Genomic DNA, 72,089 nt, shown 5'->3' with positions numbered 1-72,089 from the left:
ATGGTTTTGACGACACACATGATTGCCTTAAATACAATGAACAAGAGACCTCTTGTAGGCCCGATCTTTTAGATACGGCCCTGGATAAGGGGGATTGCTTATATGTAGATGTTCGTGTTCAAAACCTTCTGATGATGTGTATTTATATGGCTATGCGGTTGTAAGATTACCTGATGTAATAGTTGAAGCTAAATCATTACCATACACATCAGCATCAGCTGCAGAGTTGGTGGCACTTACAAGACATGTCAGTTGTCTGAAGGTAAAGTAGTGACTATATACACTGATTCTAAATATGCTCATGGTGTTGTGCATGATTTTGCATAAACATGGAAGCAAAAAGACTTCAAAACAGCTGATAGAAAGCCCATAGCACATTTTAATCTCATAGGCGACTTTTTAAAAGCTGTTCAACTCCCTGCCAAAGTGGCCATAGTTACACATATGCCACCTGTAGGAAATTTGACATACCTGTTGGTTATAGTTGACAGATTCAGTAAGTGGCCAGAAGCATTTGCATGTGCGACAGAGAATGTTAAAACGGTTGTCAAAATACTAACAAAAGAGATCATCTCTAGGTTTGGTATTCCTAGTGTGATTGAACGTGATAACGGCACACCTTTTGTTTCCAAAGTAACACAACTTTTGGCTAAAAGCTTAGCATTTTTATTATTCCCTATCACCCACAGTCAGCTGGAGTGGTAGAGAGAACAAACAGAACCATTAAGGAACGTGTTTCTAAAGCCTGCATTGAAACAGGCCAAAATTGGACTGTTGTTCTCCCGGTAGTACTCACAGAAATGAAAATGACCCCATCTTCAACAAAACTAACCTTTGAAAGTTTTATGTTCTAACCTTTCTTGACCTCATGGGTCAGGGGACGCACTGGCATTTCATCTTTAGGTAACCTGGAAGTGATGGTGGACGACTACGTTTCTGCCCTGGTTGAGAAATTGAATTCTATCAGTGCTGATGTCTCACTAACTCTTAATCTGCCTACAGATAAGCCAACACACCCTTTTGTGCCTAATCAGCAGGTCCTGATAAGAAGTCTGAAGCCTACCAAGGTTGTTGAGCCGAAGTATCCGGGTCCAGCAACTGTTCTAGCTGTAAACAGAACTGGAGTTCTGACTGTTTATCAGCCACAGTGGATACACGCAAGCAGGATCAAAACAGCACCCACTTATTCTGTGCACTAATTGGTCTGTTGGCCTAAGAAGCCTACCTAAGTGAGTATTCAGGGCTGAAACAGTTGAGAGCCCACGGAAAGATCCTTTCTTTGTAGTAGAAAGGGGGCCACCTCCAGGGTGAAGATCTGACTCACTTGACTGTTTTGTTTAGCTTACCCTGATACTTGCTCTAGGTCTAAATTCTATAACTATATGTGCATAGTTGTAACTAGACTCCGAATTTTTCTTATTCTCTTTGAATACATTATTCAGTGAGAAGAGACTGTACCTTTATACCTTATAATACTGCTAATAGACATACTGAACAAGCACTGAGAAATAAATGTCTCATGATGTCTTGGAGAATGTGAAACAACTGCTAAACAAAGTTTTTTTGAGAAGATTAAGAGTTTGTTTACGAGTGTTGAACACTATTTTGTTTTCTGTATGTTTTTGTTTGTCTTTTCATTTGCAGTTTGTGTCACCGGTTCTGTTCCCCGGATGAACATCCTATGTTTTGGTGTGTGATGCTAAATCATAAATGATTTAAAGTGGCCATTGTTAGTGTTAAGATGGTTTTCACACTGTTTCACACACATTCCTTTGTCTGTTCAGTGTCTATAGAATATTTACGATGTTAGTCTGTAAGGTAAACAGGGAGTCTTATCTGGACTCACACATCTCCGGCTAGTATATCCTCTTGTCTAAACAGGAAACAAGTATAGGACAGCCTTTTTCTCTTTATGTGTATAAAAAACGCTCTGCTACCTGCAATAAAGAGAAGAGGAAGAACATGCATTCTGTGTGCTGTGTATTTCTTCTTCCCTGATATCAGAAAGGCACCACGGGCATAGCAGGTCATATGGAAAACCTCTCCAAGAATTAAGTTTCGTTTGGGCATGATAAAAATCTAACATAGAGGCTGTCAGAAAAGCACGGTGCAGGGACAGGGACAGATTATTCTGTCAGGGAGTGAGACTGCGAGAACCCAAATGCAGGACACAGATCGGAGTATAATTAAACAATATTTAATTAAGGGAGCTAGAATAGTAAACAGTTCTAGATTCAGTTCCACCCGACAGAGTAATGTGGGCAAAGGCAAAAACACAGTCGGATAAACAGTCCTTAATCCAAATACCGGGAAAACAGCAATGCGGGGAAGACACTAATCAGAAACCAAAACAGTCCAAAAAGTCAGGCTTGAAAAAAAGAGCAATACAGGCAAAGCAAAAGAACAAACCAAAAACAACTGGGCAGACACAAACATCCAGGAGATCCTGGCTGGGCATTACCCCAGCCATGAAGGAAGGGTGAGGTTGGGCAGCCCCCCAGCAGGGCTCAGTGGCCAGAGGGAAAGCCATTTTAAGATGTCATCCAGGCTCGACTGGCATGCCATAGATTGGGCATGATGTACCCTAAAATATTCTTTGCTGGGGGCTGAGTTTCAAAATATCTACTGTCTCAGGTGTGTCTTTGAGGGTGGCCATTTTAGGGTGGGGCAAGTCTGAAGCTTTGGTGCATGTGCTGGGTATGTTTTTGACAAGGTTATTCTGTCAGAGCACGATGCAAGGCCAGATTATTCTGTCAGGGTGTGTGACTTGAAGGACCCAAATTCAGGACACAAGTAAAGTTAAAAAATACAGTCTTTAATGAAAGACTGATAAACAGTCTTCCAAATACTTCCAAATCCAAATACTGGTAAAAACAGAGCAATGCATGGAGGGAAAATAATTATAAACCAAAATAGTCCCAAATCGAAACTAGTAATCAGGGTAGCCATGGCAGGAACAGGGATCTGAGACAAGGTTGATAAACACGAACCCGAGTAGGCAGGGTGGCAAGAATAATTACAGGGACATAAAAAGCCGGTGAGATAATCTGGCCCTGAGTAATTGTCAATTGTGTTTTTAAATAACAGGTGGCACAGAAAAAATGGCAAGATGCCCAAACCCAGAAGTACGAGCCGCAAAAGCCAGACGATCCTGACACAGGCACTGCCTATCTCAACAGTTTAAAGAGACAGAGGTGGTATATTTGAAGTGTATCATCTTCAGAAGATATAAAATAAACTTCTTCCAATTCCATGCATCACTGCAAATGAACTTGATATTAATGTTTTTCAGTTAATTAAGTACCAAGTTTTTCAGATAAATCATGCTAATTAAAGCCTTCAACCAGTCCATTTTTCTGCGGACACAAAACACTGGTGCAAATTGATTTTAATATGGTCCACAACAATTTCTTCAAATGTGACTTTGCAATGGTTTGTAATGCTTCAACCTTCTAACGTGAGGACCTGATAAGTAGAAACAACTATTAGACAGTTTACTGTATATTGTTGGCTTATATGTATACTTTATCTTGTATATTAACTGACTTCACTGAAGTTCTTGCTCATTTGGGGAACATCTGCAATGCATCAGGAATCCAGACCATTCCTGCACCTATGATAGTATGCATTCCCACATCCATGATACCTGCCTCTATCTGTGCGTCTAACTCATAATTGACTTCCCCAACTTGCTGTGTAACCTCAAATGGTCATTGACACTTTGCAAGTAATTTAGAGCTTGACATGGGCAATAACATTAGAACTTAAATTCACACAGCTGCATGTCTCTATTATACAGCCATGACTCTCTTTCTTGAGCCTGTAGGAAATTCCCCAGTGTTAACTGACCCAATGTTTGGAGTTTTTGCTCTGAGGTCAAGAATAACTGAATTTAGATTTTACTGTCAGAAGGTCCCTCCTACCAATTTTTGTGGATGACATCTAGCACTCTGTGCAGCTGTAAAATCATTGCAATGGGGAAAACCTGTGGTGACTTGTTTGGCCTCTCATACTGCAAGTCACTTATCCCAGTTCTGTGTATAATTGTGAAAGAAGTTAGCAAACAATCCCCAATAACTAGAAAATAACCCAGGACGAACAATTGGGTCATTTCTTTCATTTGAGTGTCATGTTGATAGTCTTTGCAATGCCTCCCCAGTCATCGCAGCGAACACCAATAAAAATTAATGCAGGACCCATGCACATATAGTTTCCTCAATAAAAGCTGGAACAAACACTGGCCAATTCTTAACCAGAATTAGAAGATATACTTTTCTCCCCCAAATCAGATAGCTATGGCCACTATTGGATATTCAAAGATATCTCTGTGCACACACCTCACTTTTGCGTGTACCCCATTAATACTCACCGGTATGCAATACATTTCTGCTGGTGTAGCAAAGCTGCTGAGTGAATGCACCTGCTGGACAATTCTCGTAAGCAAGCAGAAGTGTCTTGGTGTTGCTCCATGGTCCAGGAGCAACACCAGGTCTCATGCCAATCTACCCATTACAGAATACACAATCTTATCCGGATCAGCAACTTTCTAAAGTTTCCAAGACACCATGGACCCAGTTTACCATCTACTATATTTCCGACAAGAAAATGAGTATGCTCGCCAGTTCTGCGATCTAATCAGGTACCGTTAACAATACAGCATTAACCTGTTAAACCTGTTATTAAGCCATCGCCACAGCTTTTGGGACTCACAGCTGAAAATGTCCTACCTAAATTTAAATGTAAACAGTTCCTGATAAAAATGGGTTACATACACAATTTGAATATCTTTAAAAAAGAAGACATTTTGAGCTTTACTGTCTATTATTCAAAGTTGATATTGCTCAAAATGTCTCCTGCATTAAATTTTTTTTATTTATCTATAAATATATGAAATCATTCCTGGAGCAATCCAGAAAAGTACAAAGTAAAAGCCACATGTCTCACGAGTTTATATTTTAAATTGAATGAATATTTCATGAAAATTTGATTTATTTGAGACTATGTCTGGTTGAATGATTGGAGTTTGTCAGAATTTGTGGGTTTTTGTTTGTCCCCCTGCCTCTTGAGGATTGTCCACAAGTTAATGGGATTAAGGTCTGGGGACTTTCCTGGACCATGGACCCAAAATTTCAATGTTTGTTTCCCAAGTCACTGAGTTATCACTTTTGCCTTTTGAAAAGGTGCTCTCTCATGCTGGAAAAGTCATTGTTTATCACCAAACTGTTCTTGGATGGTTGGGAGAAGTTGCTCTCAGAGGATATTTTTGTACCATTCTTTGTGTTCTGTGTAAGACCTGTAAGTGTTCTTAGTCAAAAGTGTAACTGAAGTCAGTTCTTGTGGGCTTTTCTGGGAGCAGACAGCCCCCACCCCCTGATCTAGACGAGGCCAAACCTTGATACCAAATTCACACTTTTTGGCTTTTACATATAAGTGATTATGGAGGAGATGCTGAAGAATGGAGCGGACATGCTGCTTGTGTTCCTCCAGGGAGTAAGTAAAAATCAGGATAATGTTCAGGTAAAACGAAGAAGAAATGTTCAGTATGTCCCTCAGAATGTCATTCATGAATTCCTGGAATACTACCAGCACATTGGTAAGGCCAAACAGAATTACCATTTATTCATAGTGTCTATTTGTTGCTTTTTTAAGCTGTCTTCCACTTGCCCCCCTCATAAACTTCTCTTTGTTAATAATTGGAACTGTTTCTGGGAGCGTCCTAGGTTCTTCCGCCCTGATGGCCTGCACCCCAGCAGAGTTGGAGCAGCAGTGCTATCAGATAACATCTCTAGGATACTTCACACCATCTGACTGGTAAGACATCAGGAAATCTTCGACAATGAGAACACGCATACAACAGACCAAATAGTTACAAGTTCACACACAGCCCAGTTTATAGAAACCGTATCTATCCCTCGTGTAGCAAAACCAAGAAGTAAATACACAAGATCCAGAAACAATCTCATTGAAGTTAAAACTGAAAAATGCCAGATAAACAAACACCAAAAAGTTTTAAAGTTTGGTCTTTTAAACATTAGATCACTTGCACCCAAAGCACTGATTATAAATGAGATGATCACAGAGAATAATCTCGATGCACTCTGTCTCACTGAGACCTGGATTAAACCAGGTGATTATATGGGTCTAAACGAGTCGACACCGTCAGGATATGTTTATAAGCATGAGCCCCGTCAGACTGGTCGTGGGGGGGGTGTAGGAACCATTTATACTGCTTCTCTTAATGTTAGTCAGATGTTAGGATTCAGCTTTAAATCATTTGAAGTGCTCGTTCTTAAAGTTGTACTTTCGGACATACATAGTAAACTCGCTCTGGTCACCGTGTACAGACCCCCAGGACCCTACGCTGATTTTCTTCAAGAGTTTGCTTGTTTTCTATCAGATCTCTTGATCAATTTTGATAAAGTGCTGCTTGTAGGAGATTTTAATATTCATGTAGATGATGTAAACGATGCTCTAGGATTATCATTTGTTGACTTATTAAACTCTTTTGGGGTTAAACAAAACGTCACCAGACCAACTCATCGCTTTAACCACACACTAGACTTAATAATATCCCACGGAGCAGACGTCACTGATATAGATATTTTACCTCAGAGTGATGACATCACAGACCATTACCTCATACTGTACACACTACCGGTAGAGCAGATTAGCCGTGTTGCACCACGTTATCGACCTGGTAGGACTATTGTTCCAACCACTAAGGACAGATTCGTAAATAACCTGCCTGATTTATCTCAATTTCTCACTAAACCCATAACTACTATTAATCTTGATGAGATAACTAAGAACATAGACCTTATCCTCACTAGCACATTAGACACCGTTGCCCCTATCCGGTTAAAAAAGGTTAGAGACCAAGCACCTGCATCTTGGTATAATAGTCATACACATGCCCTCAAGAGAACAGCACGTAATCTGGAGAGAAAATGGAGGAAAACTAAATTGGAGGTATTTAGAATCGCGTATAAAGACAGTATGCTCAGCTACAGACAGGCGCTAAAAGCTGCTAGAGCTGAACACCTGAGCAAACTTATAGAAAACAACAAAAACAATCCCAGGTTCCTTTTCAGTACAGTAGCTAAACTAACTACAAATCAGGGCTCTGAAAATTGTGTTCCATCACAGTTTAGTAGTGAGGACTTTATGATTTTCTTCACTGAAAAAATAGATAACATTAGAAAAACAATTGTGGCAGTTCAACCTCTTACAGCATCTCCTGAGACAGTGTTACCTTCAACTCCACAACTCCACTGTTTTACATGTATAGGACAGGAAGAGCTGTATAATGTTATTGCCAAAGCTAAATCGACAACATGTCAGTTAGATCCAATTCCTACTAAATTACTGAAGGAAGTGTTATATACAACTGGTGAGCCTCTTCTAAATATTATTAACTCCTCACTATCTTTAGGTCACGTCCTAAATCCCTCAAGTTAGCAGTTATTAAGCCCCTCATTAAAAACCTAATCTGGATCCAAACACGTTATCAAATTACAGACCAATTTCAAATCTCCCATTTATGTCTAAGATTTTAGAAAAGATTGTCGCTGCACAGTTATGTTCCTACCTGCAAGAGAACAATATCTTTGAAGAATTTCAGTCAGGTTTTAGGCCCCATCATAGCACAGAAACTGCTCTAGTTAAAATAACTAATGACCTGTTTTTAGCTTCAGACCAAGGCTTCATCTCGCTGTTGGTTTTACTAGATCTTAGTGCTGCATTCGACACTATAGACCATGATCTCCTCCTAGATCGCTTACAAAATTACATCGGCATTCAGGGACAGGCATTAAGCTGGTTTAAATCCTACCTGTCCGATCGTTACCATTTCGTAGATTTGAATGGAGAGCTATCCAGGCTAATGCAAGTAAATTATGGCGTGCCGCAAGGTTCAGTTCTAGGACCCTGCTCTTCACAATATACATGCTTCCGTTAGGAAATATTATTAGAAGGCATGGAATTAGCTTCCATTGTTATGCTGATGATACTCAGCTATATATTTCATCTAAACCAGGCGATACAGCTCAATTAACCCGGATGACTGAGTGTGTTAAGGAACTAAGAGATTGGATGACCCATAACTTTCTACTTTTAAATTCTGATAAGACTGAGATTTTGCTCATCGGCCCAAAAACTGGTATACAGATGCTCCAGCATCTCAACCTGCATTTAGACGGATGTTCTGTAACCACTAGTTCAACGGTAAAAGACCTGGGTGTTATTTTAGACAGCGACTTGTCTTTCAAAAATCACATCAATCAGGTTACAAAACAGCCTTCTTTCACCTTAGAAATATTTCTAAGCTAAGAAATATGTTGTCTATATCCGATGCAGAGAAGCTCGTCCATGCGTTTATGACCTCCAGAATAGACTACTGTAATGCGTTACTAGGTGGATGTCCTGCTTCATTAATAAACAAGCTTCAGTTAGTCCAGAATGCAGCAGCCAGAGTTCTTACAAGGTCAAAAAAATATGATCACATAACCCCGATCTTATCGTCCCTACATTGGCTTCCTGTTAAGTTTCGAATAGACTACAAACTATTACTTCTCACTTATAAAGCACTAAATGGTTTGGCTCCGTGTATCTATCCAGTCTTTTAACACGCTACAATCCGCCACGCTCCTGAGATCTCAAAACTCTGGGCTTCTAGTAGTTCCTAGAATAGCAAAGTCCACTAAAGGTGGTAGAGCATTTTCACATTTAGCTCCTAAACTCTGGAATAGTCTTCCTGACAGTGTTCGGGGCTCAGACACACTCACCCAATTTAAGTGTAGATTAAAACGTATCTTTTAGCAAAGCCTACACATAACACACATCACATCATAACCTTGTGCTCCAGAACATCTGATCACATGCACATTATCAACTTGTGCTGTTAATATCATGAACAGCAGCTACGCTAATTCCTCTCCACTGCTTCTCTTTCTCTCCCCATCCCGAGGCATCCTGAGGTTGCTCCAGCTCCAGTCACCTCCCACCTCGTGATGATTACGGACCTTTAAAGAAGTAGATGCCGAACTCACAAACATCCTGAACCATCTAGAGACGTACCAGTGCCATTTGGATCCCGCTACATGTGTGGAGTTTTGACATTGGACCTCCTGGAGTGTTTAAAGGCTCTGGCATGGAGAAGCTGATGCTGGATCTGTGGTGATCACAAATGCTGAGCTTATAAAACTCGGAGCTACTAACCATATAGACTGTTTAAGACTGCAGAAAGAACATTACTTATAATCTTATACTCCAGTAATCATGTTAGTTCTCACTCTCCAGTGTTCTGTATTGTTGAAAGATTTATGATCAAACTCTTGATGTCACCCAGATGAGGATGGGTTCCCCTTTTGAGTCTGGTTCCTCTCAAGGTTTCTTCCTCATAACATCTAAGGGAGTTTTTCCTTGCCACAGTCGCCACGGCTTGCTCATCAGAGACAAATGCACACCATTCACCATCACTGTTGATTTGTGTAAAGCTGCTTTGAGACAATGTCTGTTGTGAAAAGCGCTATACAAATAAACTTGACTTGACTTGACTTGACTCAGGAATCCACAGGATCCGCAGGCATGGTGCAAATCCATCTTAGAGAAAATAGGGGCTCACTGGAGGAATTCAAATGCTTTAAAAAAAAAGTCATGAGAGGCGGAGGGTACCAGGAATTGAAGGGGATTGCATTGAGTGCGTGGTTTTCGATACAGTGACGGAGTGATCCATCCTTCTATTCCACAAACAAAAATCCTGCTCAGGCAGGGGAAGAGGAAGGATGGACAATGCCAGCTGCTAGGGAATCCGAGGTATAGGTGGTCATGCCCTCCTGCTCATACTTAGTCAGGTGATAGAGGTGCCCCCAAAAGAAAGGTCCCGGGCAGCAGGTCAATACTGCAGTCATGCGGTGGTAAGGCGGATGCTGAGGATGCTTGGATCACAATCAGGTCATGGTAGCAGAAGGCTTGGAACTGAGATCTAAGGGGGTACCACATGGAAAAAAGTTGGACTGAGTGACAATGTTTTGACTCTGACACGTAACTTCCCGAATCCAAGAACTGCCTGCTGGCTAATCAAGGTAAGATAGACCCTGCATATTCTCGAGCTCCAGAACGCTGTTTGAGGTGCTGATTTTAAGCCAAGTTTCAGAGAAGAAACTTATCTCAACTTGCAAAGAAGCGGTGTGGAGAGAAAGGCAGTCAGGCAAAATGGTGGAAAGATCTCAGAGCTGAAGACAACAGAGATAATCTGGCGAGGAGTGAGTGAGAATGGCGTTCTTAAGTAGTGGAAAGCATGACTGCAGAACCAGAAGTGTGGTGCGCGAACCCTGAAGTCAGGAAAGTTGGAAAAGCAATATCTATAAAGATATTTACATTTATCTGTCTGGAATCTTTGATCACAGGACACACATCAACACCAAGTTCAGCCATGCTGCAGTCACTTCTAATTTGGGTTGTCACAGTGCATGGAGTTTGTTTGAAATCTTTGCCAATTTATAAAAAAAAAACAAAGAAAAAAATCACACATACATAAGTATTCACAGACTTTGCCATGTCACCCAAAATTGAGCTCATGCATCCTGTTTCCACTGATCATCCTTGAGATATTTCTACAACTTGATTGGAGACCACCTGTGGTAAAATCCGTTGATTGGGCATGATTTAAAAATGAACACACCTGTCTATAGAAGGTCCCACAGTTTACAGTGCATGTTAGAACACAAACCAAGCCATAAAGTCACAGGAACCTCCGGGACAAGATTGTATTGAGGCACCGATCTGTGGAAGGGGAAAGAAAAGTTTTCCATTAAATGTCCCAATGATCAGAATTAAAATTTGGAACCACTAGGATTCTTCCCAGGGCGGGCCAAACTGAGCGATCGGTGGAGAAGGGCCTCAGTCTGGGAGGTGATTAAGAATTTCAGTCTGAGCTCCAACATTTCTCTATGGAGAGAGGAGAACCTTTCAGAACAAAAAACATCTCTGCAGCACTCAACCAACCAGGCCTGTATGGTAGAGAGGCCAGATGGAAGACATTTATCTGTAAAAGGCACATAACAGCCCACCTGGAGTTTGTCAAAAGGCACCTGAAGGAGTCTCAGACCATGAGAATGCCAAGCGTCATGTCTGGAGGAAACCAGTCACCGCTCGTCACCTGGCCAATACCATCCCTACAGTGAAAAATGATGGTGGCAGCATCATGCTGTGGGGATGTTTATCAGCAGCAGGAACTGGGAGCACTTTGGACCTCAGAATGGGGTGACGGTTCATCTTCCAACAGGACAACGAACCCAAACATATGGCCAAGATAACAAAGGAGTGGCTATGGGACGACTCTATAAATGTCCTGAGTTGCCCAGCCAGAGCCCAGATTTGAACCTGATTGAACATCTTTGGAAAGATCTGACAATGGATGTGCACCGATGCTCCCCATTCAAGCATGAAGCTTGAGAGGGTCTGCAAAGAAAAAATGGGAGAAACTGGCCAAAATAGGTGTTTTAAAGCTTGTAGCATCAATCAAAAAAAAGTATTAATTATTATTTAATCAAAAAGCCCACATGACTTACAGAAAATGAGTGAAGGTATGTGTTTTTCTTTTCACAGTATGAGCAAAGAGATTATTTATGTGTTTGGTCCTCTGCATGAGCAGTGGACAGTCTACCACCTCTGTACAGCTGAGGTCCAATAGTGCTAATGAATAAACAAGTATATTTAAAATGGACCAAAATGTAAAGTTTTAGCATCTGGAACTCAACGCCATTGAAATGGATAATAATAACAGCCTAACACACACACACACACACACACACACACACACACACACACACACACACACACACAAACACTTAGAACAGTTTACAATTTTTTTAAACCCTCAACATTTATAGACCTATTTATAGATCTAGAAGTCACCCTGCCCCAGGTCATGAAATTGTGTATAAATACCCCTGTAGAATTAAAGAAGAGCTCATTTTAAAAACCCGTCTAATGTGCACAGCTTTTATCTACTCATACGAACTTCAAGGTAAGTAAAAAGTCCTCAAGCTTTAAATTGTCCATTTTTAATGGACACAACTTTTTTCCAATTATGAAAATACTGACTACTTTATTTCAGTAAATCTATTGTATGGTAAAAATATATTTCAAATTATTCTCACAATTTTCACAGACAAAACACTGTAATTATTAATTAAACAATGCTGATATCCACACACACATAAATTAGGTCAGGAACATGAATAAATGCAATACTGAATATTGTTATATTGTTGTTGTACAGATGTTTGCAAGTTTTATGTTACTCACTATGAACAGTTTTCTCTGAAAACAGACAGATGTAACTGGCACCATCATTGTTTATGTAATATATAAATAAAAACAAACTGCAGGTAATTTTTGATTCAACAGCATATTTTAAATAATAATACAAATGAAAGCTGAATGGACAGAAATGATGGCATCCTTTACCGAATATCTTTTTACACAACCTTTAAGGACAATCACTGCTTTCTGTAGCTCTCAATGAGACTTCTGCACCTTTCCACAGGAAGTTTGTGCCAATTGCTCCAGTTGTCTCAGGTTTGAAGGTTGCCTCCTCCATACTGCATGTTTAAACTCTTTCCATAGATGTTGGATAAGATTCAGATCAGGGCTGAATAATCCAATGTTCTGTTTTTTAGCTTGATATTTATGTATTATGGAGAGCCAATGAGGTGCAGTAGCCATGTCTAGAGAGGATCGCTACAGTCTCATTAACCTTAAACTGTTGAATAATTTTTGCAACTGTAGTCACAGGAGCATCATACTGCTTGGTGGTCTTAAAGGTGTGGTCCACACAAAGATACAGCAGCAGACTGACAACTTTTTTTCATTGAAATAGACTAAATGACTGATTACAAGCTTGAAGATGTGGGAAACTGTTAGATTGTTATCATGCCCAAACAAAACATTATTCTTGGAGAGGTTTTTAATGTGTTCTTTAAAGCCCGTGGTGCCTTTTCTGATCAGGGAAGAATCACACAGCACACAGCAGGCGCATAAGTTCTTTGTCAGTTTAAAGCAGATAACAGACAAGTATATATACACACTGGAAAAAAACCTTCCTGTATACCTTACATACTCACATCGTAAAGATCCTATAGACAATGAACAGATAACATTGGAATGTGTTTAAAGAACCAGTGTGAGAACCAGATACTAATTACAGAAAACAATTAGTTTGAACCCTCCCCATTCAAAATCCACAATCAAAAGTAAAGTCAGATTTGTATTAAATATATTAAATAAACTGTGATGGCTGCCAATGAATTTTGTCTGTTTCAAGATAAATATATTTTTAAATATTGTGGGTTCTACGTTTTTTTAATTTTAAAATCACAGTAATTAGAGGAAGAGTGTGTGTATTGATAAATGTGTTTGTGTTGAGTATTATTGCAGAGAGCACCTACGATTTTTTCCCGTTTGCAGAGCGTTTGAAAAGTCAGGTTCTCTGATAGAGAAGGAAAAAAGCTCTTTCTGTAGTGTCATGTTTATTTCAGCAGGAGTTTGTGTGTTTTGTTAAATACCTCCACTGTGTGAGGCTGTAGCAGAAGACTTGAACAGACAGACAGACAGACAGACAGACAGACAGACAGAATGTCTCCTGACTGAGAAGCTGCTTCATTTTATTTGTGCTTTTCAGCACACTTTAAAAAATAACTCAATTAAAAGGCAGTATTTCACTGTGTGTGTGCATTTGTATTTGTGTGTGTGTGTGTGTGTGTGTGTGTGTGTGTTTGTGTATTTGTGTGTGTTTGATTTTGCTGGGTTAACCACCAGCTCTGCCGTTCTCTCTCTCTGTGGTTCTGCCAGTTATTGAAAGCATAATGAGGAAGACATAAGTAATAAGACAGAAATGAGATTCACAGCTGATGTATGACCACGCCCCGCTACCATATACCTCCACTAACGCGGGGTGGGAGGCTTGCAACTGACCCTCCTCCCCAAATATAGGGGCTACTATTAAATGGTGCAGTATTTTGTCTCTGTCACTGAGAGCTACTACAATTTTTAGACCAATTTTCAATCCACAGTTTAAAGACACTGAGGTGGTATATGTGAAGTGCATCTTCTCCATCTGTGCATCTGACTTCATAGTCAAATTCTTTGACTCACCATGTGACCACAAATAGTCCTTGCTATATTTACATATACAGCATATAGCAGACACCCGTATCCAGAGCGACATACAAAAGTGCTTTAAATCTCTATCAATGAATAAATCAACACTGGTTCACTGGTTACTGACAGAATATCATCAGCTAATAAAACTCTGCTGAGAGGGATTATTGTACAATTCTTTAAACAAAGACATAAAACAAACGGGGGAAAAAGTGCTAGTTTAAGTTGCTTAATGTATGTTTAAGTTACTACTTTACCAGATGGGTAGCAAAACAAAAACTTCACCTCCCTAAATAAACTCCTGTAGTCAAGATCCCTCAGATTACAGCCAGGATTGGTAGTCTTGTGCCTGTATTAAATTCTCCTGTCCTGTGTTAATTGACAAAAATGTGGATATTTGCTATCCAGGCAAGGGTTTACTGAATTTGGTTCCTCCTCCCAACTTTCCTTAAAGACATCTATGACTCTAAGGATCACATTGAGTAGGGAGACTTCCATAATTTTGTTGGAGTGTTAAATCATCCATTGGTTTCAGCACCACCAAAACCCAAGTTTGTGAGGGTCTATAGGAGACTCATAGAGACAGGGAAATAAAACAAGCAAACAAAACACAAAATTAAAATCTTAACACTTTGTGGCTGACTGTGTGGGGGCTAACTGATCTTTCAAATATGTCAATCTCTCTCTGTTTATGGGAGATGCTGAAAGCAGACACAAAAGCTGACATTAGTTAAATTGGTGTCATAACACAGTACCCGCTGGATAACTCTTCAGTTTTCTGAGAATTTAGAATTCCTTTTCAGAATTCATTATGTTGGTGATGAGAAGTGCAGAAAGACACGATTAGTATTTAACATGTGTGGCACAACCATTTCTTGCTGTGTCTCTTCCTTAACAGGACAAACAAACACCAAGTCCAGCCATGCTACAAGCACTTCTGGTTTGGGGCGTCTTTGCCACCTTTCTCACTCCTACAAACAGCCAGAGCTGTATAAAGGCCAGTGAGTCTCAGTGTTACAATGCAGATTTCATCCCAGGATCCAACCTGGCAGGAGAAGGCTTTGATATCACCACCATGGAACGGAAAGGTGCTTTTGTTATCGACATGAGTTCCTGGCTCAAGAAAGACAAAACCTGCACTCTGTGTAAAAATCCCTACATGAGAGGTGAAAATCAGAAGCTCCCGGCTTCTGTGGTGGACTGGAGACCGAGTCAGAAGTGCAGCATGAAGGTGTCCAGCTCCGTCTACCACTCCAGTGAGTCCTTGGTCAGCTCCAGCACGGCGTCTATTGAAAACCGCTGGCAGCAAGACTTGAACCTAGTGACTCCAAAAGTCCAGGGATCAGTGATGATGGCAGGCACTAACTCCAAGCTGGCTAAATATTCAATGCAGAAAACCAAAAACGTTCAAAGTTCAGCTTCACCAGCCAGATCTTCAAATGTGGATACTACAAGTAAGAAGTGATCATTTGTGTTTGAGCAATGCTGTTTAAGTAGATTTTTATTTAATTATACTAATAGAGAATCAGTCAGTTTGTTCATAAATTCTACTTCATGGTCTGTCTTCTAGGTACAGGGTTTCAAATCGACCAGTCCTGCACCCGGAGCTAAGTGAAGAATTTAAAAGTCTCCCTCAGAGATATGATAAGTCTACAAAGCACCTGTACTTCAAGCTGATTGACATGTTTGGTACTCATTACATCACAAAGGTGAAGAAGATAATAAAAGCAGCATCATCTATCTGTGTTTAAAGTAGTCTATTTAAGCACAGTGAATACAACTTTTTACTTTTCACAACAGTTTCAGAATGAATAATGTTGTCTGGAAACATTGTGACTGTGTACAGGTGACTCTGGGTGGAGAAATTCGCTCTGTGACCAGCATAAAGGAGTGCCAGGCATCACTGCAGGGTCTGAGTGTGGATGAGGTGAAGTCTTGTCTGGATCTGGAGGCTTCTGTCAGTATAGGAATAGCTTTTAACATGCAAAATGAGGCTTATCACTGCAAGCAGGCCAAGGAAAAGTCTCTGAACAAAAAAAGCTTCTCCAGCAACTTCAGTGACAGGTTTGTTCCTCCCTCTCTCTCTCTCTCTCTCTCTCTCTCTCTCTCTCTCTCTCTCTCTCTCTTTGTGTAATGAATTTGTTGTCAATAGTGTAATAAATCATCATTGCTATATGAATTGCCCAAATAAACAAACTATTAAGTTAAGCTGGTGAAATTATTCCAAACATCTATAAAATACATGGTTATTATTTAAAAAAAATATTTAAATTTTTCCAAAAGGGAAACAAATGTGTTTGGTGGCAACACTGTGAATGTCGATCTCCTTTTCTCATCAAATACCAATCCAAAGGCCTATAAGGAGTGGGTTTCATCTCTACCTGCTCACCCTGATGTGCTTTCTTACTCACTTATGCCTCTTCATGATCTTCTGCCAAAGGAGTCATCAATCCGAGCACATTTATGCAACGCCATCAAGGACTACATCCTCCAGAGGGCTCTGGTACACAACTGCGCAAGCCCATGTAAGACTGGTATAAAGACCAACCCTAAGGAACCGTGTAGCTGCAGCTGCCACAACAACCCAGGTGTGGCCCTCAACTGCTGCCCCACTCAGAAAGGCTTTGCTCATGTCACTGTAACTATTATCAAAGCCACAGGTTTGCATAGAGATTACTTCGGTCAGACGGATGGGTACGTCAAGATCCTCCTCAATGGTAAACTCCCAAGAGGAAAGACGTCCATAATCCCAGATAATGACAATCCCATTTGGGACACCGATTTTCATCTGGAAACTGTGGACCTTTCTCAATTCAGAAGTGTGAAGCTGGAGGTCTGGGATGAGGACAGTGGGTCAGATGATGATCTACTTGGGGTTGTAGTGTTCCACTGAAAGGTGGAACAAATAACAATATCTGTCCCCTTAATTTTGGTCTCCTGTATTATAAAGTCCAGGTGAACTGCATCACTGGTTTGACTGGTTCTTCATGCACGCAGTACAACCCTTCTCCCATGGACTCACAGCTGAAGAAAGTGTACATCTCCAGGAATGCTTACCCGATTCCCAGAGACATGCTCCTGGAGATGGGCGTGCTCCTCGACAAAGAATTCCCTGCTTCAACATGAGCAACATCCGCAAAGCTGAAGGTTTTGAGTTTTAAACCAACTGTGTTTTTAGAGCAGCTATCGCATATTCACGCCAGCTATCAAAACATTTATAGTAGAATAAGTGTGCATTATATTGACAACCTAAAGCTCAATATATTATACAGGAAATATCATTGAATATAACATCTGCTGCATTTTGCATTTTGAAAGCTTAATAAAAGTTTCATGAAGCTACACGTTGTTAAAATATTCTTGATGAAAGCCTGATGTTATGGTAAAAGTATGTTAAAATAAAGGCATTTTTGCACTGGGGAACATCCATAAAGCCCACACATCTTACAGCAAAGGAGTGTAGCTATGTGTGTTTTTTCTTTTCACAGCATGAGCAAAGACGTGTCCATGAGATCAGAACATCAGTCTGACTATCACTTTAAAAAACTATTTGGTTCTAAAGAAAGCTGTTCTACATGCACAGTAGACACTCTACCAATAAATATAAACAGATAATAAAACAAATCAAATAAATCAAAAGCAAAACTGACCAAAATGTAAAGTTTAATCGACTAGAATTCAACAGCGCTGATTGGCAACAACATCTTAACACATCCGCTAACACCTTTTTTACACCTTATTTTCAAATACCCACAAATCTATGGACATCTTTATAGAACTATTGTTGTCCTGCCCAGGGTCTTGCAGTTTAAGCCAAGTCAAGGATCTGTTATTGTCATTTCTACCATATATATCTGATGCAGTACACAGTGAAATGAGACAATGTTCCTCCAAGTCAAGTCAAGTCAAGTTTATTTGTATAGCGCTTTTCACAACAGACATTGTCTCAAAGCAGCTTTACAGAGATCACCAGTCAAGGTGAATTGTGTGCATTTATCCCTGATGAGCATCCATGGCAAGGAAAAACTCCCTTAGATGTTATGAGGAAGAAACCAGGAGCCAGACTCAAAAAGGGAACCCATCCTCATTTGGGGGACATCAAGAGTGTGATCATAAACCTTTAAACAATACAGAACCCTGGAAAGTTAGAACTAACATGAGCAGTGATGTGTGTGATTATGAGTTATGTTCTTTCTATAGTCTTATACAGTTGTGGCAGCGGGAGCGTGGCCTAGCGCTGGTTTGTGAATGGAGGGTGAGGCCGGGAGCAGGTCGACACAGGAATGCCTCACCAGAAGGGAATAATGATTAAAGAGTGTTCTCTCTCTTGCAATGATCGGAGAGGGCATTTAAGAAGGAGCGCGAGGATGTGTGTGGGATTGTGTGTGCCAGAGAAAGTGTGAATGAGGCACTGAGCACTGGATAAAAAAAAAGTTGTAAATAAAGAGACTTTGTGGATTCTGAGACTGTTCTGTCGTGGCATTCCTTTCATCGAGTCATACGCTCTCCCACAGTGGTGCTGATACCCGGGAACGTGAAAGCAGGACGGAAAAGATGGAATCATCCCTATTGGCAGAGCCAGTAAAGGCACCTGCTGAGCTCCAACAAACCCAACACCAAGTCTTTCTCCAGGTGCGTGCCGAGCAGGAACAGCGATTTGAGGAAGTGGTCCGAGCACAGGCGGAGGATCAGCAATGGAAGCGAATACCGTGTTTATGTATAATTTCACCCATAGGCAGCAGATATAAAGAGAAAAGCAGTGGACCTAAGCCAGATCCTTGCGGAACACCAAACTTTACCTCAGAGAGTGTGGGGAACTCACAATTTACATCAACAAACTGATACAGAACAGTCAAATAAGACCTGAGCCAGGAGAGAGCTGTTCCCTTCATTCCAACAATGTTCTCAAGTCCAGCAAGCAGGAGATTATGATCAACGGTATGAAAAGCTGCACTGAGGTCGAGCAAAACAAGTAAAGAGACAAAACTCTGATCAGAGGCCAATAACAGTCATTTACCACCTTAACTAGCACCGTCTCTGTGCTATGATGAGGCTGAAATCCTGACTGATACATTTCATAAATGTTCTTCCTCAGTAGATGTGAGCAGAACTGCTGTGCTACAACCTTTTCTAGAATTTTGGAGATAAAGAGGAGGTTTGATATTGGATTGTAGTTGGACAGCTGACATGGGTCAAGGTCAGGATTCTTAATTATGGGGTTGATAATTGCCAGTTTGAAGGATTTAGGTACAAAACCAGTGCTAATGGAAGAGTTTATTATTTTTAGAACAGGTTCAATTACCTCTGGAATGATCTGTTTGAGGAAACTTGTAGGCGAGGGATCGAGAATGCAGGTTGATGATTTTATGAGGAAATTAATGAAATTAGGTCATTCTCAAGAGTCAAGAGGCTTTTATTGTCATTTCTACTATACACAGTGGTACAGAGTACACAGTAAAAATGAGACAACGTTCCTCCAGAACCCTGGTGCTACACTAAACAACAACATAGAGCTACAACACAACACAAGCTACATAAAGTGCATCGAGTGCAACCTGGTGCAAACAATGCAGACAAAAACAGTACAGACAGACAACACAAGACAAGACACAAAACCAAGATAGCGCCGACCAGTAAACCTACTGTATACTTTGGTTATACAGTACTGTGAACTGTAAAAACTATACCCGGGAGTGAATCCTCAGCCTTCTCAGGAACTTGAGCTGCGTCGCAACGCTTTGGGAACAAGTGTCTAGTCATGTCGCACTGACCAGTCCCTGCCTAGTATGAAAGAGCTCAGCCAGAGACCAGGACAGAGGAGCCAGACTCTATGGCTCTATGGCAGTGGTGGCCAACCCGTGGCTCGCAAGCCGCATTCGGCTCTTTGGCTGGTTTCATGCGGCTCTTACGTTCATATCGAAGTTTGTGTTTGTTTGTTTTTTAATGTGCGAGTTCGCTTCGCTTGAGTTCAATACGGAATTTTAAGACTTAAATGAACTTTGCTGTATATCAGACCTGGGCAAACTACTCGGGCCGACAAATTTGTGGCCAAAATCCCTAAATCCCCGAAACAACATGGCAGAAACACAATTGTAATGACACAATAAAAAAGCGCAGCAGCACACGGTTATCTGGATAAGAGCAACATGTCTGCGGTGTGTGGAGAGCGATGTGCAAAACATGCAATGCTGAAATTTGGGGGTGTATCTGCAAAGAGTTTCTCCAATTCGGGTTTAATTTATCACCTGAAATCCAAACATCCCGATTGCCTTCTAAATATGAGAAGAACGCGGAGCAGAAAAGTAAAGTCAATCCGAGCATGCGCACTCCGTCTGTAGAGGACGTTTTTGAAAAGGCAGGAAAGTTTTCCAGTGATGATGCAGAGGCAAAAGGCAGAACACAAATAATTATGGATTTCATTGCCTTTTGAATTGAATTTTCATTTCGGTGCATCCCTAAAATATTATCGTTGGTGTGGCCCTCTGACACAATTCAGCTTTCTCATGTGGCCCCTTGTAAAATTAATTGCCCCCTGCGGTATATTCATCTCACGCACATGCGCATTTGACGAAAATACCGTATTGAACTCAAACGAAGTGAACACGCACATGAAAAAAAAAACACAAAGTCTGTGTTTTCTACCCTGAAACACGTGACATCAAAGCATCGATCTGTTCTGACTGACACACACGTGAAAGAATTGCTTCGAGTGGCAACAGCGGAATACAAGGGAGATTTGAAGAAGAGGATTGTTCAAGGCATGGAATGCCAAAAGTCCCACTAAGTAAAATGCATAGTAAAAGAAAAACGCTATTGTAAATTATTATATTTTTGTTTGTGTACTTGGTTAAACAGAGTTTGTGTGTGTGTGTGTGAGACAGTGCAGTGTTCATTGTTGAAAATGACTGTCCTGTGGTCTTAGAACTGTAGGAGTCAATTTCTGTCATTATGTTGGTTTGTGACATTTACAATAAATCTGGCTGAGCAGAGGTGTGTGTGTGTGTGTGTGTGTGTGTGTGTGTGTGTGTGTGTGTGTGTGTAAAAGAGGAAGGGATGGGTGATGTTCATGTGTGTCCATGTGTATGATGTGGCTCTTTGCGGTAACACAGTAAAAAATGTGGCTCTCGATCTCTGACTGGTTGGCCACCCCTGCTCTATGGTCTAAGGTTATAGAACCTGAAGAAGGTCAGCAGGGTGGACCAGCCCGCAGCCACCACACTCATCATATCATAAAGATGTCCATAGATTTGTGGGGATTTGAAAAAAGGAGTGAAAAAAGGTGTTAGAGGGTGTGTTAAGATTTTGTAATCAATCATTACACCGCAGCGCTGTTGAATTCTAGTCGATTAAACTTTACATTTTGGTCAGTTTTACTTTTGATTTATTTAATTTGTTTTATTATCTGTTTATTATTATTGGTAGAGTGTCTACTGTGCATGTAGAACAGCTTTCTTTAGAACCAAATCACTTTTTAAAGTGACAGTCAGTCTGATGTTCTGATCTCATGGACACGTCTTTGCTCATGCTGTAAAAAGAAAAAACACACATAGCTACACTCCTTTGCTGTGAGATGTGTGGGCTTTATGGATGTTCCCCAGTGCAAAAATACTTTACATACTTCTACCACAACATCAGGCTTCCATCAAGAATTTTTCCATCAACGTGTAGCTTCTTGAAACTTTTATTAAGCTTTTAAAATGCAAAATGCAGCAGATGTTATATTCATTTATATATAATGTATGATATATTAAGCTTTAGGTTGTCAATATAATGCACACTTATTCTACTATAAAGGTTTTGATAGCTGGCGTGAATATGCGATAGCTGCACAGTTAGTTTACAACTCAAGACCTTCAGCTTTGCGGATGTTGCTCATGTTGAAGCGGGGAATGCGTTCGTCAAGGAGCACGCCCATCTCCAGGAGCATGTCTCTGGGAATCGGGTAAGCGTTCCGGGAGATGTACACTTTCTTCAGCTGTGAGTCCATGGGTGAAGGGTTGTACTCCATGCATGAAGAACCAGTCAAACCAGTGATGCAGTTCACCTGGACTTTATAATACAGCAGTCCATGATTAAGGGAACAAATATTGTTATTTGCTCCACTTTTCAGTTGAACACTACAACCCCCGAGTAGATCGTCATCTGACCCACTGTCCTCATCCCAGACCTCCAGCTTCACACTCCCGAATTTAGAAAGGTCCACAGTTTCCAGATGAAAATTGCGGTTCCAAACGGGATTGTCATTATCTGGGATTATGGACGTCTTTCCTCTTGGGTGGTTTCCGTTGAGGAGGATCTTGACATACCCATCCGTCTGACCGAAGTAATCTCCATACAAACCTGTGGCTTTGATAATAGTTACAGTGACATGAGCAAAGCCTTTCTGAGTGGGGCAGCAGTTGAGAGCCACACCTTTGTTGTTGTGGCAGCTGCAGCTACATGGTTCCTTTGGGTTGGTCTTTACACCAGTCTTACATGGGCTTGCGCAGTTGCGTATCAGAGCCCTCTGGAGGATGTAGTCCTCGATGGCTTTGCGTAAATGTGCTCGGATTGATGACTTCCTTGGCAGCAGATCATGAAGAGGCATGAGCGAGTAAGAAAGAACATCAGGGTGAGCAGGTAGAGATGAAACCCACTCCTTATAGGCCTTTGGATCGGTATTTGATGAGAAAAGGAGATCGACATTCTCAGTGTTGCCACCAAACACGTTTGTTTCCCTTTTGGAGAAAATAAAAAACCCCACAATTTTTAAAATAATAACCATGTATTTTATAGATGTTTGAAATAATTTAGCTATCTTAACAAATAGGTTGTTAATTTGGGCAGTTCATATAGCAACAATGTTTTGTAACACTTTCGACAACAAATTGATTACACACGAAGAGAGTGACGGGGGAACAAACCTGTCACTGAAGGTGCTGGAGAAGCTTCTTTTGTTCATAGACTTTTCTTTGGCCTTCTTGCAGTGATGAGCCTCATTTTGCATGTCTGATCCTATTCCCATACTGACAGAAGCCTCCAGATCCAGACAAGACTTTACCTCGTCCACACTCAGACCCTGCAGTGATGCCTGGCACTCCTTTATGCTGGTCACAGAGCGAATTTCTCCACCCAGTCTCACCTGTACACAGTCACAATGTTTCCAGACAACATTATTCATTCTGAAACTGTTGTGAAATGTAAAAAGTTGTATTCACTGTGCTTAAATAGACTACTTTAAACACAGATAGATGATGCTGCTTCAGAGTCACCTTCATGATATAATGAGTACCAAACATGTCAATCAGCTTGAAGTACAGGTGCTTTGTAGACTTATCATATCTCTGAGGGAGACTTTTCAAATCTTCATTTAGGTCATGGCTAATGACTGGACGTTTTAAAACCCTGTAACTAGAAGACAGACCATAAAGTAGAACTCAAAAACTCAGAAATGTTGACTGATTCTCTATTAGTATAATTAAATAAAAATCAACTTGAGACAGCATTGTTCAAACACAAATGATCACTTCTTACTTGTAGTATCCACATTTGACGATCTGGCTGGTGAAGCTGAACTTGTCGTTTTTGGTTTTCTGCATTGAATATTCAGCCAGCTTGGAGTTAGTGCCTGCCATCATCACTGATCCCTGGACTTTTGGAGTCACTATGTTCAAGTCTGTCTGCCAGCGGTTTTCAATAGACGACGTGCTGGAGCTGACCAAGGACTCACTGGAGTGGTAGACGGAGCTGGACACCTTCATTCTGCACCTCTGACTCGGTCTCCAGTCCACCACAGAAGCCGGGAGCTTCTGCTTTACACCTCTCATGTAGGGATTTTTACACAGAGTGCAGGTTCTGTCTTTCTTGAGCCAGGAACTCATGTCGATAACAAAAGCACCTTTCCGTTCCATGGTGGTGATATCAAAGCCTTCTCCTGCCAGGTTGGATCCTGGGATGAAATCTGCATCGTTACACTGAGACTCATTGGCCTTTATACAGCTCTGGCTGTTTGTAGGAGTGAGAAAGGTGGCAAAGACACCCCAAATCAGAAGTGCCTGTAGCATGGCTGGACTTGGTGTCTGTTTGTCCTGTTAAGGAAGAGACACAGAAAGAAATGGTTGTGCCACACATGCTAAATACTAATCGTGTCCTTCTGCACTTCTCATTATTTGAAAGATCAGTTAGCCCCCACACAGTCAGCCACAAAGTGTTAAGATTTTAATTTTGTGTTTTGTTTGCTTGTCTTATTTCCTTGTCTCTATGAGTCTCCTATAGACCCTCACAAACTTGGGTTTTCGGTAGTGCTGAAACCAATGGTTGATTTAACACTCCAACAAAATTATGGAAGTCTCCCTACTCAATGTGATCCTTAGAGTCATAGATGTCTTTAAGAAAAGTTGGGAGGAGGAACCAAATTCAGTAAACCCTTGCCTGGATAGCAAATATCCACATTTTTGTCAATTAACACAGGACAGGGAAATTTAATACAGGCACAAGACTACCAATCCTGGCTGTAATCTGAGGAATCTTGACTACAGGAGTTTATTTAGGGAGGTGAAGTTTTTGTTTTGCTACCCATCTGGTAAAGTAGTAACTTAAACATACATCAAGCAACTTAAACTAGCACTTTTTCCCCCGTTTGTTTCATGTCTTTGTTTAAAGAATTGTGCAATAATCCCTCTCAGCAGAGTTTTATTAGCTGATGATATTCTAAGTCAGTAACCAGTGAACCAGTGTTGATTTATTCATTGATAGAGATTTAAAGCACTTTTGTATGTCGCTCTGGATACGGGTGTCTGCTATATACTGCTGTATATTTAAATATAGCAAGGACTATTTGTGGTCACATGGTGAGTCAAATAATTTGACTATGAAGTCAGATGCACAGATAGAGAACATGCACTGCTCATATACCACCTCAGTGTCTTTAAACTGTGGATTGAAATTAGTCATACAAAATACTGCACCATTGAGTAGTAGCCCCTATATTTAGGGGAGGAGGGTCAGTTGCAAGCCCCCCACCCATACCCTGTGTTAGTGGAGGTATATGGTAGCGGGGCGTGGTCATACATCAGCTGTGAATCTCATTTCTGTCTTATTGCACACAGTTTACTTATGTCTTCCTCTTTATCCTTTCAATAACTGGCAGAACCACAGAGAGAGAGAACGGCAGAGGTGGTGGTTCACCCAGCAAACACACACACACACACACACACACACACACACACACAGCGAAATACTGCAAATTTCTGTTGAGACCTTTAATTTGGTCTTTTTTTAAAGTGTGCTGTAAAAAAGGCAAATAAAATTAAGCAGCTTCTCAGTCAGGAGACATTCTGTCTGTCTGTCTGTCTGTCTGTCTGTCTGTCTGTCCAAGTTTTCTGCTACAGCCTCACACAGTGGGGGTATTTAACTAAATACACAAACTTGGCTTTTCAAACGCTCTGCAAACAGGGGAAAAAGTGTTTGTTTCTCTCTGCAATAATACTGAACACAAACACATATATCAATACACATATTCTGACTCTAATTACTGTGATATGCAAATTAAAAAAACATAGAACCCACAATATTAAAAAATATATATCCTGAAAGACAGAATTTATTGGCAGCCATCACAGTTTATTTAATACAAATCTGACTTTACTTTTGATTGTGGATTCTGAATGGTGAGGGTTCAAACTAATAGTTTTCTGTAATTAGTATCGCACATCTTCAATCTTGTAATCAGTCATTCAGTCTATTTCAATGAAGAAAAGTTGGCACTCTGCTGCTGTATCTTTGTGTGGACCACACCTTCAAGACCACCAAGCAGTATGATGCTCCTGTGACTACGGTTGCAAAAATTATTCAAAAGCAGTGATTGTCCTTAAAGATTGTGTAAAAAGATATTCGGTAAAGGATGCCATCATTTCTGTCCATTCAGCTTTCATTTGTATTATTATTTAAAATATGCTGTTAAATTAAAAATTACCTGCAGTTTGTTTTTATTTATATATTACATAAACAATGATGGTGCCAGTTACATCTGTCTGTTTTCAGAGAAAACTGTTCATAGTGAGTAACAAAAAACTTGCAAATGTCGATACAACAACAATATAACAATATTCAGTATTGCATTTATTCATGTTCCTGACCTAATTTATGTGTGTGTGGATATCAGCATTGTTTAATTAATAATTACAGTGTTTTGTCTTTGAAAGTTTTGAGAATAATTTGAAATATATATTTACCATACAGTAGATTTACTGAAATAAAGTAGTCAGTATTTTCATAATAGGAAAAAAGTTGTGTCCATTAAAAATGGACAATTTAAAGCTTGAGGACTTTTTACTTACCTTGAAGTTCATATGAGTAGATAAAAGCTGTGCACATTAGAAGGGTTTTCAAAATGAGCTCTTCTTTAATTCTACAGGGGTATTTATACACAATTTCATGACCTGGGGCAGGGTGACTTCTCGATCTATAAATGGGTCTATAGATTTTGAGGGGTTTAAAAAAAAAGTGTGAACTGTTCTAAGTGTTGTGTGTGTGTGTGTGTGTGTGTGTGTGTGTGTGTGTGTGTGTGTGTGTGTTAGGCTGTTATTATTAACCGTTTCAATGCTGTTGAATTCCAGATGCTCAAACTTTACATTTTGGCCCATTTTGCTTTTACTTGTTTGTTCCTCATCAATATTGGACCTCACTTGTACAGAGTTGGTAGACTGTCCACTGCTGTCCACAGAGGACCAAACACACATTAATAATCTCTTTGCTCATACTGTGAAAAGTAAAAAAAAAAAGTCCTGTAGGCTTTTTGATTGATTAATTCATTATTTTTGAGTTTAATGCTACAAGCTTTGACACACCAATTTTTGGACAGTTTCTCACAATTTATTCTTTGCAGACCCTCTCAAACTCCATCAGGTTGAATGGGGAGCATCAGTGTGCAGCCATTCAATCAGGTTTGAATCTGGGCTCCGGCTGGGCAACTTAAGGACATTTGTAAAGTCATCCCGTAGCTACTCCTTTGTTATCTTGGCTGTGTGTTTGGGGACGTTGTCCTGTTGAAAGATGAAACCGTCGCCCCAGTCTGAGGTCCAAAGTGCTCTATAGCAGCTTTTTTTATCAAGGACGTCTCTGTACATTGCTGGATTCATCTCCCCTTAATCCTGACCAGTGTCCCAGATCCTGCTGCTGGAAAACATCCAGACCTCATGATGCTACCACCACCATGCTTCACTGTCGAGATTGTATTGGCCCGGTGATGAGCGGTGACTGGTTTCATCCAGACATGACACTTAGCATTCAGGCCAATTAGTTTAATCTTTGTTTTTCCCATGGTCTGAGAGTCCTTCAGGTGACTTTCGGCAAACTCCAGGCAGGCTTTAAAACCTCAACTTCAAATTACACTGTTATATATTGTTATCTCAATAAACAGATAAACGTTTTAATGAACACAAAAATGTAACTGACTTACAGGTTCCTTGGATCGTATGTCTTTGTTCCTTTCTTGTTCTTCACCCTCGGTCTCTGTCGCTTGCCAGGTGAAGCCACCTTTTTATGTAGGCTTTCACCTTTTGGTCTGTAACATTTGCTGTCAGCTGGTTGTTTCTGACAGTCCCTAAAAACAGAAAACATTGTAAAGCTTTAAATGAGCTACACAATTTTAGTAAAATAATAGCAATAATTTGAGTTTGTCAGTTTGTTAAACTGAAAATAAATATAAATTAAGGATGGTAAGATTCACTTATTTGCCTCTGTGCATCGGCATAAAAGTAAAGATGTAATGCATCGATTTAAAAAATCTAATACAAGGTGACATTTTTAAACATAAATCTACTAATTATTAGTAGATGTGCTATACTTTTATTACTTATAATTTACATCTTTTTTTACTTGTTTTATTATTACTGTTTATTACTTACAGTGGTCAATCATTTGTGACCAATATCTTATATGTAGATTGATTTCTCCTCACTAAACTGTTTCTCAAGTGCGTTCTGTAAACAGCCAGGTAATCTGAAACACAAATACGATTAAATATTTCACATTTATTACCTATCATACTCAAGTATTTAATGCATCAACATCTTACCTCAATGTAAATAGTGAACTTTCCACTTTACAATTTAGCCCCCCAAGAAAAAGTTTGTAAGATATCACATTGACTGTTAAGGTCAAAAACATTACACCATAAAAGTATAATGCAGCAATTTACCCAACTGTATGTATAAAGGAATTCAATCCAGAATCAACTATACAAAAATAAAAAAACTTTCTTTCGGCTTCTCCCATTAGGGGGCGCCACAGCGGATCCGCCGCATGTTTGATTTGGCACATGTTTTTACACTGGATGCCCTTCCTAACGCAACCCTCCCCAGTTATCCGGGCTTGGGACCGGCACTGAAAGTGGCTGGGGTTGGTTCCCTGACTGGGGATCGAAAAACTCTCGAGAGAAATATTTGTGAAAGGAAGGAGGAAGACAGTGAACAATGACTTTCTTGGTCGGCTACTGTTTATATACAAGCCGTTGTAAGAGTCTGGGTGAAGGGAGAGCTCGCTAACTCCAGTTGCAACAGAAATCATATAAGCACAGACAGGTTTCCAAAACTCGTGCTTTTTTTTTTTTTTGGCAACAGCGTTAAGGGTTAGTCAAAGAAACTTAGAAATGAGAATCAGAAAATAATAAGGACATATTCCTCGGTCTTGCACACATGCAGTAATAGCGGAAAAATGCGTCAGCAGGCTAATCCGCCGCTCTGCTATTAAAGGAGCCACAACATATTTCACCCGTTACACCGTGTTACAGACACTGTCTTTCGTTAAAGCCTGTGTAAAGTTCATTAGTTTCAGTGTAGACACCTGCGGCTTATAGACTTATTTATGTTTAAAATAAAAATCTTTGTCAAATTTAGGCTTATATATGGGTGCGTCCGGAAATTACGGTAATTGGACGCTGCAGTGTATCATAAGTATAATTTAAATAAACTTTCTCTCATAAGTTCTCTTATACTTCCCCTAATCACTCTTCCTTAATGTGAGATAAATTCAAACATTGAATGCAATATGCCAAAAAGAGAGCAAATCTGACGTTAACAAATGTGAAACACTAAGTAAGAAATCCCAATATGGCTTAGGTGTTATAGGTCGATATTCTAATTGAAGTGACATTCATTCAATCATGCCGCACTGACCAGTCCCTGCCTAGTATGAAAGAGCAAAGACAGAGTCCAGGACAGAGGAGCCGGAATTGGCTCTATAGTCAAGGGTATAGAACCTGACAAAGGTCAGCAGGGTGGCCAGCCCGCAGCATTGCAAATGTCCTGGAGAGGGACTCCAGCGGACCAGGCCATAGAGGCATGTATATATAATAATAAATAAATGATGGTGGAATGGATTGAAATTGATTTGTTTTATTATCTGTTTATTATTATTGGTAGAGTGTCTACTGTGCATGTAGAACAGCTTTGTTTAGAACCAGATAGTTTTTTAAAGTGACAGTCAGTCTGATGTTCTGATCTCATGGACACGTCTTTGCTCATGCTGTGAAAAGAAAAAACACACATAGCTACACACCTTTGCTGTGATAAGTGTGGGCTTTATGGATGTTCCCCAGTGCAAAAATGCTATAGTGTTACATTCTTCTACCATAAAATCAGGCTTCAATCAAGAATAATTCAACAACGTGTAGCTTCATGAAACTTTTATTAAGCTTTTAAAATGCAAAATGCAGCAGATGTTATATTCATTGATATTTACTGTATGATATATTAAGCTATAGGCTGTCAATATAATGCACACTTATAGTACTATAAATGTTTTGATAGCTGGCGTAAATATGCGATAGCTGCTCTAAAAACACAGTTAGTTTACAACTCAAAACCTTCAGCTTTGCGGATGTTGCTCATGTTGAAGCAGGCAATGCGTTCGTTGAGGAGCACGCCCATCTCCAGGAGCATGTTTCTGGGAATTGGGTAAGCGTTCCTGGAGACGTACTCTTTCGGCAGCTGTGAGTCCATGGGAGAAGGCTTGTACTGCATGCATGAAGGACCAGTCAAACTAGTGATGCAGTTCACCTGGACTTTATAATACAGCAGTCCATGATTAAGGGGACAGATATTGTTATTTATTCCACTTTTCAGTGGAACACTACAACCCCCGAGTAGATCATCATCTGACCAACTGTCCTCATCCCAGACCTCCAGCTTCACACTCTTGAATTTAGAAAGGTCCACAGTTTCCAGATAAAAATCGCTGTTCCAAATTGGATCGTTATTTGGGATCATGGATGTCTTTCCTCTTGGGTGTTTTCCGTTGAGGAGGATCTTGACATACCCATCCGTCTGACCGATGTAATCTCCATACAAACCTGTGGCTTTGATAATAGTTACAGTGACATGAGCAAAGCCTTTCTGAGTGGGGCAGCAGTTGAGAGCAACACCTGGGTTGTTGTGGCAGCTGCAGCTACATGGTTCCTTGGGGTTGGTCCTTACACCAGTCTTACATGGGCTTGTGCAGTTGAGTATCAGGGCCCTCTGGAGGATGTAGTCCTTGATGGCGTTGCGTAAATGTGCTTGGATTGATGACTTCCTTGGCAGCAGATCATCAAGAGGCATGAGCGAGTAAGAAAGCACATCAGGGTGAGCAGGTAGAGATGAGACCCACTGCTTATAGGCCTTTGGATTGGTATTTGATGAGAAAAGGAGATCGACATTCTCAGTTTTGCCGCCAAGCACGTTTGTTTCCCTTTTGGAGAAAATGTTTGTTTTTTTTAATAATAACCATGTATTTTATAGATGTTTGGAATAATTTCACCAGCTTAACCTAATAAATAGTTTGTTTATTTGGGCAGTTCATATAGCAATGATGATTTGTAACACTATTGACAACAAATTGATTACACAAAGAGAGAGAGAGAGAGAGAGAGAGAGAGAGAGAGAGAGAGAGGAACAAACCTGTCACTGAAAGTGCTGGAGAAGCTTCTTTCATTCAGATACTTTTTCTTGGCCTGCTTGCAGTGATAAGCCTCATTTTGCATGTCTGAACCTATTCCCATACTGACAGAAGCCTCCAGATCCAGACAGGACTTCACCTCGTCCACACTCAGACCCTGCAGTGATGCCTGGCACTCCTTTATGCTGGTCACAGAGCGAATTTCTCCACCCAGAGTCACCTGTACACAGTCACAATGTTTCCAGTCAACATTATTCATTCTAAAACTGTTGTGAAAAGTAAAAAGTTGTATTCACTGTGATTGAATAGACTACTTTAAACACAGATAAATGATGCTGCTTCGATTACCATATTCACCTTTTTGATGTAATGAGTACCAAACATGTCAATCAGCTTGAAGTACAGGTGCTTTGTACACTTATCATATCTCTGAGGGAGACTTTTAAATTCTTCATTTAGGTCATGGCTAATGACTGGATGTTTTAAAACCCTGTAACTAGAAGACAGACCATGAAGTAGAATTTATGAACAAACTGACTGATTCTCTATTAGTATAATTAAATAAAAATCGATTTGAGACAGCATTGTTCAAACACAAATGATCACTTCTTACTTGTAGTATCCACATTTGACGATCTGGCTGGTGAAGCTGAACTTGTCTTTTTTGGTTTTCTGCATTGAATATTTAGCCAGCTTGGAGTTAGTGCCTGCCATCATCACTGATCCCTGGACTTTTGGAGTCACTAGGTTCAAGTCTTGCTGCCAGCGGTTTTCAATAGACGAGGTGCTGGAGTTGAACAAGGACTCACTGGAGTGGTAGACGGAGCTGGACACCTTCATGCTGCACTTCTGACTCGGTCTCCAGTCCACCACAGAAACCGGGAGCTTCTGCTTTACACCTCCCATGTAGGGATTTTCACACAGAGTGCAGGTTTTGTCTTTCTTGAGCCAGGAACTCATGTCAATGACAAAGGCACCTTTCCGTTCCATGGTGGTGATATCAAAGCCTTCTCCTGCCAGGTTGGATCCTGGGATGAAATTTGCATTGTTACACTGAGACTCATTCGCCTTTATACAGCTCTGGCTGCTTGTAGGAGTGAGAAAGGTGGCAAAGACAACCCAAATCAGAAGTGCCTGTAGCATGGCTGGACTTGGTGTCTGCGTGTCCTGTTAAGGAAAAGACACAGAAAGAAATGGTTATGCCACACATGCTAAATACTAATCATGTTCTTCTGCACTTCTCATTATCATCACCAACATTAAGGAGGCTGAAAAGGAAGTCTAAATCCTCAGAAAACTGAAGAATTATGGAGTGGGTACTGTGTCATTACACCAATTTAACTAATGTCAGCTTCTGTTTTTGCTTTCAGCATCTCTTATAAACAGAGAGAGATTGACTTATTTGGAAGATCAGTTAGCCCCCACACAGTCAGCCACAAAGTGTTAAGCTTTTAATTTTGTGTTTTGTTTGCTTGTCTTATTTCCTTGTCTCTATGAGTCTCCTATAGACCCTCACAAAATTGGGTTTTCGGTAGTGCTGAAACCAATGGTTGATTTAACACTCAAACAAAATTATGGAAGTCTCCCTACTCAATGTGATCCTTAGAGTCATAGATGTCTTCAAGGAAAGTTGGGAGGAGGAACCAAATTCAGTAAACCCTTGCCTGGATAGCAAATATCCACATTTTTGTCAATTACCACAGGACAGGAGAATTTAATACAGGCACAAGGCTACCAATCCTGTCTGTAATCTGAGGGATCTTGACTACAGGAGTTTATTTAGGGAGGTGAAGTTTTTGTTTTGCTACCCATCTGGTAAAGTAGTAACTTAAACATACATTAAGCAACTTAAACTAGCACTTTTTCCCCCGTTTGTTTCATGTCTTTGTTTAAAGAATTGTACAATAATCCCTCTCAGCAGAGTTTTATTAGCTGATGATATTCTAAATCTGTAACATCGTGAACCAGTGTTGATTTATTCATTGATAGAGATTTAAAGCACTTTTGTATGTCGCTCTGGATACGGGTGTCTGCTATATAGCAAGGACTATTTGTGGTCACATGGTAAGTCAAAGAATTTGACTATGAAGTCAGATGCACAGATGGAGAAGATGCACTACACATATACCACCTCAGTGTCTTTAAACTGTGGATTGAAAATTGGTCTAAAAATTGTAGTAGCTCTCAGTGACAGACAAAATACTGCACCATTGAGTAGTAGCCCCTATATTTGGGGGAGGAGGGTCAGTTGCAAGCCCCCCACCCATACCCTGAGTTTGTGGAGGTATATGGTAGCGGGGCGTGGTCATACATCAGCTATGAGTCTCATTTTTGTTTTATTGCACACAGTTTACTTATGTCTTCCTCTTTATGCTTTCAACAACTGGCAGAACCACAGAGAGAGAGAACGGCAGAGCTGGTGGTTCACCCAGCAAACACACACACACACACACACACACAGTGAAATACTGCAACTTTCTGTTGAGACTTTTAATTTGGTCCTTTAAAGTGTGCTGAAAAAAACGCACATAAAATTAAGCAACTTCTCAGTCAGGAGACATTCTGTCTGTTTTTCTGCTACAGCCTCACACAGTGGGGATATTTAAGAAAATACACAAACTCCTGCTGAAATAAACATGACACTACACAAAGAGCTTTTTTCCTTTTTGATCATAGAACTTTGCTTTTCAAACGCTCTGCAAACAGGCAAAAAAGTGTTTGTTTCTCTCTGCAATAATACTGAACACAAACACATATATCAATACACACATTCTGACTCTAATTACTGTGATATGCAGATTAAAAAACCCACAATATTAAAAAAAAATATATCCTGAAAGACAGAATTTATTGGCAGCCATCACAGTTTATTTAATACAAATCTGACTTTACTTTTGATTGTGGATTCTGAATGGTGAGGGTTCAAACTAATAGTTTTCTGTAATTAGTATCGCACATCTTCAATCTTGTAATCAGTCATTCAGTCTATTTCAATGAAGAAAAGTTGTCACTCTGCTGCTGTATCTTTGTGTGGACCACACCTTCAAGACCACCAAGCAGTATGATGCTCCTGTGACTACAGTTGCAAAAATTATTCAAAAGCAGTGATTGTCCTTAAAGATTGTGTAAAAAGATATTCGGTAAAGGATGCCATCATTTCTGTCCATTCAGCTTTCATTTGTATTATTATTTAAAATATGCTGTTGAATCAAAAATTACCTGCAGTTTGTTTTTATTTATATATTACATAAACAATGATGGTGCCAGTTACATCTGTCTGTTTTCAGAGAAAACTGTTCATAGTGAGTAACAAAAAACTTGCAAATGTCGATACAACAACAATATAACAATATTCAGTATTGCATTTATTCATGTTCCTGACCTAATTTATGTGTGTGTGGATATCAGCATTGCTTAATTAATAATTACAGTGTTTTGTCTTTGAAAATTTTGAGAATAATTTTACATATATATTTACCATACAGTAGATTTACTGAAATAAAGTAGTCACTATTTTCATAATTGGAAAAAAGTTGTGTCCATTAAAAATGGACAATTTAAAGCTTGAGGACTTTTTACTTACCTTGAAGTTCGTATGAGTAGATAAAAGCTGTGCACCTTAGAAGGGTTTTCAAAATGAGCTCTTCTTTAATTCTACAGGGTATTTATACACAATTTCATGACCTGGGGCAGGGTGACTTCGATCTATAAATGGGTCTATAGATTTTGAGGTTTAAAAAAAAGTGTGAACTGTTCTAAGTGGTTGTGTGTGTGTGTGTGTGTGTGTGTGTGTGTGTGTGTGTGTGTGTGTGTGTGTTAGGCTGTTATTATTAACCGTTTCAATGTTGTTGAATTCCAGATGCTCAAACTTTACATTTTGGCCCATTTTGCTTTTACTTGTTTGTTCCTCATCAATATTGGACCTCACTTGTACAGAGTTGGTAGACTGTCCACTGCTGTCCACAGAGGACCAAACACACATTAATAATCTCTTTGCTCATACTGTGAAAAGTAAAAAAAGTCCTGTAGGCTTTTGATTGATTAATTCATTATTTTGAGTTTAATGCTACAAGCTTTGACACACCAATTTTTGGACAGTTTCTCACAATTTATTCTTTGCAGACCCTCTCAAACTCCATCAGGTTGAATGGGGAGCATCAGTGTACAGCCATTCAATCAGGTTTGAATCTGGGCTCCGGCTGGGCAACTAAGGACATTTGTAAAGTCATCCCGTAGCTACTCCTTTGTTATCTTGGCTGTGTGTTTGGGGACGTTGTCCTGTTGGAAGATGAAACCGTCGCCCCAGTCTGAGGTCCAAAGTGCTCTATAGCAGGTTTTTTATCAAGGACGTCTCTGTACATTGCTGGATTCATCTCCCCTTAATCCTGACCAGTGTCCCAGATCCTGCTGCTGAAAAACATCCCCACAGCATGATGCTACCACCACCATGCTTCACTGTCGAGATTGTATTGGCCCGGTGATGAGCGGTGACTGGTTTCATCCAGACATGACACTTAGCATTAAGGCCAAATAGTTCAATCTTTGTTTCTCATGGTCTGAGAGTCCTTCAGGTGACTTTTGGCAAACTCCAGGCAGGCTTTAAAACCTCAACTTCAAATTACACTGTTATATATTGTTATCTCAATAAACAGATAAACGTTTTAATGAACACTTTCCAAGACTGTGTATTCAGAAAAAACATGAAACAATAACAAACAGTTGCACACAGCAAAAATGAAACTGACTTACAGGTTCCTTGGATCGTATGTCTTTGTTCCTCTTTTGTTCTTCACCCTCGGTCTCTGTCGCTTGCCAGGTGAAGCCACCTTTTTATGTAGGCTTTCACCTTTTGGTCTGTAACATTTGCTGTCAGCTGGTTGTTTCTGACAGTCCCTAAAAACAGAAAACATTGTAAAGCTTTAAATGAGCTACACAATTTTAGTAAAATAATAGCAATAATTTGAGTTTCTCAGTTTGTTAAACTGAAAATAAATATAAATTAAGGATGGTAAGATTCACTTATTTGCCTCTGTGCATCGGCATAAAAGAAGAGATGTAATGCATCGATTTAAAAAATCTAATACAAGGTGACATTTTTAAACAGAAATCTACTAATTATTAGTAGATGTGCTATACTTTTATTACTTATAATTTACATCTTTTTTTACTTGTTTTATTATTACTGTTTATTACTTACAGTGGTCAATCATTTGTGACCAATATTTTATATGTAGATTGATTTCTTCTCACTAAACTGTTTCTCAAGTGCGTTCTGTAAACAGCCAGGTAATCTGAAACACAAATACGATTAAATATTTCACATTTATTACCTATCATACTTAAGTATTTAATGCATCAACATCTTACCTCAATGTAAATAGTAAACTTTCCACTTTACAATTTAGCCCCCCCAAAAAACTTTTTTAACATATCACATTGACTGTTAAGGTCAAAAACATTACACCATAAAAGTATAATGCAGCAATTCAACCAACTGTATGTATAACGGAATTCAATACAGAATCAACTATACAAAAATAAAAAAACTTTCTTTCGGCTTCTCCTGTTCTCCCGATCCACAGCGGATCCTCCGCATGTTTGATTTGGCACATTTTTTTACGCTGGATGCCCTTCCTAACGCAACCCTACCCAGTTATCCGGGCTTGGGACCGGCACTGAGAGTGGCTGGGTTTGGTTCCCTGACTGGGGATCGAACCCTGGCCGCAGCAGTGAGAGCGCTGCATCCTAACCACTAGAACACCTGGGAACCTAATCAACTATACAAAAATGAATATGAAAATACATTATAATTATAAAATTAATGTTTTTTTGTAATGTTATAATAAGACATGAGTTAAATATTTGAAGACTAGAATGGATTTCTGTGTAGCAGGAATTCACTGATTCACTGAATATCTGTAATGGTATTGGAGACTTAATTCTGTAGACTAATTCCTGTATTATATATGGAACAGACTGTTCATGTTGGGTGACAAATAATAAATCAGAAGACTCTGGAGCTGAACTATGCATGTTTCCTTTAATCATCAATGATCAAACCATCAGTACTTACCGTAATTTTCCGACTATAAGCCGAAAGAAAAAGACAGTGAACAATGACTTTCTTGGTCGGCTACTGTTTAGATACAAGCCGTTGTAACGCATTGAGTCTGGGTGAAGGGAGAGCTCGCTAACTCCAGTTGCAACAGAAATCATATAAGCACAGACAGGTTTCCAAAACTCGTGCTTTTTTATTTGTCTTGGCAACAGTGATACAGGTAAGTCAAAGAAACTTAGAAATGAGCATCAGAAAATAATAAGGACATATTCCTCGGTCTTGCACACATGCAGAAATAGCGGAAAAATTAGTCGGCAGGCTATTCCCAAAATACCGCTCTGCTCTTAAAGGAGCCACAACATATTTCACCCGTGTAACAGTCACTGTCTTTCGTTAAAGCCTGTGTGAAGTTCATTAGTTTCAGTGTAGACTGTGGCTTATACACAGGTGTGGCTTATTTATGTTTAGATTAAAAATCTTTGTCAAATTCAGTGGGTGCGGCTTATACAGTGGGTATGGAAAGTATTCAGACCCCCTTAAATTTTTCACACTTTGTTATATTGCAGCCATTGGCTTAGGTCATTTAAGTTATTTTCTTTTCTTCATTAATGTACAAATAGCACCCCATATTGATAGAAAAACACAGAATTGTTGACATTTTTGCAGATTTATTAAAAAAGGAAAACTGAAATATCACATGCTCATAAGTATTTAGACCCTGCTGTGACACTCATATATTTAACTCAGGTGCTATCCATTTCTAATGCAAATATCTAAAAAATAATATACATATACTACAATACCAGTATATATACAGTACAATGTAATAATACAAATAGGAAAAAACTAGAGTACGCTTTTTAAGTCATGTTTTAAGGTAGTATTGCACGTAAATTGCGGGTAATATTGCACATAATATTGTACCTGATTCGTTTAATAATATTTCACACAGATAAAGTTATTGCACATCTTAAAAAGTAATAGCAGTGTTGTATGGTGGTGACTGGTTTTACTGGGAACAGCTTTGGTTGTACAGTCTAATAGCAGCAGGGAGAAAAGACCTTCTGTATCACTCCTTCAGACACTTAGGATGTATCAGTCTGTCACTAAAAGAGCTGCTCAGCGATGTAACGGTTTCATACAGGGGGTGGGAGGCGTTCTGCAACAATGATGATAGTTTTGCTACCATCCTCCTTTCTCCCACCTCCTGTACAGTGTCCAGGGGAATCCCCAGGACTGAGCTGGCCTTCCTGATCAGCTTGTCTAGTCTCTTCCTGTCTGCAGTAGATATGCTGCCCCAGCAGACCACTCCATAGAATATGGCTGAGGCCACCACAGAGTCAAAAAAGGTCTTCAGTAGCTCTCCCTGTACTCCAAAAGACCTTAGTCTCCTCAGCAGAAAGAGTCTGCTCTGCCCTTTCTTGTAGATTGCCTCAGTGTTGTCTGTCCAGTCCAGTTTGTTGTTTAGGTGAACACCCAGGTATTTGTAAGAGTCCACTCACAATGTCCCTACCCTGAATGTTCACTGGTGATAGTTTGTTTGTGCCTCACGGAAATCCACCACCAGTTCTTTCGTTTTCCCCGCATTTATCTGGAGGCAGCTCCGTTGGCACCAGTCCACAAAGTTCTGTATAAGTCCTCTGTACTCTCTGTCATCATCATTCGTGATCAGACCGACGATGGCAGAGTCATCAGAGAACTTCTGTAGGTGACAGGTTGCTGAGCTAAACATGAAGTCTGCAGTGTAGATGGTGAAGAGAAACGGGCAAGAACCGTTCATGGGCTCCAGTATTGCAGACAATCATGTCAGACTCACAGTCACGAGTCCTCACATACTGTGGTCGGTCTGTGAGATAGTCCAGTGTCCAGGCAGACAGATGATGGTCCACTCCCATGTACACCATCTTATCCCTCAGGAGCGCAGGTTGGATGGTGTTAAAAGCACTAGAGAAGTCAAAAAACATGACTCTCACAGTGCTCCCAGCCTTTTCCAGTTGTGAAATTTAGGAGGAAGATGACTGTCTTCCTCCAATGCCAAGTTGGTAGGCAAACTGAAGTGGATCCATTGATGGGCTCACCAGAGGTCGGAGATGAGTGAGCACCAGCCTCTCCAATGTTTTCATCAGATATATACTATATACATACATACAGTGCGGAAAGTATTCAGACCCCCTTAAATTTTTGACTCTTTGTTATTTGCTAAAATCACTTAAGTTCATTTCTTTTCCTCATTAATGTACATGCAGCACCCCATATTGACAGATATGTTGACATTGTTGCAGTTTTATTGAAAAAATACAAAACTGAAATATCACATGGTCCTATGTATTCAGACCCTTTGGTGTGACACTCATATTTAACTCAGGTGCTATCCATTTCTTCTGATCATCCTTGAGATAGTTCTACACCTTCATTTGAGTCCAGCTGTGTTTGATTATATTGATTGGACTTGATTAGGAAAGCCACACACCTGTCTATATAAGACCTTACAGATTACAATGCATGTCAGAGCAAATGAGAATCATGAGGTCAAAGGAACTGCCTGAAGAGCTCAGACACAGAATTGTGGCAAGGCACAGATCTGGCCAAGGTTACAAAAACATTTCTGCTGCACTTAAGGTTCCTAAGAGCACAGTGGCCTCCATAATCCTTAAATGGAAGACGCTTGGGACGACCAGAACCCTTCCTAGAGCTGGCCGTCCGGCCAAACTGGGTTATCGGGGGAGAAGAGCCTTGGTGAGAGAGGTAAAGAAGAACCCAAAGATCACTGTTACTTAGCTCCAGAGATGCAGTTGGGAGATGGGAGAAAGTTATAGAAAGTCACCCTTCACCAGTCGGGGCTTTATGGCAGAGTGGCCGACGGAAGCCTCTCCTCAGTGCAAGACACATGAAAGCCTGCATGGAGTTTGATAAAAAAAAAACACCTGAAGGACTCCAATATGGTAAGAAATAAGATTCTCTGGTCTGATGAGACCAAATATGAACTTTTGGCCTTAATTCTAAGCGGTATGTGTGGAGAAAATCAGGCACTGCTCATCACCTGTCCAATACAGTCCCAACAGTGAAGCATGGTGGTGGCACAATCATGCTGTGGGTGTTAGGGAGCACCCTGCTAATCCTCAGGTGCTCGCCCCGCCCGCACCTCGCACCTCGCCATCATACTGATTTTACGCACCTGTCCCTCATCCCACACACTTGTATATAAACTCCTCACTCACTCCACTATAATGTCCGTTATTGTTTTCATGTGGACTATGTGTGTTTACTCTGCAGAACCATAAATAAAGACTACCTCTGTTTGCTTGTGCTTCGGCTTTGCTTGTGCTTCGGCTTGCACCTCTGTCACTGCTGCCTAACAGAATAACGGACCTAGAAAGAAAGGATAAGCGAAAAGAGAGAGGATCTACCCGGCTCTTACCTCGCGATGGATTCGCAACCCGATACCGTGCCCGGTTCGGTTCAGGACCTTGTAGACGCGCTCCGAGCGGCTTTTCCCTCCACCGCGGCGCGGCAAAACCCCCCCCCGCTTCCAACGGCAGTCCCATGGCGCTCCCAGCTGCTTTTTCCGGAGCAGCTTCCGAATGCCGCGGCTTCCTGCTCCAGGTCAACTTATACATTGTGATGCAGCCACAAAGATTTCCCACCAATCGATCCAAGGTCCTACACAGTCCTACGCTCGGTTCACCGCGCACTTCCTGGTGGTGTTTTGCACCTCCTCCGGCGTCCTTACCACGGCTGACCGGCTGCTAAACTTACGTCAGGGGAATGACAGCATCACGGACTACAGCCTCCGTTTCCACACCCTGGCAGCATCTAGTGGCTGGAACGAGCGCTGCTCAGCATTTACCGGCTAGGTTTGAATCCCGAAATTAAATCGGCTATGGCGGTGCATGATGACACAGTGGGGTTGGATAATTTCATTCAGAAATCCATTGGGCTCTCTCAGCGCCTGGCGGCATGTCACCCATCTCCACCTCACCCAGACACTCTGCTAGCGAAACAGCTGCCCCGGACGTCGAGCCGATGCAGCTGGGCTCCTATCGACTGTCCCGGAGTGAGAGAAACCACCGCCTGGCCACTGGGAGGTGCATCTACTGCAGGTGACAGGGACACTCTGTCACTCGGTGCCCCACACACCCTGCTCGTGCTGCGGTGAGTACTGTGGAATTCCCCACTGATATCTCACCCCTCTCCAAAATTACCGTGTCTCTTCTAACCCACGCTCTCTCTATCTCTGTGCGTGCACTAGTCGACTCCAGCTCGGCGGGGAACTTCATCTCCCAGGCCTGCCTCGACCGCTTACGCCTTGCCCGAGAGAGGGGCTCCAAGGACCTAGCGGTTCAGACGATCCAGGGACGCCCGCTGGGAAAGGGTTGGGTGAAGTACTGCACACCGGTGGTGACGCTGCAAGTGGGGTTGTTCCATCGAGAGGAGATACGGTTTCTGGTTCTGGAGAGTTTCACTGTCAGCGTGATCCTGGGGAGACCATGGCTACAAAAACACGCGCCGAGGTCTTCCTGGAAAACCCTGTGACGTCCTAGAGTGGAGTCCCCACTGTAAGGAGCACTGTCTCAGCCACCTTGCGACTCGGGTCCAAGGGGCTGTGATAGGCGCCACCCAGGTGGAGGAGGCCACGGCCACGACATAGGTGGAAATCCCTGTGGAGTACCTGGCCTTCGAGGACGTGTTCAGTGCCCAGGCCACCAACCGTCTCCCCCCTCATCGACCTTGGGACTGCTGCATTGACTTGCTCCCCGGTGCCCAAGGGCCGCGTGTACCCGCTGTCCGCTCCTGAGCACCGTGCGATGGAGGAAAATGTGCAGCAGGCTCTCCGCCAGGGGTTCATCGTGCACTCATCCTCCCCAGCAGCGTCAAGTTTCTTCTTCGTGGGGAAGGATGGAGGACTTCGGCCCTGTATAGACTACCGGCAGCTGAACTCGCAGATCGCTCCTCTTCCGTACCCCCTCCCGCTCGTGCCAGCTGCCCTGGAGGACCTGAGGGAAATAAGGAAAGGAGACAAGTGGAAAACAGCCTTCATCATGCCCTCGGGGCACTATGAGTATCGGGTCATGCCGTATGGCCTCTCTATCTCTCCAGGCCGAGCGTAAGATCCAGGAGCTGAGCCGGTATTTAAGAACCTATTGTAGCCAGGACCAAGGAGAGTGGTGTTGGTTTCTGACATGGGCCGAGTATGCCCAAAACTCGCTCCGCCAGGACTCTACGGGGCTCACTCCGTTTCAGTGTGTGCTTGGGTTCCAGCCGCCCCTGTTCCGCTGGTCGGACGAGCCAAGGAGTCAGCACGCTTCCGTCCCAGGGACCTGGTGTGGCTGTCCACGAGGGACCTGTGGCTGAAGCTGCCCTGCCGTAAGCTGAGTCCCCGGTTCATTGGGCCCTTCAAGATCTCCGACCAGATCAACGACATGTCTTACCGGCTAGAGCTACCCGCGAGGTACCGCATCCACCCTACCTTCCACGTGTCCTTGTTAAATCCCTGTGTCTCTCCTGTCTCTCGCCCCCCCAGGTGGCCCCGCGGCGCCCTCCCAGCCGGAGGTCGTGGACCAGCCCGGTGTCTACACAGTAAGGGAGCCGCCTTGAGTACCTGGTGGACTGGGAGGGGTATGGTCCGGAAGAGCGGTCCTGGGTGGCCAGGCAGGACGTGCTGGACCCTGCGCTACTGATGGAGTTCCATGTCATACATCCGCCCCGGGCAAGGGGCCGGCCTCGTCGCGGGGTCAGGGCGTCTGGTGCCGCCCCTGGGGGAGGGGGTGGTGTTAGGGAGCACCCTGCTAATCCTCAGGTGCTCGCCCCGCCCGCACGGAGCACCTCGCCATCATACTGATTTCACGCACCTGTCCCTCATCACACACACTTGTATATAAACTCCTCACTCACTCCACTCTAATGTCCGTTACTGTTTTCGTGTGGACTACGTGTGTTTACTATGCAGAACCATTAATAAAGACAACCTTTGTTTGCTTGTGCTTCGGCTTCCGACTGGTTGCAATTGAGGGAAAGATGAATGCGGCCAAGTACAGGGATATCCTGGACATAAGCCTTCTCCAGAGTGCTCTGGACCTCAGACTGGGCCAAAGGTTTACCTTCCAACAAGACAATGACCCTAAGCACACAGCTAAAATAATGAAGGAGTGGCCTCACAACAACTCCGTGACTGTTCTTGAATGGCCCAGCCAGAGCCCTGACTTAAACCCAGTTGAGCATCTCTGGAGAGACCTAAAAATGGCTGTCCACCAACGTTTACCATCCAACCTGACATAACTGGAGAGGATCTGCAAGAAGGAATGGCAGAGGATCCCCAAATCCAGGTGTGAAAAACTTGTTGCATCTTTCCCAAAAAGACTCATGGCTGTATTAGATCAAAAGGGGGCTTCTACAAAATACTGAGTACTGAAATACTGGGTTTGAATACTTAGGACCATGTGATATTTCAGTTTTTCTTTTTTAAAAAGTCTGTAAAAATGTCAACAACTCTGAGTTTTTCTATCAATATGGGGTGCTATGTGTACATTAATGAGAAAAAGAAATGAACTTAAATGATTTTAGCAAACGGCTGCAATATAGCAAAGAGTAAAAAATGTAGGGGGGTCTGAATACTTTCCGTACCCACTGTATATGGGTGTGTCCGGAAATTACGGTAATTGGACGTTGCAGTGTATCATAAGTATAATTTAAACAAACTCTCTCATAATTTATCTCATACTTCCCCTAATCACTCTTCCTTAATGTGAGATAAATTCAAACATTGAATGCAATATGCCAAAAAGAGAGCAAGTCTGACGTTAACAAATGTGAAACACTAAGTAAGAAATCCCCATATGGCTTAGGTGGCATAGGTCGATATTCTAGTCGAAGTGACATTCATTCAGCCTATTTCTCTGCAAAAACGTTTATTTTAAAAATATTTTCACTGAAATACCAGAAATGAAAAGAGCTGCATTGGCCAAATAACTTTAGCAAAGTGCAACATGTTTGCTAGCTTGCTAATTTGCTGAATTATCAGCACCTCTTTTTGACAAGATGGAATGGGTGAGGTTGGCTGACATCACATTTACATTTACATTTACATTTACATTTGTGGCATTTAGCAGATGCCCTTATCCAGAGCGACTTACAACAGTGTGTTGAGTCTCTAGCAATGTAATGGTACACTAGATTACAAACTTAATATAAAAATAAATCTTTATGTCTACAAAGCAAACTTGGAAAGTGCTAATTTAAGTGTTTTAGGAAGAGGTAGGTCTTCAATCGTCGCTTAAACAATTGGTGGAATTAGGTGCCACCTGTTGCAGCAGCTCCCTTTAAGTTTGATATTATTTTGCATTTAATTTATAGTGTTCTGGCACATGTGTTTTTTTTTTCTTTTTTAGTGTATGTGTGTTTAATTGTAAACTGCACAATGGACATCAACAAAGTCAAAGTGACTTTGTTCACAGTCGTGTCTGGAAACTCAGCCGCTGTCCTATTGTTTGAACCAGGGATCAGCTGTTAGCATTCCGCAACACGGCAATGCTACTCCGGTTTTTCCTGGAGTAGCATCGTCGCAGCTGAAAACTGTCCAGAGAGAACTGAGAAAGAAGATCAGGGAAGGAAAAGCATGCTACAGGAGGATGATTGAGGATCAGCTGCAGCAGAACAACGTCAGTGGTGTGTGGAAGCAGCTCAAAACCAGCTCTCAGACTGAAGGTGACCAGAAGTGGGTGAATGATTGAAATCTATTCTTTAACATATATGATCAGCTATCCTCCCCTGCCCCATCCAGTCCCCCCTGCTGCAACCCCCCCTTCTCTGCTTCCACAGCAAGCTGCTCCAGCCCCTCCTCTCTATGCACTGCTATCAGCTCACAGCCTACACACAACACACACACCACCCCCCCCCAACTCCAACCAATACACACTGCCCCTCACAGAAGCCCAGGTGAGAATAGAACTCAGGAAGCTCAAAGTGAGGAAGGCTGCGGGCCCAAACGACATCAGCTCCAGGCTCCTTAAGACCTGTGCAGACCAGCTGTGCGGCATAGTGCTGTACAAGTTCGACCTGAACCTGAAGCTGGTGAAGGTGCCACAGCTATGGAAAACATCCTGCATTGTGCCTGTACCAAAGACGTTGTGCCCAAAAGACTACTGACCAGTAGCACTGACCTCGCATCTGATGGAGACATTGGAGATGCTGGTGCTGACTCATCTCCGACCTCTGGTGAACCCATCAATGGATCCACTTCAGTTTGCCTACCAATTGCATTGGAGTGGAAGACTCTCATCTTCCTTCTACATCTGGCTATTTCGCACCTGGAAAAGGCTAGAGGCACAGTGAGAGTTGTGTTTTTTGACTTCACTAGTGCTTTTAACACTATCCAACCTTTGCTCCTGAGGGATAAGATGGTGTACATGGGAGTGGACCATCATCTGTCTGCCTTGATATTTGACTACCTTACAGAACCGACCACAGTGCATGAGGACTAGTGACTGTGAGTCTGACATGGTTGTCTGCAACACTGGAGCCCTGAAGGGAATGGTTCTAGCCCAGTTCCTCTTCACCGTCTACACTGCAGACTTAATGTTCAGCTCAGCAACCTGTCACCTGCAGAAGTTCTCTGATGACTCTGCCATCTTCGGCCTGGTCACGGATTATGGTGACAGGGAGTACAGAGGAGTGCAGAGCAAGCTACTGAAGACCTTTTTTTACCTTTGGTGGCCTAAGCCATATTCTATGGTGTGTTATGCTGGTGCAGCAGCATCTCTACTGCAGAAAGGAAGAGACTGGACAAGCTGATCAGAAAGGCCAGCTCAGTTCTGGGGATTCCTCTAGACACTGTACAGGAGGTGGGAGAAAGGAATGGTAGCAAAACTATCATCATTGCTGTAGAATGACTCTCACCAACTGTATGAAACAATTTCATCTCTGACCAGCTCCTTAAGTGACAGACTGTTACATCCTAAGTGTTTGAAGAATCGATACAGACCTACACCGAATACAGAGCTTCACCAAAACATGGCTGAACCCAGCGGTAGCGGACCACACCATCCAGCCGGCCGAGTTTTTCTTGGTTCACCGCAAAGACAGAACATTGGAGCTGGGAAAGTCAAGGGGAGGTGGAGTGTGTCTGATGGTGAATAAGCACTGGTTCCTCTTTCACACTCCTGCACACCAAATCTGGAACTAATGACCATAAAATATAATGTTGGCACAACTCTGATGATGTCAACATGTTTACGGAAGCCGTTGTGGGATTCATCAGGAAACTAGCAAATGATACGGTACAGAAAACCATCATCAGGACGTTTCACAAACAGAAGCCATAGGTGGATAAAACTATCCGCGATGCGCTGATATCCCGCTCCGCTGCCTACAATACAGGACTCGACACCGGGGACATGAACGAGTACGAGGCTGCAAAGTGTTGCTATGGGAGGAAACTAGAGTCACAGTTTGATGGTGGCTTTAACAGCATGTGGGAATAAGAACTATCACGGACTATAAACCACAATCTTCCAGAACTAAGATTGCGGACGCTTTTCTCGCAGATGAGCTAAACACCTTTTATGCTTGCTTCCAGGCTGCACATTGAGAGAGCTGGAGAAGTAGCCGTGCTCACAATCATGGAGCATGACATGAGGAGGGCATTCAGGAGAGTGAATACCAGGAAGGCAGCAGAACCAGATGGCATCACAGGTCGGGTTCTGAAAGCCTGCACTGACCAACTAGCACCGGTATTCACCTAGATATTTAACCTCTCCCTTGAACAGTCTGTTGTCCCCTCATGCATGAAACAGTCCACCATTGTTCCTGTCCCAAAGAAACCCCAGCCTGAACAAAATTATAAACACAACACTTTTGTTTTTCCCCCCCATTTTTCATGAGCTTACAGATCTTAGACTTTTTCGATGTACACAAAAGGCCTATCTCTCTCAAATATTGTTCACAAATCTGTCTAAATCTGTATTAGTGAGCATCAGCGTCTCTACTTCCTGAGAAGGCTGAGGAAAGCCCATCTCCCTCCCCCCATCCTGTCCATGTTCTACAGAGGGACCATTGAGAGCATCCTGAGCAGCTGCATCACTGCCTGGTTTGGGAATTGCACCGTCTCGGATCGCAAGACCCTACAGAGGATAGTGAGGACAGCTGAGAAGATCATCGGAGTCTCTCTCCCCTCTATCATGGACATTTACACCACACGCTGCATCCGCAAAGCACACAGCATTGTGGACGATCACACACACCCCTCACACACATACTTCACCCTCCTACCATCAGGAAAACGGTTCCGAAGCATTCGAGCCGTCACAACAAGACTGTGTAACAGTTTCTTTCCACAAGCCATCAGGCTTCTCAACACAAAGAACTGAACAGAACTCACACACACTCACTTACACACACACACACACTCACTCTGTGTGTTACTGAACTGTACAACCTGGACTAAACACAATCATCACTCATCTCGATCCACTATTTATTATTATTTATACTCGCACCTTTGTATTCAGTATAATGTTTACATGCTGTTTTTGCACCTTTTGTATTCAGTAGAATGTTTACATGCTGTCTTTGCACCTCTTTGCTGCTGTTTTTTTGCACTACATTGCTCTGTTCTGTTTGTACTTTCTCCTGGGTATAGTTTTTACATTTCTCCTCACACAGTACTGTATATTTAAGTATACAGTAGGATTACTAGTCGGCACTATACTTGGTTTTTGTCTTTTGTCTTGTCTTGTGTTGTCTGTCTGTACTGTTCTTTTGTTTGCACTGTTTGCACCAGGCTGCACTCAATGCACTTTATGTTGTTTTGTTGTTTAGTGTAGCACCAGGGTTCCAGAGGAACGTTGTTTCGTTTTTACTGTGTACTGTGTACCACTGTGTATAGTAAAAATGACAATAAAAGCCACTTGACTTGACTTGACTTGATTTCTCCTTTGCTGAGATAATACATCCACCTCACAGGTGTGGCAGATCAAGATTCTGATTAAACAACATGATTATTGCTTTAGGCTCGCCACAATAAAAGGCTTTTCTCAAATGTGCAGTTTTCTCACACAGCACAATGCCACAGATGTAGCAAGTTTTGAGGAAGCGTGCAATTGGCATGCTGACTGCAGGAATGACCATCAGAGCTGTAGATTTGTTATAACAGCAGCAACCAGACTTTGTACTCAGCCAAAAATAATCTGCCAACCCGACTACATGCCTAAAATCAAACAAAAAAAAACCTTTCACATAAAACAGATTATTCTTTGTAATATATTAGCAAAAACATCTCAAGGTTGTATTTGTAACCCTAGTTTGTCGCAAAACTTTGGTACCGCTTCGGTCTTGTTCACGCTCGGAATCACGTGTGCAATCCGGTGGGGTAACGTCACGACCAGGAGCTACAAAACGTATGTAGTGAAGCTAGCTTCTGCAAAAGAGAAGGGAGACGTGGCAGGGATGCAAGGAGTGTGGCTTATAAATGCAGCGACTCATAACCTAGAGACTTTCCCTTACAGGAACTCGAGCTGCGTCGCAACACTTTGGGAACAAGAGTCTAATCATGCCGGACCGACTAGTCCCTGCCTAGTATGAAAGAGCAAAGCCAAGGTCCAGGACAGAGGAGCCAGAAGTGGCTCTATGGTCTAAGGTTATAGAACCTGGTCAGCAGGGTGGACCAGCCCGCAGCATTGCAAATGTCCTGGAGAGGGACTCCAGCAAACCAGGCTGTAGAGGCCGCCACACTTATCATATTATAAAGATGTCCATAGATTTGTGGGGATTTGAAAAAAAGGTGTGAATAAAAGGTGGTTTTTAATCAGATTTTGTATTCAATCATTACACCGCATCACTGTTGAATTCTAGACACTTAAACTTTACATTTTGGTCAGTTTTGCTTATGATTTTTTTTATTTGTTTTATTATCTGTTTATTATTATTGGAGTGTCTACTGTGCATGTAGAACAGCTTTCTTTAGAACCAAATAGTTTTTCAAAGCGATAGTCAGTCTAATGTTCTGATCTCATGGACACGTCTTTGCTCATGCTGTGAAAAGAAAAAAAACACACATAGCTACACCCCTTTGTGTAGCTATGTGTGGGCTTTATGGATGTTCCCCAGTGCAAAAATGCTATAATTTTACATTCTTCTACCATAACATCAGCCTTCCATCAAGAATATTTTAACAACGTGTAGCTTCATGAAACTTTTATTAAGCTTTCAAAATGCAAAATGCAGCAGATGTTATATTCAATGATATTTACTGTATGATATATTAAGCTTTAGGTTGTCAATATAATGCACACTTATTCTACTATAAACGTTTTGATAGCTGGCGTGAATATGCGATAGCTGCACAGTTAGTTTACAACTCAAAACCTTCAGCTTTGCGGATGTTGCTCATGTTGAAGCGGGGAATGCGTTCGTCAAGGAGCACGCCCATCTCCAGGAGCATGTCTCTGGGAATCGGGTAGGCGTTCCTGGAGATGTACACTTTCTTCAGCTGTGCATCCATGGGAGAAGGCTTGTAATCCATGCATGAAGAACCAGTCAAACCAGTGATGCAGTTCACCTGGATTTTATAATACAGCAGTCCATGATTAAGGGAACAGATATTGTTATTTGTTCCACTTTTCAGTGGAACACTACAACCCCCAAGTAGATCATCATCTGACCCACTGTCCTCATCCCAGACCTCCAGCTTCACACTTCTGAATTTAGAAAGCTCCACAGTTTCCAGATGAAATACGCTGTTCCAAACGGGATTGTCATTATCTGGGATTATGGACGTCTTTCCTCTTGGGTGTTTTCCGTTGAGGAGGATCTTGACATACCCATCCGTCTGACCGATGTAATCTCCATACAAACCTGTGGCTTTGATAATAGTTACAGTGACATGAGCAAAGCCTTTCTGAGTGGGGCAGCAGTTGAGGGCCACACCTTTGTTGTTGTGGCAGCTGCACCTACATGGTTCCTTAGGGTTGGTCTTTACACCAGTCCTACATGGGCTTGCGCAGTTGCGTATCAGGGCCCTCTGGAGAATGTAGTCCTTGATGGCATTGCGTAAATGCGTTCGGATTGATGACTTCCTTGGCAGAAGATCATGAAGAGGCATGAGCGAGTAAGAAAGAACATCAGGGTGAGCAGGTAGAGATGAAACCCACTCCTTATAGGCCTTTGGATTGGTATTTGATGAGAAAAGGAGATCGACATTCACAGTGTTGCCACCAAACACGTTTGTTTCCCTTTTGGAGAAAAATAAATAAATAAATAAACATTTTTAATAATAACCATGTATTTTATAGATGTTTGGAATAATTTCACCAGCTTAACTTAAGAAATAGGTTGTTAATTTGGGCAGTTCATATCACTTTCGACAACATATTCATTACACAAAATCAGAGAGAGAGAGAGAGAAAGAGAGAGAGAGAGAGGAACAAACCTGTCACTGAAGGTGCTGGAGAAGCTTCTTTTGTTCAGAGACTTTTCCTTGTCCTGCTTGCAGTGATGAGCCTCATTTTGCATGTCTGAACCTATTCCCATACTGACAGAAGCCTCCAGATCCAGACAAGACTTCACCTCATCCACACTCAGACCCTGCAGTGATGCCTGGCACTCCTTTATGCTGGTCACAGAGCGAATTTCTCCACCCAGAGTCACCTGTACACAGTCACAATGTTTCCAGTCAACATTATTCATTCTAAAACTGTGAAAAGTAAAAAGTTGTATTCACTGTGCTTAAATAGACTACTTTAAACACAGATAGATGATTCTGCTTTAATTATCTCATTCACCTTTGTGATGTAATGAGTACCAAACATGTCAATCAGCTTGAAGTACAGGTGCTTTGTAGACTTATCATATCTCTGAGGGAGACTTTTAAAATCTTCACTTAGCTCCGGGTGCAGGACTGGACGATTTGAAACCCTGTACCTAGAAGACAGACCATGAAGTAGAATTTATTAACAATTTTGACTGATTCTCTATTAGTATAATTAAATAAAAATCAACTTGAGACAGCATTGTTCAAACACAAATGATCACTTCTTACTTGTAGTATCCACATTTGACGATCTGGCTGGTGAAGCTGAACTTGTCGTTTTTGGTTTTCTGCATTGAATATTCAGCCAGCTTGGAGTTAGTGCCTGCCATCATCACTGATCCCTGGACTTTTGGAGTCACTATGTTCAAATCTGTCTGCCAGCGGTTTTCAATAGACGACGTGCTGGAGCTGACCAAGGACTCACTGGAGTGGTAGACGGAGCTGGACACCTTCATTCTGCACTTCTGACTCGGTCTCCAGTCCACCACAGAAGCCGGGAGCTTCTGCTTTTCACCTCTCATGTAGGGATTTTTACACAGAGTGCAGGTTCTGTCTTTCTTGAGCCAGGAACTCATGTCGATAACAAAAGCACCTTTCCGTTCCATGGTGGTGATATCAAAGCCTTCTCCTGCCAGGTTGGATCCTGGGATGAAATCTGCATTGTTACACTGAGACTCACTGGCCTTTATACAGCTCTGGCTGTTTATAGGAGTGAGAAAGGTGGCAAAGACGCCCCAAATCAGAAGTGCCTGTAGCATGGCTGGACTTGTGTTTGTTTGTCCTGTTAAGGAAGAGACACAGAAAGAAATGGTTGTGCCACACATGCTAAATACTAATCGTGTCTTTCTGCACTTCTCATTATTTGGAAGATCACTTAGCCCCCACACAGTCAGCCACAAAGTGTTAAGCTTTTAATTTTGTGTTTTGTTTGCTTGTCTTATTTTCCTGTCTCTATGAGTCTCCTATAGACCCTCACAAACTTGGGTTTTCGGTGGTGCTGAAACCAATGGTTGATTTAACACTCCAACAAAATTATGGAAGTCTCGCTACTCAATGTGATCCTTAGAGTCATAGATGTCTTTAAAGAAAAGTTGGGAGGAGGTACCAAATTCAGTAAACACTTGCCTGGATAGCAAATATCCACATTTTTGTCAATTAACACAGGACAGGGAAATTTAATACAGGCACAAGACTACCAATCCTGGCTGTAATCTGAGGGATCTTGACTACAGGAGTTTATTCAGGGAGATAAAGTTCTTGTTTTGCTACCCATCTGGTAAAGGAGCAACTTAAACATACGTTAAGCAACTTAAACTAGCACTTTTTCCCTGTTTCTTCTTCTTCTTTTTTCGGCTGCTCCCATTAGGGGTCGACACAGCGGATCATCTGTCTCCATACCCCCCTGTCCTCTACATCTGCCTCTTTCACACCAACTACCTGCATGTCTTCCCTCATCACATCCATGAACCTCCTCCTTGGTCTTCCTCTTTTCCTCCTACCTGGTGGCTCCATCCTCAGAACCTCCTGTCTAAACTCATTCGTGAACCTGTACGTCACACTGCAAACAGGAAAGGGCTCAGAGCCGATCCTTGATGCAGTCCAGCCTTCACCCTGAACCAGTCTGTCGTACCTACTGCACACTTCACTGCCGTCACATTGTCCTCATACATGTCCTGCACCACCCTCACATACTTCTCTGACACACCTGACTTCCTCATACAATACCACAACTCCTCTCTTGGCACCCTGTCGTAAGCTTTCTCTAAATCCACAAATACACAATGCAGTTCCTTCTAGTCAAGTCAAGTCAAGTCAAGTTTATTTGTATAGCGCTTTTCACAACAGACATTGTCTCAAAGCAGCTTTACACAAATCAACAGTGATGGTGAATGGTGTGCATTTGTCCCTGATGAGCAAGCCGTGGCGACTGTGGCAAGGAAAAACTCCCTTAGATGTTATGAGGAAGAAACCTTGAGAGGAACCAGACTCAAAAGGGGAACCCATCCTCATCTGGGTGACATCAAGAGTTTGATCATAAATCTTTCAACAATACAGAACACTGGAGAGTCTGTTCTTCTCTATACTTCTCCATCAATATCCTCAAAGCAAATAAGGCATCTGTGGTGCTCTTCCTCTGCATGAAACCATACTGTTGCTCACAGATAGTCACCTCTTCTCTCAGCCTGGCTTCCACTTCTCTTTCCCATAACTTCATGGTATGACTGATCAACTTTATTTCCCTGTAGTTAATGCAGGTCTGCACATCTCCCTTATTCTTTAAGATCGGTACCAGCACACTTCTTCTCCATTCCTCAGGCATCTTCTCACCTTCCAAAATCCTGTTAAACAATCTGGTTAAAAACTCCACTCCCATCTCTCCTAAACATCTCCACGCTTCTACCGGTATGTCATCTGGTCCAACCGACTTTCCATTCTTCATCCTCTTAATCGCTGCTCTTACTTCCTGCTTACTAATCCTATCTACATCCTGCTTCACCAACTCCACATCATCCAACCTTCTCTCCCTCTGATTTTCCTCATTCATCAGCTGCTCAAAATACTTTCTCAACACACTCTCCTCACTAGTCAACACATTTCCCTCTCCATCCTTTATTGCTCTAACATGCAGTACATCCTTCCCAGCTCAGTTCCTCTGCCTGGCCAATTGGTATAAATCCTTTTCTCCTTCCTTAGTGTCCAACTTCTCATACAGCTCCTCATATAACTTTTCCTTGGCTTTCGCCACATCCCTTTTTACCTGCTGCCACATCTCCTTTTGTACTCCTGCCTACTCTTCTCATCACTCTGTCTATCCCACTTCTGTTTTGCCAACCTCTTTCTCCTTATGCTCTTCTGCACTTCCTCATTCCACCACCACGTCTCCTTGTCTTGCTTTCTATTTCCAGCTGTCACACCAAGTACTTTTCTAGCTGCCTCCCTCATCACTCCTGCAGTAGTTGCCCAATCATCCAGCACCTCTTCACCACCACCAAGCCCCTGTCTGACCTCTTCCCTGAATGTCACACTACACTCTTCCTCCTTCAGTTTCCACCATCTTATTCTTCTTTCAGTCCTTACACTTCTCCTCTTCTTCTTTGCCTCCAAAACCATCCTACAGACCACCATCTGATGCTGTCTAGCTACACTGTCCCCTGCCAACACCTTACAGTCTCCAATCTCCTTCAGGTTGCATCTCCTGCATAGCACATAGTCCACCTGTGTGCACCTTTCTCCACTCTTATACGTCACCCTATGATCCTCCTTCTTCTTAAAATACGTGTTCACCACTGCAATTTCCATCCTTTTAGCAAAATCTACCACCATCTGCCCTTCCACATTCCTCTGCTTAAAGCCATACCTACCAACACCTCCTCATCACCTCTGTTCCCTTCACCTACATGCCCATTAAAGTCTGCCCCAATCACCAATCGTTCTTTCCTAGGTACACCATCTACCACTTCATCTAATTCACTCCAGAATCTTTCCTTCTCCTCCATCTCACAGCCAACTTGTGGAGCATAGGCACTGATGACATTTATCATCATCCCTTCAACTTCCACCTTCACATTCAGCACCTGCTGTCTATTCATAACCTCCACTCTTCTACACTTCTCCTTTCCTGCCGTCTCTGTAGACGTCTTCCTCCTCTCCTTCTCCTCCTTCGGCCAACAGTAGCCCAATTTCCACCGGTACCCTGTCGGCTAACGATACCTGTGGCGGTCGTTGTTAACCCGAGCCTCGACGGATCCGGTATGAAATTCTCATTTGTGATCCGTATATTTGATTTGGCACATGTTTTACGCTGGATGCCCTTCCTAACGCAACCCTCCCCATTTACCCGGGCTTGGGACCAGCACTAAGAGTGCACTGGCTTGTGCATCCATAATGGCTGGGTTTCATTTTTTTCCCCCCTGTTTGTTTTATGTCTTTGTTTAAAGAATTGTGCAATAATCCCTCTCAGCAGAGTTTTATTAGCTGATGATATTCTAAGTCAGTAACATCGTGAACCAGTGTTGATTCATTAATTGATAGAGATTTAAAGCACTTTTGTATTTTGCACACAGTTTACTTATGTCTTCCTCTTTATGCTTTCAATAACTGGCAGAACCACAGAGAGAGAGAACGGCAGAGCTGGTGGTTCACCCAGCAAAGACACACACACACACACACACACACACACAGTGAAATACTGCAACTTCATTTTTGTTGAGACTTTTAATTGAATCCTTTTTAAAGTGTGCAAAAAAAAACTCAAATAAAATTAAGGAGCTTCTCAGTCAGGAGACATTCTGTCTGTCTGTCCAAGTTTTCTGCCACAGCCTCACACAGTAGTGCTATTTAACAACACACACAAATTCCTGCTGAAATAAGAGCTTTTTTATATTGTCGATCAGAAACTTCGCTTTTCAAATGCTCTGCAAACAAACAAGTTGTTGTTTCTATCTGCAATAATGCTCAACACGAACACATTTATCAATACACACACTCTGCCTCTAAAACCTGTGATATGCAAATTAATTGAATGCCAAAGTTCTACTTTCTCTTTTTTGAGTGATTTGGAGCAGCAGAACTGTAGATGTAACAAAGCCGTTTATAAAATAAATAAGAGAAATTAAGCATGATTTTGATCCATTACTTCTCAAAAAAACATTAATGACAGCTTTAACTATTTAATCCTGGGATGTGATCATAATATAAAGCAATAATCCACAGCTAGGTGTGAGGCCTTACAACATTTTCTGCTCTGCTGTATGTTCTCCACTTCACCTAGGTCTGATCTTAACCTCCACATCGTGAAGTAGAATTCTTTGATGCTCACTACCGTAAAAAAAAACGTAGAACCCACAATATAAAATATATATATATATCCTGAATCTGACTTTCCTTTTGATTGTGGATTCTGAATGGTGAGGGTTCAAACTAATTGTTTTCTGTAATTAGTATCTGTTAATATTAAGATGGTTCTCACACTGGTTCTCTAAACACATTCCAATGTTATCTGTTCAGTGTCTATAGGATCTTTACGATGTGAGTATGTAAGGTATACAGGAAGTCTTTATCTGGGCTCACACATCTCCGGTTCTTATGTCTTCTTACCCAATCAGGAACATTTTTAGTTTAGTTTTTTTCCAGTGTGTATATATACTTGTCTGATATCTGCTTTAAACTGAAGAAGAACATATGCTGTGTGCTGTGTGCTGTGTGATTCTTCCCTGATCAGAAAAGGCACCACGGGCATCATAGATCACATGGAAAACCTTTTCAAGAATTATGTTTTGTTTGGGTGTGATAAAAATCTAACAGTTTCCCACATCTTCAATCTTGTAATCAGTCATTTAGTCTATTTCAATGAAGAAAAGTTGTCACTCTGCTGCTTTATCTTTGTGTGGACCACACCTTCAAGACCACCAAGCAGTATGATGCTCCTGTGACTACAGTTGCAAAAATTATTCAACAGTTTAGGGTGATCCTCCCTAGACATGGCTACTGCACCTCATTGGCTCTCCATAATACATAAATATCAAGCTAAAAAACAGAACACTGGACTATTCAGCCCTGATCTGAATCTTATCCAACATCTATGGAAAGAGTTTAAACATGCAGTATGGAGAAGGCAACCTTCAAACCTGAGACAACTGGAGCAATTGGCAAAAACTTCCTGTGGAAAGTGCAGAAGTCTCATTGAGAGCTACAGAAAGCAGTGATTGTCCTTAAAGGTTGTGTAAAAAGATATTCGGTAATGGATGCCATAATTTTTCATTTGTATTATTATTTAAAATATGCTGTTGAATCAAAAATTACCTGCAGTTTGTTTTTATTTATATATTACATAAACAATGATGGTGCCAGTTACATCTGTCTGTTTTCAGAGAAAACTGTTCATAGTGAGTAACAAAAAACTTGCAAACGTCTGTACAACAACAATATAACAATATTCAGTATTGCATTTATTCATGTTCCTGACCTAATTTATGTGTGTGTGGATATCAGCATTGTTTAATTAATAATTACAGTGTTTTGTCTTTAAATATTGTGAGAATAATTTGAAATATATTTACCATACAATAGATTTACTGAAATAAAGTAGTCAGTATTTTCATAATTGGAAAAAAGTTACAAATTGACAATTTAAAGCTTGGGGACTTTTTACTTACCTTGAAGTTCGTATGAGTAGATAAAAGCTGTGCACCTTAGAAGGGTTTTTGAAAAAAAAATGAGCTCTTCTTTAATTCTACAGGGGTATTTATACACAATTGCATGACCTGGGGCAGGGTGACTTCTAGATCTATAAATAGGTCTATAGATTTTTAGGGGTTTAAAAAAAAAAAGTGTGATCTGTTCTAAGTGTGTGTAAGTGTGTTAGGCTGTTATTATCAACTTTTTCAATGCCGTTAAATTCCACTTTACATTTTGGTCCATTTTTAATATACTTGTTTATTCATCAGCACTATTGGACCTCAGCTGTACAGAGGTGGTAGACTGTCCACTGCTCATGCAGAGGACCAAACACATAAATAATCTCTTTTCTCATGCTGTGAAAAGAAAAACACATACCTTACTCATTTTCTGTAAGTCATGTGGGCTTTTTTGATTAATGATTAATTAATAATATTTTCGATTGATGCTACAAGCTTTGACACACCTATTTTGGGCAGTTTCTCACATTTTTTTCTTTGCAGACCCTCTCAAGCTTCATCCGGTTTAATGGGGAGCATCGGTGCACATCCATTGTCAGATCTTTCCAAAGATGTTCGATCAGGTTCAAATCTGGGCTCTGGCTGGACAACTTTAGGACATTCATAGAGTCGTCCCATAGCCACTCCTTTGTTATCTTGGCTGTGTGTTTAGAGTCGTTTTCCTGTTGTAAGATGAACCGTTGCCCCAGTCTGAGGTCCAGAGTTCTCTGGAGCAGGTTTTCATCAAGGATGTCTCTGTTCATTCTCTGTTCATGTTCACAGCATGATGCTGCCACCACTCTGCTTTACTGTCAGGATTGTATTGGCCAGGTGATTGTATTGGCCAGGTGACTGGTTTCCTCCAGACATGACACTTAGCATTCTCATGTCTGAGACTCCTTCATCTGCCTTTTGGCAAACTCCAGGCATGCTGTCATGTGCCTTTTAATGAGGAGTGGTATCCATCTGGCCTCTCTACCATACAGGCCTGATTGGTGGAGTGCTGTCGAGATGTGTGTTGTTCTGAGAGGTTCCCCGCTCTCCACAGAGAAACACTGCAGCTCTTTCAGAGTGACCATCAGATTCTTAGTCACCTCCCTGGCTAAAGCCCTTCTCCCCAATCGCTCAGTTTGGCCCACCCTAGGAAAAGTCCTAGTGGTTCCCAACTTATACATTTATGGATAATGGAGGCCACTGTGCTCATTGGGACCTTAAGTGCTGCAGAAATGTTTCTTTCCCCTTTTCCAGATCTGTGCCTTGATACAATCTTGTCTTGAAATTCCGGCAATTACGATGTGAGTATGTGGGACTTCATGGCTTGGTTTGTGCTATGATATTTACTGTAAACTGTGGGACCTTATATAGACAGGTGTGTTCCTTTCCAAATCATGTCCAATCAACTGAATTTACCACTTGATTGGTCTCCAATCAGGTTGCAGGTATCTAAAGGATGATCAGGATGCACATAAGTTTCATTTTGCGTGACATGGCAAAGGCTGTTAATACTTACGTACGTTTGTTTACGTGTATTTTTAATCAATTTGCAAATATTTTAAACAAACATTTCATATTGTCATTATGGGGTAAATAAATTTAGGCTGTATTGAAAGGCTGTAACAATACAAAATGTGGAAGAAGTAAAGCATACTTTTTGAAAAAAATACTTTTTTAATGCACTGAAGTAAGAGCAATAAATCTGGCAAAGACAACCCAAATTAGAAGTTACTGCAGCATGGCTGAACTTGGTGTTGGCATGTGTTCTGTGATTAAAGGTTCTATATAGGTGTTCTTCTTTCGGCTTCAATCTCACCTCCCTCACCTTGTCTCCAAAACGTTGTACATGTGATGTCCCACTTATAAACACATTTCTAATCCTGTCCATCATCGTCACTCCCAATGAACATCTCAACATGTTCAGCTCTGCTACCCCCAGCTCCACCTCCTGTCTTTTACTCAATGCCACTGTCTCTAAACCATACAACATCTCACATCTCACCACGGTCCTATAAACTTTCCCTTTCACTCTCACAGATACTCTTCTATTACAAATCTCCAACCACTCCACCCTGCCTGCACTCTTTTCTTCACTTCTCTAACACACTCTCCATTACTTTGCACTGTTGACCCAAGGTACCTGAACTCTTCTGTTGTCGTTTTCGTTTGTTTATTTGTGTTCCTAACTTGTGCCTGTAACTCGTTAACTCGACTACCACTAGTGTTGACTACATTTACTGCCTCACACTTTATCTTAACTCTATTTGCTATTATAAGCACTATGCCAGCTGTGTGTCTGCCTTTGAGCACAGGTGAGGACTCGTTTGAGTTGCAAGCGGTGGAGTTGGAGCTGGAGGCTTTGGAGAACCAGATTCCCAACCTACACGCAAAGCATGCCCAACTGCAAGAGCAGAAAGCGGTGCTGGAAACATCCCGGGTGGACGCTCACTCATCCCAGGTAAATTCTCGGGTTGAACCTAATGCTTCCAGCACCTTAACTCCACATGTCTCCCTGCCCAGGCCCAGTGCACCTACAACGCAGCCTGCACAGCTATCGTTAACTCCGGCACCGGGGCACCACAGACCCTGGATGCTGCAGCAGTGGAAGATGCAAGCCAAGCCCCAGTCGAGGACGTTTTCCTCACCACCACCACCGGCCTTTGAGATCTGGACCGAGAACCGCTTCGCCTATCTCCGTGAGAAGGAAAGCATTACCGTGATTCTTGGAGATTTAATCGTCCAGCATGTCCGCGCTACCGGAGCCAAAGGTAAGGTGCACGCTCGCTGTTTTTAATTAATTAATTAATTAATTAATATTGCAGTTAAAACTTAAAAATGCCAGGCAAGCAAACACAAGATCCGGAACGCATGTGTAATCCATAAAGCGAGTACAATCCCTAACGCGAGTATAATCCTAAGGATCGGAACACGGAGTAGGAACCAGCGGGGAATGCTAGCGGTCTTGGATTTGAACGCGGAGCAGGAACCAGCGGGGAATGCTGGTTGATCACTGGACATAACTAATTAGATCCGACAGCGAGTAAGGTCGGAACGGGAACTTATATAGGGAAATGGTAATGTGGAACAGGTGTTGGCAAGCGGCTGACAGAGAGCCCTGCTTTTCATAATATATATGCTTCCCTTGGGAAATATTATTAGAAGGTAAGGGATTAGCTTCCACTGTTACGCTGATGATACCCAGCTATATATCTCATCAAAACCAGATGATACACTCAATTGGCTTGGATAACTGAGTGTGTTCAAGAATTGAAAGACTGTATGACTCAATGTTATTAATACTTTATTATAAATTCTAAACTTTATTATTAAATTCTGATAAGACAGAGATTTTGCTCATTGGCCCAAAAACCAGTATACAGAAGCTCCAGCATTTCAACATGCATTTAGACAGATGTTCTGTAACTACTAGTTTAACAGTAAAAGACCTGGTAGTTATCTTAGACAGCAACTTGTCTTTTAAAAGTCAAATTAACCATATTACAAAAACAGGCTTATTTCACATTAGACATATTTCCAAGCTAAGAAAAAAATTATTTATATCTGTTGCAGAGAAGCTTGTCCATGTGTTCATGACCTCCAGAATAGTCTTTTGTAATGCATTACTAGATGGTTGTCCTGCATCATTAATAAACAAGCTACAGTTTGTCCAGAATGAAGCAGACAAAGCACACACAAGGTTGAGGAAATATGATCATATAACCCCAATCTTCTCATCTTTACACTGGCTACCTGTTAAGTTACAAATCGACTACGAACTACTGCTACTTATAAAAAACTAAATGGTTTAGCTCCCAATTATGTATCCAGTCTTCTAACATGCTACAATCCATCACGCCCCTGAGATCTCAAAACTGGACTTGGTGGTAGAGCATTCTCACATTTAGCTCCTAAACTTTGGAATAGTCTTTCTGACAGTGTTCGGGGCTCAGACACACTCCCAGTTTAAGTGCAGATTAAAGACGTCTGTTTTTAGCGAGTTCTACACATAACACACATCACATATCACAACCTTGTGCTCCAGAACATCTGGTCAAATGCACATCAACTTGTGCTGTTAATATCATGAACAGGAGCTACACTAATTCCTCTCCACTGCTCCTCTTTCTCTCCCCATCCCAAGGCATCCTTAGGTTGCTCTAGCCCCAGACAGGTCCCACGTCATGAAGATTGTGGACCTTTAAAGAAGTAGATGCTGACCCCGTAAAACATCTAAAGACGTACCAGCGCCAATTGGATCCCACTTCATGTGGAGTTTGGACACTGGACCTCCTTGAGTGTTTAAAGGCTCTGGCATAGAGAAGCTGGTGTTGGATCTTTGATCACAAATGTTGAGCTATTTTATGAGTTGTTCAGTAGCTCCTAGTTTTATAACCACAAATGACTGTAAAATGCTGTAGAAAGAACATTACTCATAATCTTACATTCCAGTGCTCATGTCAGTGCTCACTCTCCAGTGTTCTGTATTGTTTTAAGACTATAATCACACTATTGATGTCACCCAAATGAGGATGGGTTCCCTTCAAGGTTTCTTCCTCATAACATCTAAGGGAGTTTTTTCCTTGCCACAGTCGCCATGGCTGCTCATCAGAGATAAATGCACACCATTAAGGAGTTAAACGTGGACTTCAGCAGGAAGCAGGAGCGGTCATACCAACCGCTAAACAGCAGCGGGACTCCAGTGGAGAGAGTGGACAGTTTCCGGTACCTAGGTGTTCACATCACACAGGACCTGTCTTGGTCCTGTCATACCATAACCCTGGTGAAGAAGCCCGGCAGCTTCTGTACCATCTAAGATGCTTAAGGGACTTTAAACTACCCTCTCAGGTGCTAAATAACTTCTACACCTGCACCATTGAGATCGTTCTGACAGGTAGCATCACTTCCTCGTTCGGGAACAGCACCATGCAGGACCACACCATATATACCATATACATATCTTTATATATTTTTTTTTTTTACATAGTTTATTGGTTTTATTTATCTGCCTTCTTTTTCCCTTGTTTTATTTCTTCCCCCCACCCTATTCCCTCATGCCGGTCAGTCGGATGAAACATTTCACTGCATGTCGTACTCTGTATGTATGTGTATGTGACGCATAAAATTTTATTTTGATTTGACCATTCACCTTAACTCTTAAAATTCTGTAAAGCCGCTTTGAGACAATGTCTGGTGTGAAAAGCGCAATGGAAATAAACTTGACTTGACTTTAAACCCACCCCCAATTTTCCTGGCCTTACTCCCTGCCCACATTTCCCCACTGTCTCTGGAGACACTTTCCTCCTCTCCTTCTCCTCCTTCGGCCAACAGTAGCCCAATTTCCACCGGTACCCTGTTGGCTAAAAAATACCTGTGGCAGTCGTTGGCAACCCGGGCCTTGACCGATCCGGTATGAATTTCTGATTCGTGATCCACATATTTGATTTGGCACATGATGCTGGATGCCCTTCCTAACGCAACCCTCCCCGTTATCTTGGCTTGGGACCAGCACTAAGAGTGCACTGGTTTTTGCAATCTTAATGGCTGGGTTATCAAAAATTCCAGAGAGATAAATGTAAATATCTTTATATATATTTCCTTTCCAACTGTCATGACTTAAGGGTTCCCAGTGCGCACTTCTGGTTTTGCAGTGCGCACGTTATGTTTTCCACTACTTAAAAATGCCATTCTCACTCACCCCTAGCCAGATTATCTCGGTTGTCATCAGCTCTGAGATCTTCCCACCATTTTGCCTGACTGCCTTTCTCTTGTCTCGTGCCCACGCCACTTCCTTGCAAGTTGAGATAAGTTTCTTCACGGAAACTTGGCCTAACATCAGCACCGCAAACAGCGTTTTGACTCTGGACTGTCTCTTGATCTCTCTCTGTCAATGCCTGCATTGTCCTGTGTATTGGAATGGATTTTCTGGATTGTATTTTCTGACTTTGTTCCCGCTAAACCTTTATTGCTCTGTTTGGCATCGTTTAATAATTTATTACTGTGTTTCAGGACTGTTTGATTGCTCTGCCTATGGGTGTGTGGATTAACAACTGTGTGGAACTGTCTTCTCTCTCCTGCTTGCTGAATTATTATGTTTCTTTACTGTGTCCTGCCAGCTGTAACAGTAAAATCTGGCCACTAAGGACACTGCAAAAGCTCACATACAGCTCTACATTCAGGCTCACCTCATCTCTCACAAGCAGTGACTATAGACATTGGCCATGGTGGTATAGGATATTGCCCGCTGGCTTGAAAACCAGACTGGAACCAACAGCCGCAAACACTTTGCTTGCTCATTCCTCCCCGACACACATAATAATAATAATTAATAATAATAAGCTGCAACTCATTCTACGACTGCCAGAAAGTTTCTCTGTGTATCCTGCCAAATATCAGCCCTTTCTGAGACAGTGCGATATGGTTTTTTAGCATTAAATTCTTTGTTTCCTTCTGAGCAGTCCAATACAATTCAGGGAGTTACGAGTCTTTGCCTCAAAACATCGCCACTCAGTAGCTGGAACTTTTTTTTTCATGTGGTGCCACCCAGATCTCAGTTCCAAGCCTTCTGCTACCATGACCTGAGGGAAGTCTTTAGCAAATCCGATTGTAGAGTGAGGGGCCCAAAAGACCCCAATATGTACTTGTTACTCGACTACGCCACCCTGGGATCTACCCATTGGAAATACTAATTTAAATTAAACAGGTTCAGTGTGTACCAAATAAAAAGGAACAGAGACAGATTTCTTATTTTAGTGTTGAATTTTATCAACCTCCTCAACACATCCAGAATCAGTTAAAATATAAACCTTTATTATTGGTACCTTATTTTATTTAAAACTGCAACATGAATCATATTAAAAGGATACCAACTGTTACAATTACCAATTAACACCAAACATTCCAGTGGATACAAAGGAAGACTGACAGGCCACGGGTGCAGGCCCACTTTAACCCCAAAAGGTTCACCCAAAATGGTGCCTGTAAAGAAAAACACATCAACACACACACGCACGCACACACACACACACACACACACACACACGCAAAGTGCCACACACCGTAAATTCATAAAATTCACACAGCATGCAGTGTAAACCGTAGCACAGATTCCACCATCAAAGGACCAACACCCACAATCCAACCAGTGCTCCCAGATGATTCACTGGAAAGGAACACATACACAAAATCAGTTGGTTATCATACAGTAAAATATCTGCAAACAATCCCCCTATAGTCTTTTTAACAATCAGCTAAACACAGCATCCATACAACGTGATGGGTGCCTTAAATAAAGAAAACCAAACAAACATTAAATCACAAAACCCAAAAATAAAGGGTAAAGAAGGACAGCAGTGACCAAATGCAGTTCCTTATTAGAGAAGAAATCTGACGATGAAACAAACAGACAATCAAGCAGCCACCATTCCTCACAGCTGCTCAGACACTTTATAAGAGTACGGAATCCGAAGCGTTTGTTCATTCGCTCACGCTAATCGGGACACTTCCTCTTAAAGGGGCAATGCACTCACTGGGGCCTACCTCTTAAGGGGGCTACGCTTTTTTTTATGCTTTTAAAAAAAAGGTACATTTTAAGATAAAAGGCCCCATAAAGGACCTCACTACACAAGCATCCTCCTTAACACCACATGACTGCAGCATTGACCTGCTGCCCAGAACATAGCAGAGCCGAGCCGGAAACTGGAGCGCGTCCAGCGCGAGCAGATCAGAGCCGAGTCGGAAACCGGAGCGCGTTCAGCGCGAGCAGAGCAGAGCCGAGCCGGAAACCGGAGCGCGTTCAGCGCGAGCCGAGCCGGAAACCGGAGGACAGAATGATCAGGTCAGAAACAAAAGAACAAACAGAGAATACGCTGGAGAGTGATCAGGGCAAGCCTAAAGACAATCTGGCACTGTCTGGAGGATTCAGGCGTCCTTTTTAAGTGCCAGAAAATTAGACGCCATATCCGTGCAGCTGGTTGGGAGTGGGCGTTTTCTCGGTGATTGAGGCGGTAATGCCTAAAGTGCTCAAGCGGGCTGACAACCTCAGATTCCCTCACAGCCAGCATTATTCATCCTTCCTCTTTCCCCTGCTGGAGCAGTATTTTTCTTTGTGGAATAGAAGGATGGATCACTCCATCCCTGAATTGAAATGCATGCACTCAATCTTATCCCCTGCAATCACCAGCACCCTCTGCCTCTCATGACTTTGGCATTTGAACTCCTCCACTGAGCCTCCGTTTACTCTAAGACGGATTTGCGCCATGCCTACCATCTCCTCTGGATTCCTGTGGGGGACAAATGGAAGACGGCTTAATAAACAAAAACAAATGGCACTATGTTTTCATATTCATATGTATTCATACTATGACACTATGAATACATGGTAAATCTGTTTGGCCTTACTAATGTGCTGGCAGTATTCCAGGCATTCGTGAATAACATTCTGAGGGACATACTCAACATTTCTTCCTAGTTTTACCTGGGCATTATCCTGATTTTTTCTTACTCCCTGTAGGAACACAAGCAGCACGTTTGATCCATTCTTCAGCATCTCCTTCATAATCAGTTATATGTAAAAGCCAAGAAGTGTAAATTTCATGTTCCTACCACCTTGTTTCTGGGTTTTCTCTCAGCTGGTAGCAGTCAAGGTTTGACCTAGCCTGTATCAGGGGGTTACAAGATCCGATTTCAGTAACAATTTTGTTTAATAACACAGTCTTAAATAAAGAATGGTACAAAAACCTTCTCTGAGTGCAACTTCTTTCAACCATTCAGAACAGTTTGGTGATAAACAATGCCTTTTCCAGTACGAGGGAGCATCTTGTGATAAGGCAAAAGTGATAACGAAGTGACTTGGGCAGGAACCTCCCCAGACCTTAATCTCATTAAAAACTTGTGGTCAATCCTCAAGAGGCAGGTAGGCAAACAAGAACCCTACATTTTTGTGCCGGAAGTTGATTGACAGCATGCCAAAGCAAAGAACGGCCAACACTGCAGATATTGTCTCTTTGCATAAACTTAATGTAATTGTCAATAAAAGCCTTTGACACTTATGAAATGCACGTAATTATCACAAACATTGTGAAAATTTATATTTGTGTCATTCTCAAAAATGTTGTTCATGGCTATACCCTGAGTGATGGTGGGACCAGTCAAGCATTACTAAATGATCTAAGGCAGTGCGGTGCAATGTAAGGAGTGATGAGATATTTGAGGTAAGAGGCTTTTAAGGTAAGCATCGGTGTGCCACTATTCGAAGCCAGTGGAGTTATAGCAGCAGTGGCAGGTTGAACACAAGTCACACAGCTGAATTTTTAATCATTTGCAGAGAACAAACTGCTTTCATAGTTAGACCTGCCAGCAGAAAGTGGTCAGTAGTCCAGTAGTTTAGTCTCAAAATGGCAAGAGACTGAACATGTACCTAAGCACCCTGTGTGGATAAAAACAGTAGAATTTTTTTGATGTAGAGAAGGAGCCAACAAGAGCATGTCACTTTAGCAACATGCGAGGAAAAGGATTGTTCATGGTTACTCCGAGGTTGTAAGCAATGACTAAAGGGGGGACCAGGGAGTTGCATAAAGTTATCCTAGGAGCCTGACCTGTAGATGAATCACCAAGGATGACCAGTTTAGCTAGCATTGAGTTTCAGTTGATGAGCATTCATCCATGATTATATGTCTGCCAGACATGCTGAGATTACAGCAGAAGCTTTGGTATCTGAGGGAAGCAGAAAATGAGTTGAGTGCCATCAGCATAGCAATGGTAAGAAAATCCCTGTGAGGATATGACTTCACCTAGTGATTGAGTATAGAGGGAGTAAAGGAGAGGACCAAGTATTGAGCATGGGGCAGATGAGGCCCCATGCTCAGTACTTGGTCCTTGTCTGTATGGGGCAGATGTCGACCCGATCAATGTTACCTGGTATGAGCGATCTTCCAGAAAGCTAACCATTCCTATACTGCTCCACTCCAATGCTTTTGAGAGTTAACACGAGAGCCTTGTGGTTGAATGCTGCTAAAAGGTCAAGGTGGATGAAGACAGATGACAGCTTGGCATCGAGATGTCATTTTCACCTGCATAAACGAGCTGGGGTTAAGACTAAATGGAGAGAGAGTTCTGGAGAGTTCTGGAGAGAGTTCGCTGGGAGTGAGTCTGTCTCCTCCTGGTGGCCCCTTGATTTACGACCATATTTCACAGACCTGGTGTCCCTCCTCAACAAACGCCCTTCTGAAATTCCTCCCAGGAAGTATCTTCTCTCCCAGGCAGCGGGCATCTTGGTTCACCCCCGCCCGGAGATATGGAGGCTGGGGCTTTAGCCCTTGAGGGGACACAGTTCCTAGCAGATGGTCTCTCTGCCGAGGTAGTGGAGACCATCCTCCAATCCAGAGCACCCTCTACGAGGAGGTCATACGCTGCTAAATGGCATCTGTTCTCTGCGTGGTGCAAGCACCACCATTTGGACCTAGTTAACTGCCCGGTTGGTTCAGTGCTGGATTTCCTGCAGGAACAGTTTGCCACAGGGTTTGATCCTTCGACCCTGAAAAGTTACATGTTTGTTATAGTGGCTTATTGTGCTTCACTTGCTAAGCAATTGCTGTGTAAACACCCTGTGCCAGTGGGCCGCGAGTGGAGGGCGAAGCTGGACCTAACGAGCGGTAAGAAACACCTGCAGCTGATGAGAGTGCGCTCTGTTTCAGTCCGGTGACACCAATAAAGAGGAGAGATATGCCAACCTGGGTGAGAAAGTCACCAAGCAGAGAGACGAGAGAAAGGGTCGCCAAACAGGGACTAAGCGCGAGCATGTGGCAGTGGAAGGACGTGTCGGCCAGCAAATGATCTCGGGGGGACGAGATAAAAGGCATGCCGTTCCGCGAGGAAACTTGGGCGGGCGCTGAGAGAGAAAGCAGGAGGTCCACGAGTGAGACTGGCGGACGCCAAAGGAAGTGTCTGATGATCCGGGAGGGATTGCCAGCAAACGTCAGACAGAAAAGGCATCTCGAACCGCGAATGTGTGGGGGAGCCCTGGCGTGATTACTGGAAACGAAAGCGCCAGGGTAAAAACGAAAGTAAATAAAGATGGTTCTGCTTGGTGAACTATTGCCTGTCTGTCTTTCTTCCAGTGTGGGATCAGTGAGTTTGTTACACCCCTTGGTGATGCATTTTCTGCATGACACCTGGAGGCTGAGGCACACAACGTGACCCAGAGTGCCTGTGTGGGACTTGGCAGATGTGTTGGAGGCTCTGTCCGAGCCTCTCTTCGAGCCACTGGCCGAGGTGGCCCTTGGGTATTTGTCTATCAACACTGTTTCCCTTCTGGCTATATCCTTCCTGAAGAGGGTCAGGGACCTACAGGCTCTCTCTGTGGCCCCATCTCTCCTGGAGTTTATGCCTGGCATGGCCAGTGCCTTTCTTTACAACAGACCGGGGTATCTACCTAAGGTTCCCTCGGTTATCCCATAACCCATCGTGCTGCAACATTCTATCCTCCTCCCTTTCAAACCACTGACCAGGAGAAGCAAAACCGGCTGTGACACATACATCCACAAGACGAGTCCATGGAGGCAGTTGGAGCAGCTGTTTGTCTGCTATGGCCCCTATAAAAAGGGCTACCTGCCAACAAGCAGACTCGTAGTAGGTGGATTAATGATGCTATATACAGTGGTACAATCTTCGCTTTCTAGCTTCGTTTCACCATCTAGCAGCAGCGTTTCGAGCTCGTACCTCAATTTTTTGCTCGCGTAACAAAGCAAAAAAATCGACTGAGTGACCGCTCGTACCTTAATGCACTCGTAGGTCATGGTACCACTGTACTCTTCTTCTGAGTCCTCTGGTCTCCCCACTCTTTTCGGGGTCAAGGCTCACTCCACTTGAAAAAGAGAACTATAAACAAGAGTGTACGTCAAACATAAACAATGTTGTGCAAAAACAGCAGTAGCGGCAGTCAAGAGGTGCAGAACAGCATATATATAGTATATGATTAAATTTAAATATAATAGGGTGGTGGACTGGATTGAGATGAATAATGAGTGTGTAAGTTCAGGTTGTACAGTTTAGTAGCCCACAGTTGAGTGTGTGTGTGTGGATGTGAGGCTATAATGTTTTGGAACCTCATTCCTGATGGCAGGAGGGTGAAGTGTGTGTGTGAGGGGTGTGTGTGATGGGTGTGTACAAGGGGTGTGTATGAGGAGTATGTGTGTCTGCGCTGAGCTCCACAATTATTCTTCTGTTTTTGTTTGTTTGTTTTATGTTTAGTCATTTTTCTTTTATAGGTTTTACCAGAAATTAACTCCTGAAGCAACACATACCAGACAATATTTTTTCGGTTTTTGATTAGTCCCACTTTTTGTTGGACATTTTAGTTGAAGGTACAGCAGTGCTGTTCAAATGTGTGTACAGACGCAGAAGAGAGAAGCACTTCACTACACTTCAAGGCTCTTCTCTGTTCTGGCACCGAGGTGTTGGAATGTCCGTACAGCAGAGTCCCTGATTATCTTTAAGCGAAGACTGAAGACCTACCTCTTCCTGAAATACCTAAATTAGCACTTTCCAAGTTTGTAGAATTCGAGTTATATTTATATTAAGTTTATAATCTTGCGTACCAGTGTAGATTTATTAATTACTAGAGATTTAAAGCACTTTTGTACGTCGCTCTGGATAAGGGCGTCTGCTAAATGCTGCAAATGTAAATGTAAATGTAGAAGCGTGCTTTACTGGGAAACCCAAACAGCTTTGTCATGCCAAAGAGGATGTTTACAGAAGTGGGGATAATCTTTTGTGTAACCAGGCCAGGAACAAACTAACAAACAAGATCAGATTGGCAAAAAAAAAAAACTCTGAAAAGCTGAAAAAATAGTTTTCAGCCATTGACCAGTATGGACTGGTCTAAGGGACATCACCAAGCCCAATACCCCATCCCCTTAGTCTGTGGAGAATTAACAACTGGCTGAAATCTGTATGTGTTCTACTGTCAGTTTGAAAAGCCCAGTCTACCACTTCACTCAGACTTTTAACAGATCACTGGAGCTGTGTGTAGTTCCCTGCTGCTTCAAATGCCACACTATCATTCCGGTCCCCAAAAAGCTAAATCCTGGCCTACCTGAAGGACATCACTAGACCTCTGCTGAATCCCCTTCAGTTTCCCTACAGAGCAAACAGGTCTGCAGATGATGCAGTTATGCATCATGGGACTGCATTATATTCTGCAACATCTTGAAAAATCAGGGACCTATGCAAAGATCATGTTTGTAGACTTCAGTTCAGCCTTAAAGACATCATTCCTTTCTTTCCCTCAGCCAAACTGTCCCAGATCTCCATGCCCACTCCAACCTGTCTGTGGATCACCAGCTTCCTGACAGACAGGTAAGGCTGACAGACAGGTAAGCAGACGATAAAGCTGGGCAAACTCACATCCAGGTCTTTCACTAAATGCACCTTTGCTCCCCAGGTTTACGTTCTCTCCCCATTGCTCTTCTCCCTGTACACAAATGACTGCACCTCTACAAACACCTCTGTCAACCTCCTGAACCTCCTTGTTTGTTGTCCAGGATGGAGAAGAGTTTGATTACAGACAGGAGGTTAAAGAGCTGGCTGTCTGGTGCAACCATCACAACCTGGAGCTCAACATGTTCAAAACAGTGAAGATTATCTTGGAATCCCCAGCACTCCCCCACTCACCGTCATGAAAAGCACTGAAACCACAATGGAGTCGTTAAAGTTTCTGGGTACCACCTGGTACCGCCATCTCTTAGGTCCTGAAATGCCACAATAACATTGACTCCATTGCTAAAAAGGCCCAGCAGAGGTTGTACTTCCTTTGCCAAATTAAGAAATTTAACCTGACACAGGAGCTGCTAAAACAGTTTTACTTAGCCATCATTGAGTCTGTCCTGTGTACATCTATAACTGTCTAGTTTGGTTCAGTTACCAAATCAGACATCAAGAGACTACAGTGGACAGTCAGGACTGCTAAAAGGATTATAGATGCCCCACCACCCCAATCTCCAAGATCTTTACTCATCCAAAATGGAGAAAGGAAAATCAATGTGGACCCAACACAGCCCATGCTCTCTTTGAACTGTTGCCTTCTGGTCGGCACTTTAGGGCACGGTCTACCAGAACAGCCAGGCACAAAAACAGTTTTTTCCCGCAGACTATAGTGATGCATAAACAATTAAAATATTCATAACTACACATTGTCCATCACAGAATCCAATGGTCCATTTGTAAACTACACACTTAAATAACATCTGTATATTAATTTAAACAATATTTTTACTTCTGCATATAGTGTATTATTTAATTGTCTGTTTTACTATTTGGTTTCATCAGTGGTGGGCGGTGCATTTGGTACCTGGGTCTTCAGTAAGGACTTACCTCAATCAATCAATCAATCAATCAATCAAACTTTATTTATAAAGCGCATTACAACCACCAACAGGAGCACAAGGCGCTTTCCAGTAATGCAAAAAATAAAAATTAAAAATAAAATAAAAATGTAAGTAAAAGTAATATATTAAAAAATAAATAAATACTTAAGAATATAAAAAATAAAAAAATAAGGCACAATGAACATAAATTAGCAGTTGATTTAGGGCTATGTGTTAAAAGCTTGTCTGAATTAATGAGTTTTCAACTGCGATTTAAAAATACTCAGCTCAGTGATGCATCGTATGTGTGCTGGAAGTGCATTCCACAGCGTTGGTCCCTGGACAGCAAATGACCGGCCTCCAAACTTTTTATACTTGCATTTTGGAACAACCAGAGGTAAGTCCTGAGGAGCGGAGAGTTCTGGCTGGTTGGTAGACCTTTAATAATTCGGCGAGGTATGGTGGGGCCAGATCATTGATTGCCTTGAACACAAACAGCAGGACCTTATACTCCACCCTAAACCGCACGGAAGCCAATGAAGCGAGCGGAGGACAGGGGTGATGTGGGAGCACTTGGAGGTGTTGGTGAGAAGACGAGCTGCCATGTTTTGTACCATTTGGAG

The 72,089-nt window shown here is 42.0% G+C and overlaps 3 protein-coding genes and 1 pseudogene across 3 annotated transcripts; 1 reads left to right on the top strand and 3 right to left on the bottom strand.

The window, feature by feature from the left end:
* The first annotated feature begins 15,085 nt into the window (after positions 1–15,085).
* Positions 15,086–17,324, top strand: LOC124397110 (annotated as a pseudogene).
* A 4,504-nt stretch (positions 17,325–21,828) lies between these two features.
* On the bottom strand, positions 21,829–26,544 carry LOC124396306 (perforin-1-like). The gene is made up of 5 exons (XM_046865381.1): positions 26,481–26,544; positions 23,677–24,230; positions 23,415–23,553; positions 23,067–23,284; positions 21,829–22,880 (listed from the first exon to the last, which is right to left on the bottom strand). Exons 1-5 carry the CDS (start codon positions 26,490–26,492, stop codon positions 22,001–22,003), a joined length of 1,803 nt encoding a protein of 600 aa, XP_046721337.1. The 5' UTR covers positions 26,493–26,544; the 3' UTR covers positions 21,829–22,000.
* A 3,317-nt stretch (positions 26,545–29,861) lies between these two features.
* Positions 29,862–34,710, bottom strand: LOC124396307 (perforin-1-like). The gene is made up of 5 exons (XM_046865382.1): positions 34,661–34,710; positions 31,691–32,244; positions 31,435–31,573; positions 31,080–31,297; positions 29,862–30,870 (listed from the first exon to the last, which is right to left on the bottom strand). Exons 2-5 carry the CDS (start codon positions 32,218–32,220, stop codon positions 29,994–29,996), a joined length of 1,764 nt encoding a protein of 587 aa, XP_046721338.1. The 5' UTR covers positions 32,221–32,244; positions 34,661–34,710; the 3' UTR covers positions 29,862–29,993.
* Positions 34,711–49,315: 14,605 nt separating this feature from the next.
* LOC124396886 (perforin-1-like) lies at positions 49,316–57,144 on the bottom strand. Its single transcript, XM_046866249.1, has 5 exons — positions 57,092–57,144; positions 51,165–51,717; positions 50,908–51,046; positions 50,556–50,773; positions 49,316–50,358 (listed from the first exon to the last, which is right to left on the bottom strand). Exons 2-5 carry the CDS (start codon positions 51,692–51,694, stop codon positions 49,479–49,481), a joined length of 1,767 nt encoding a protein of 588 aa, XP_046722205.1. The 5' UTR covers positions 51,695–51,717; positions 57,092–57,144; the 3' UTR covers positions 49,316–49,478.
* Positions 57,145–72,089: the final 14,945 nt, after the last annotated feature.

This window comes from Silurus meridionalis, chromosome 14 (assembly GCF_014805685.1).
Source record: "Silurus meridionalis isolate SWU-2019-XX chromosome 14, ASM1480568v1, whole genome shotgun sequence".
Classification (NCBI taxonomy): domain Eukaryota; kingdom Metazoa; phylum Chordata; class Actinopteri; order Siluriformes; family Siluridae; genus Silurus; species Silurus meridionalis.
This window is presented reverse-complemented; position numbering and strand designations above follow the sequence as displayed.

Bases quoted from the DNA above. Each gene is read 5' to 3' on its own strand.
- LOC124396307 (XM_046865382.1), bottom strand. From the start codon at position 32,220: ATGCTACAGGCACTTCTGATTTGGGTTGTCTTTGCCACCTTTCTCACT. The intron at 31,574-31,690 runs GTAAGAAGTGAT...TCTGTCTTCTAG, and splicing joins GTCAAATGTGGATACTACAA to TTACAGGGTTTTAAAACATC. The intron at 30,871-31,079 runs GTTTGTTCCTCT...TTTCTCCAAAAG, and splicing joins TCCAGCACTTTCAGTGACAG to GGAAACAAACGTGCTTGGCG.
- LOC124396306 (XM_046865381.1), bottom strand. The intron at 23,285-23,414 runs GTGACTCTGAAG...GACTGTGTACAG, and splicing joins GTACTCATTATATCATGAAG to GTGAGACTGGGTGGAGAAAT. The intron at 22,881-23,066 runs GTTTGTTCCCCC...TTTCTCCAAAAG, and splicing joins TCCAGCACCTTCAGTGACAG to GGAAACAAACGTGTTTGGTG.
- LOC124396886 (XM_046866249.1), bottom strand. From the start codon at position 51,694: ATGCTACAGGCACTTCTGATTTGGGGCGTCTTTGCCACCTTTCTCACT. The intron at 51,047-51,164 runs GTAAGAAGTGAT...TCTGTCTTCTAG, and splicing joins GTCAAATGTGGATACTACAA to GTACAGGGTTTCAAATCGTC. The intron at 50,359-50,555 runs GTTTGTTCCTCT...TTTCTCCAAAAG, and splicing joins TCCAGCACCTTCAGTGACAG to GGAAACAAACGTGTTTGGTG.